This window comes from Salmo salar, chromosome ssa13 (assembly GCF_905237065.1).
Source record: "Salmo salar chromosome ssa13, Ssal_v3.1, whole genome shotgun sequence".
In the NCBI taxonomy this organism is placed as follows: Eukaryota; Metazoa; Chordata; class Actinopteri; order Salmoniformes; family Salmonidae; genus Salmo; species Salmo salar.
The window spans coordinates 8452472-8524560 of NC_059454.1; the positions used below are offsets into that span (position 1 = coordinate 8452472).

Below are 72089 nucleotides of genomic sequence, written 5' to 3' on the forward strand. Positions count from 1 at the left end.
GGCACTAGGTCTACTGTATATAGTGGTAGGGCAGTAGGTCTACTGTATATAGTGAATGTAGGGCACTAGGTCTACTGTATATAGTAAATAGTAGGGCACTAGGTCTACTGTATATAGTAGGGCACTAGGTCTACTGTATATAGTAGGGCACTAGGTCTACTGTATATAGTAAATAGTAGGGCACTAGGTCTACTGTATATAGTAGGGCACTAGGTCTACTGTATATAGTGAATAGTAGGGCAGTAGGTCTACTGTATATAGTAGAGCAGTAGGTCTACTTTATATAGTGAATAGTAGGGCACTAAGTCTACTGTTTATAGAAGGGCACTAGGTCTACTGTATATAGTGAATAGTAGGGCACTAGGTCTACTGTTTATAGTGAATAGTAGGGCACTAGGTCTACTGTATATAGTAGGGCAGTAGGTCTACTTTATATAGTGAATAGTAGGGCACTAGGTCTACTGTTTATAGAAGGGCACTAGGTCTACTGTATATAGTAGGGCACTAGGTCTACTGTATATAGTGAATAGTAGGGCACTAGGTCTACTGTTTATAGAAGGGCACTAGGTCTACTGTATATAGTAGGGCACTAGGTCTACTGTATATAGTGAATAGTAGGGCACTAGGTCTACTGTATATAGTAGGGCAGTAGGTCTACTGTATATAGTGAATAGTAGGGCACTAGGTCTACTGTTTATAGTAGGGCACTAGGTCTACTGTATATAGTAGGGCACTAGGTCTACTGTATATAGTGAATAGTAGGGCACTAGGTCTACTGTATATAGTAGGGCACTAGGTCTACTGTATATAGTGAATAGTAGGGCACTAGGTCTACTGTATATAGTAGGGCACTAGGTCTACTGTATATAGTGAATAGTAGGGCACTAGGTCTACTGTATATAGTAAATAGGGTATACTACAACAGCTGCAACTCCTGAGAGAGAGAGAGAGAGAGAGAGAATTTGTAATATATTTCAGTTTATTTTCTTTTTGATCCTACTTACTTCTGTTTGTTTCACTTGTTTTGGTAATGTAAACATATCTTTCCCATGCCAATGAAGCCCCTTTGAATGCAATTGTATTGAGAGAGAGAGCATCGTAAATACAGCTGGTTTATGATAACAACCCCAGTTGTTGTGTTGACATACAGGACAGTATGGAGTGGTCAAGTCGTAAACACAGCTGGTTTATGATAGCAACTCCAGTAGTTTTTTTCTTCTTCCATTTTTTTATTTATTGAACGAGGTAAGTCAGCTAAGAACAAATTCTTATTTACAATGACGGCCTACACCAGCTAAACCCGGACGACGCTGGACCAATTGTGCGCCGCCCTACGGGACTCCCAATCACGGCCGGTTGTGATACAGCCTGGATTCGAACCAGGCTGTGCCTTAGACTGCTGCGTCACTCGGGAGCTGTGTTGACGTACAGGACAGTATGGAGTGGAAGCTCTACGTCAGCGTCGCCTGTGCCATTGTCCATGGAAAAGGACAGGCCATCGGATCCAGTAAGTCAACCTCATCTGTGGTCAGACACTGCAATGGTTTGATAAAGGGTAGAGCTTCAGCTTTCAAGGTGCGGGACTCTAACCCGAAAGCTTATAAGAAATCCTGCTATGCCCTGCGACGAACCATCAAACAGGCAAAGCGTCAATACAGGGCTAGGATTAAATCGTACTACACCGGCTCCAACGCTCGTTGGATGTGGCAGGGCTAGCAAACTATTACAGACTACAAAGGGAAGCACAGCCGCGAGCTGCCCAGTGACACGAGTCTACCAGACGAGCTAAATCACTTCTATGCTCGCTTCAAGGCAAGCAACACTGAGACATGCATGAGAGCATCAGCTGTTCCGGACGACTGTGTGATCACGCTCTCCGTAGCTGATGTGAGTAAGACCATTTAAACAGGTCAACAAGGCTGCGGGGCCAGACGGATTAAAAGGACGTGTGCTCCGGGCATGTGCCGACCAACTGGCAGGTGTCTTCACTGACATTTTCAACATGTCATGATTGAGTCTGTAATACCAACATGCTTCAAGCAGACCACCATAGTCCCTGTGCCCAAGAACACAAAGGCAACCTGCCTAAATGACTACGGACCCGTAGCACTCACGTCTGTAGCTATGAAGTGCTTTGAAAGGCTGGTAATGGCTCACATCAACCCCATTATCCCAGAAACCCTAGACCCACTCCAATTTGCATACCGCCCAAACAGATCCACAGATGATGCAATCTTTATTGCACTCCACACTGCCCTTTCCCACTTGGACAAAAGGAACACCTATGTGAGAATGCTATTCATTGACTACACCATAGTACCCTCAAAGCTTACCACTAAGCTAAGGATCCTGGGACTAAACACCTCCCTCTGCAACTGGATCCTGGACTTCCTGATGGGCCGCCCCCATGTGGTGAGGGTACATTTACATTTACATTTATGTAATTTAGCAGACGCTCTTATCCAGAGCGACTTACAAATTGGTGCATTCACCTTATGATATCCAGTGGAACAACCACTTTACAATAGTACATCTATATCTTTTTTTGGGGGGGGGGTTAGAGGGATTACTATATCCTATCCCAGCTTTTCATTAAAGAGGTGAGGTTTCAGGTGTCGTGACGTTGTATTAGTTAATGTGACGACTGTTGCTCATCGAATGATTAACGGTTTATAATTGCGTGATTAAATGAATTAAGCAATGAATCAAGCAATTATTAACTCATCAACCTGGGGCACCATGGGAACAGTATTTTGATTGAGTTTCTATTTCCCAAATTAACTCAAAGGATATCAGAATATCGATTTTACAACAGTCGCTAAATTAATCAATTTCCTCTACAGTCTCATTCTGAACGTCGCATAATCCGGGAATCTGCACGGACCCGGGCTTCACCAATGAGTTTACCACACCAATCTTAGTTGATTATTTATTTACTACCAAGCTAAAATGATGATAAAAATACACATACACAAAACACAGTCTAGCTATTGATTAGGACTTAGTATAACGGGCCAACACACTATGGCGTGTGTTACCCAAAATGGGGATTTAAGAGAGAGAGAAACCAAGAAAGTACACGAGAGAAATATACATTTGGGTTCATTTGTCAGCCATGCTTATTTAAACCTAGCCTTGCCCCGAACTGCCGCTCTTATGTGTCAGAATATAATGATGTAATTACGTGTTGGAGGTCTCAGGTGGGAAGCTCTGCGTGTGTCGTTTAGGCTTCTCAATGACGCACTTCTCCGGCGCAACTCTCTGGTTGTCCTCACGATGTCAGTGTCCTTCTTGGCTAAGTGGTCTGATCCCTCGCCCTTGATCTGAAAGGGGTCTTCTGAGGACAGACAGCTCTGTAGCTCAGAGCTCACAGCTTCGGACTCGAACGGTGTATATATCACGATTCAATGGATAGTGGAGGCTGGGTGGTTCGGCTTGAATTCACCTGCTTAGACACAGCTACTCGTCCGTAGCTCGTGTAGAAAAAGATTTCTTTGTCTTCAACCTTGTGTTTCGTTTTGGGGTTTGTTGACTTTGTTAGACCTTCGCTGCAGCTTGGGGTCAATTAGTCTCCTATGTTAATTCTTCACTCTCCTGTCTTATACCCTTGGGTCAGAAGTGGGCGCAACCGCCTTTAGGGCAATTCTCTGGGCGGACCAAGTTAAGGGGCAAGGCCTAGATTTGACTAAAATCCTATTTTAGACACTACCTTCACATCTCATCTTTACCAAAACATTCTCTTTGATTTTGATATTTTCCACACAACGTACAATGTATAAACATCAGGCATATACTGGGAAAACTCTTAAAGGTACAATGTTTTCATAATAACGTCATCTCTTAACCTTTAATAACAATTCAAAAGTTACATACATTTTCATATTCCACCTCTCGTCATGACCACCATTGTGGCTGACGGAAACCATTGTTCCAAAGTCCCTTTATTGCATGTTTAATGTTCTGAGGCCAATTGTGAGGACAAAGGAATTTCTCTGTGGCCTAAGGTTTATTATGGCGTGAGGGGTCATAAAACCCCCACATCTTCAGACCCCTAGATCGCTCCTCCTCTGTTGGGGTTTTGGGAGATAATCTGTAGGGTGGTGGTCTCCTGTACCCTGACCTGATCAGGACAGTCATGACACAGGTGTCTACGGAAGGTGGTGATTGACTCCGCTGTCCTGGCGTCATGAGGGAGCTTGTTCCACCATTGGGGTGCCAGAGCAGCGAACAGTTTTGACTGGGCTGAGCGGGAACTGTGCTTCCGCAGAGGTAGGGGGGCCAGCAGGCCAGAGGTGGATGAACGCAGTGCCCTTGTTTGGGTGTAGGGCCTGATCAGAGCCTGAAGGTACGGAGGTGGCGTTCCCCTCACAGCTCCGTAGGCAAGCACCATGGTCTTGTAGCAGATGCGAGCTTCAACTGGAAGCCAGTGGAGTGTGCGGAGGAGCGGGGTGACGTGAGAGAACTTGGGAAGGTTGAACACCAGACGGGCTGCGGCGTTCTGGCTGAGTTGTAGGGGTTTAATGGCACTTGCAGGGAGCCCCGCCAACAGGGAGTTGCAGTAATCCAGACAGGAGATGACAAGTGCCTGGATTAGGACCTGCGCCGCTTCCTGTGTAAGGCAGGGTCGTACTCTGCGAATGTTGTATAGCATGAACCTACAGGATCTGGGTCACCGCCTTGATGTTAGCGGAGAACAACAGGGTATTGTCCAGGGTCACGCCGAGGCTCTTAGCACTCTGGGAGGAGGACACAATGGAGTTGTCCACCGTGATGGCGAGATCATGGAAAGGGCAGTCCTTCCCCGGGAGGAAGAGCAGCTCCGTCTTGCCGAGGTTCAGCTTGAGGTGGTGATCCGTCATCCACACTGATATGTCTGCCAGACATGCAGAAATGCGATTCGCCACCTGGTTATCAGAAGGGGGAAAGGAGAAGATTAATTGTGTGTCGTCTGCGTAGCAATGATAGGAGAGACCATGTGAGGATATGACAGAGCCAAGTGACTTGGTGTATAGCGAGAATAGGAGAGGGCCTAGAACTGAGCCCTGGGGGACACCAGTGGTGAGAGCACGTGGTGCAGAGACGGATTTTCGCCACACCACTTGGTAGGAGCGACCTGTCAGGTAGGACGCAATCCAAGAGTGAGCCGCGCCGGAGATACCCAACTCGGAGAGGGTGGAGAGGAGGATCTGATGGTTCACAGTATCAAAGGCAGCAGATAGGTCTAGGAGGATGAGAGCAGAGGAGAGAGAGTTAGCTTTAGCAGTGCGGAGAGCCTCCATGACACAGAGAAGAGCTGTCTCAGTTGAATGACCAGCCTTGAAACCTGACTGATTTGGATCGAGAAGGTCATTCTGAGAGAGATAGCAGGAGAGCTGGCCAAGGACGGCACGTTCAATAGTTTTGGAGAGAAAAGAAAGAAGGGATACTGGTCTGTAGTTGTTGACATCGGAGGGATCGAGTGTAGGTTTTTTGAGAAGGGGTGCAACTCTCGCTCTCTTGAAGACGGAAGGGACGTAGCCAGCGGTCAAGGATGAGTTGATGAGCGAGGTGAGGTAAGGGAGAAGGTCTCCGGAAATGGTCTGGAGAAGAGAGGAGGGGATAGGGTCAAGCGGGCAGGTTGTTGGGCGGCTGGCCGTCACAAGACGCAAGATTTCATCTGGAGAGAGAGGGGAGAAAGCAACACATCTGCCACGCTGATCCTCAACACTGGAGGCCCCCAGGGGTACGTGCTCAGTTCCCTCCTGTACTCCCTGTTCACCCACGACTGTATGGCCAGGCACGAGTCCAACACCATCATTAAGTTTGCAGACGACACAACAGTGGTTTTCGTGGAAATTCAGTGTTGAGAGACTTGGACATTTCTACAAACAATCATCTTTATTTAATATCGATTAATTATTGCAACAATGAAACCGTCAGCCCAACAGTCTTGACTGCTGGACTGAGAGTCTACCCTTTATAGACAATGCCCAGTTTATATACCTAATACCCAGAATGCTTTGGTTCCACGCCTCCCATATAGATTGAGGGGCACCGTAAGCCTCTTTGGGCTCATCCTGTCTTTATCTGCCCCTGGTGTTATCATAACCGCCAACCCTGGCCTAATTTCCCAGATGCCAGGATGTCTAAGGTCCATTGAGGCCTTTGTTCTACTCCTCTCTATCCCAGTTACAACCTGTTAAAATAATTGTATATCTTAATGATAATAATCAATAATCAATAATCAATAAGCCTTGACTAATTCCCAAGGTTTGTAAGACAATGGGTTAAATAATTAGGCAAAGACTCAGCTTTCTGCAAAAGGTTCATTCAGCTTTATTCATGAGAACGTTCTGAGGTCAAGATAACAAAACAGTCATTATATAGTTTCTTCCTTACTTACGCACATGCATTTACACACAAACTGTTGGTGAACTGCATCTCCCCTTTGACTTCCCACACTGTTTATCACTATCCTGCTCTGCCTGTTCCTTTCCCTCAAGGTTAGGAACTCCTTGAAGTTTCTACTCCCTTTACCATCTGTTCCCTGCTCTCTTGGGCACACTAAATACACACACACATTTCTCTCCCTCTCCAGCCTCTACTAGACTTTCTGGGACTAATCGGACTAATCGATCATTACATTGATTATTCATTAACCATGCTACATGACTTATAATTCATAACGGTTTATTGATTCATTTACCTATATTAGATAATTCTCTTATCACAACCACCCCACATCCTGTCACTGGAATGCCAGCTGTAAGGTTTTATCACCAAGTCAATCAATTGTCAGCTCAAGCTATCTCTAGTAAAAACTATACGCCCAGATTAGCTGCAGGGTGCCAGAGTGGAGACCATAAAACACAGCATTAGCAGGACAGAAATATCTTACTGTTTGTTTAGTAAATAATTGTTACATATCCAACAAATAAGGTGAATACATTATTTTTCTATCACAAGGTGCACACAGGTCGAGAGACAAATTTGATGTGACAGACAGACATCATATCACCTTGCACACACTTGCCTGCGTCTAGTTGATATTGGGTGTAATCATTAGTCCAACAGTTACAAATTACAGTTTCTATTGGACAAATTCAAGTATGTTTACTTCCTCCGTTTTTGTTCTGTTTGCTTCTGTTTAAGAAATGTTTTTCAACAGAATCGGCAGAATGAATACACAACCTGACAACGTGTCAACACAGTTCAGTTTCAAAGCAGCCACGTTGTATTCCTTCTCGCATCTACAGTACGTTACACGCTATCCTCCTTTCACCTCTTCCCTTCGCTTGTGGACTTCAATGCACAACACAACACACTGCATGTGACCAGGCGAAAAAACCTTTCCAAGCCAAACTGCTACACACAAGCCAAACCCTACATCTTTTCAGAATAGTGTGTTTTAATCAATTATTTGGTGACGTGATTATATTTAGTATAGTTTTATCTAAAAAGGACAACTTTTTTTAAAATGTTTAAAAATGTAAAAGTTTTTATGAAATTCACTGAGGTGGATGGTCCTCCACTTCCTCCTCTGAGGAGCCTCCATTAGTCCAGGAAGTTGTGTGACCTGGTTGTCTTCCTCCCTCTGTCTGTGGTATATATATATATATATCTGCCCTCCAGAGAGGCCCGGGCCCAAGCAGTTTCATCATCTTCTGCTTCATCTGCTTGGCGACACTGTTCTACATCTGGCTGGTCGTCACGGAGACCAAGAACAAGACCTTCCTGGAGATCAGTCGGATGTTCGCTCACAAGGAACCAGGTAGAGATACAAGTAGGAGACGCGCCAATCAAATCAGAGACAGGAGATGGCAGGGAAGGTCACGGCCTTCCAAGGAGGTGGATTATGGCCATTTAACAAGGGGTCTGTTGGAGAGAAGAAAGGAGAAGAAAATAACAGGCTCTTCTGTTTGAAAGATGACAGAGTGGCCTGGAATCAGTTGATGTAATCTATATTTATTAAATTGTGTTTTTTTTAAAATCATTTTAATTTATTTCTGTGATATCTGCCTTGAGTGTCTGTTTTGTAGTTCACTGGCTTTGTAGTGTGTCTAACGATACATGTCTGTTAGATTTAATACAATAAACACAAGATGCTTTAATATTGAACTTTATTAAGAAAACAAAAGATACGAATACGATAGATTGCTGATGCTCTGAGCCCACACGGACATTTAGAGATCTTCTGCGATTCCCTTCCCTTATACAATAAACATTGTTATACTGAACCTGTTACCCATGTCTCAAATAGATGAGTTATCCTTCATACTCAAATAGTCAGTAGCAGTAAAGTATAGATTTGATATATTGACTGGACATCATTTATATTTTATTTCAGTTTCAACGCGTTTTGCTACGTTGTGCCCTGCTGAACACCACCCAGGGTGCTGTGCTGCAGCTGCACCCCTCCCCTCAGTGACACCTGTAGTCTGTCTCCAGCTGCACCCCTCCATAGAGACTCAGAGGTGTGACCCCCCAGCTAAACACATTCCCCCTGGGAGAGGGGGTGTCCTCACAGGACATCTGTTCCCGGATCTCAGACGAGTTCAAAACGTAGTCCCACACGTTGACATCCGTTATCTGACCCACGAAGGCGTCCGTGTCAGAGATCCCCAGGAAGCCGTCCTGGTCCTTCCCCAGGATGAAGACCCCTGCTGGGCTGACTGTGTATCCCCTCTGGAGGTACTGCTCCTCCCCCACCACACCGTTGATCCACAGCTCAGCACCCCCGGAGTGGGACGACCAGGTGACGCAGTAGTTGGCCCAGTCACGGGAGTGGAAGTTGTGGGGCAGGTTGACAAACTCGTTGCCGATCCACAGACCCACCTGGATGGATCACATGAAAAATAGAAATAAGTCTTAATGACTTTTCCCTCCCTCCTCCCTCCCGCCTTCACTTCATCATCCCTCCCTCCTCCCTGCCTCCCTCCTCCCTCGCTTCATCCATCCCTCCCTCCTCCTTGCCTCCCTCCCTCGCTTCATCCATCCCTCCTTCCTTCCATCCCTCCCTCCCTCCCTGCCTCCCTCCCTCCCTCCCTCCCACCCTCGCTTCATCACCCCTTCTCCTCCCTGCCTCCCTCCCGCCCTCGCTTCATCATCCCTCCCTCGCTCCCTCGCTCCCTGCCTCCCTCCCTTCTGCCCTCACTTCATCATCCCTCCCTCCTCCCTGCCTCCCTCCCTCGCTTCATCCATTCCTCCCTCCCTCGCTTCATCTATCCTTCCCTCTTCCTTCCATCCCTCCCTTGCTCCCTGTCTTCCTCCTTCCTCCCTTCCGCCCTCGCTTCATCCATCCTTCCTTCCTTCCTTCCTTCCTTCCTTCCTTCCTTCCTTCCTTCCTTCCTTCCTTCCTTCCTTCCTTCCTTCCTTCCTTCCTTCCTTCCTTCCTTCCTTCCTTCCTTCCTTCCTTCCTTCCTTCCTTCCTTCCTTCCATCCATCACTCCCTCGCTCCCTGTCTCCCTCCTCCCTCCCTCCCGCCCTTGCTTCATCCATCCCTCCCTCCTCCTTTCCATCCCTCCCTCCTTCCCTCCTTCCCTCCTCCCCACCCACCTCATATCCCATGGTGATCATCAGTTCGTTGTCATTTCCCTGGCTGTAGTATGACAGGACAGTGTGTACCCATCCAGGGCGCGTCCTCAGGTGCATGCAGGCGGTGAAGGAGTGCAGGTCCATGGAGTGAGCCAGGTGGGCCCGGGCATAACTCTCTGTGTTGCTCTCTGGGAAGTGGAGCACCAGGGGAGACATCGCTCTGGGCTCTAAAAGGGGGGACAGGAGTGATAGGGTTAACATTTGACACAGACGACAGATTGCTATACAACTACTAAACAATCATTCTCTAAATATAAGTAATCGAAATAGAAATCATAAAATAACAACTTCATGTAAAGTGTTACACTATACATGACATGTACCTGTGTAGTAGTTATGTTCTAACTACTATTGTAACTATTAATGTAACTATTATTGTAACTATTATCGTAACTGTTATTGTAAGTACTATTGTAACTATTAATGTCACTATTAATGTAACTATTGTAACTTAATGTAACTATTGTAACTATTAAAGTAACTACTATTGTAACTACTATTGTAACTATTATTCTAACTGTTATTATAACTATTATTGTAACTACTATTGTAAGTACTATTGGAACTACTATTGGAACTACTATTGTACCTATTATTGTAATAACACATTGGTGTTATTACACATAATATATAAGAGCACCTCGTAGGGTACGGTGTGCTCCTACCTAACTACTCACCATGTTGATATGTAAGAGCACCTCATAGCTTACGATGTACTCATAAGTAACTACTCACCATGTTCGGAAGGCCTTGCATCCCCAATTGCACCTACATGAACAAAAACAAAGTTCCAAGAGTCAGTTCACTTAAACCTTCCCTCATTTTGCTCTACTTTTAAAGGTAAATAGAGAAAACTCTTACTGGAACGTATGTGTTTTCCAAGAGAAGTTATCAGACCCTCAATCTTCAGGAGCTTTGATTCTATTTCATCATGGCGACAGAAAGCTGAGTGGAGAGAGAGCGAGGGAGAGAGAGAGAGAGAGAGAAAGAGAGGGAGAGAGAGAGGGAAAGATGAACAGAGCAAAGTACAGAGAGATCCTTGATGAAAACCTGCTCCAGAGCACTCAGGACCTCAGACTGGAGCAAAGGTTCACCTTCCAACAGGACAACGACCCTAAACACACAGCCAAGACAACGCAGAAGTGGCTTCGGGACAAGTCTCTGAATGTCCTTGAGTGGTCCAGCCAGAGCCCGGACTGAGCCACTCAAGGACATCTCTGGAGAGACCTGAAAATAGCTGTGCAGCGACGCTCCCCATCCAACCTGACAGAGCTTGAGAGGATCGGCAGAGAAGAATGGGAGAAACTCCCCAAATACAAGTGTGCCAAGCTTGTAGAGTCATACCCAAGAAGCTTTCTGCTGTAATCGCTGCCAAAGGTGCTTCAACAAAGTACTGAGTAAAGGGTCTGAATAATTATGTAAATGTGATATTTCAGTTATTTTATTTCTAAAAACCTGTTTTTCCTTTGTCATTATGGGGTTTTGTGTGTAGATTGATGAGGGGGGAAAAAAACGATTTAATACATTTTTAGAATAAGTCTGTTACGTAACAAAATGTGGAAAAAGTCAAGGGGTCTGAATACTTTCTGAATGCACCGTATCTATATCTACAACCACTGGATTTAATGCACAGAGCTCTCTAGCTCTCAATGATTCTGCCTAAGGGTGGAATATATCCATTCCTTTCCTTAGCACACACAGCCGGTCCTGTACAGCCGGTCCTGTACAGCCGGTCCAGTACAGCCGGTCCTGACACAGCCGGTTCTGACACAGCCGGTCCTGTACAGCCGGTCCTGTACAGCCGGTCCTGACACAGCCGGTTCTGACACAGCCGGTCCTGTACAGCCGGTCCTGTACAGCCGGTCCTGCACAGCCGGTCCTGACACAGCCGGTCCTGTACAGCCGGTCCTGTACAGCCGGTCCTGACACAGCCGGTCCTGTACAGCCGGTCCTGACACAGCCGGTCCTGTACAGCCGGTCCTGACACAGCCGGTCCTGTACAGCCGGTCCTGTACAGCCGGTCCTGACACAGCCGGTCCTGCATAGCCGGTCCTGACATCGCCGGTCCTGATACCGCCGGTCCTGTACAGCTGGTCAAGTATAGATACATGCTGCCTTGAAGTGACCAAGATGCTGTCTACCTCGCTTTCAAACCATGGTGCATGAAAATTGGAGCAAACTGAAGATATATACTGTCTTTTCAAATGAAGGTTACAGCATAATTAGGACAACCAGATCCACTTCCTATCATATACAGCAAGACCTGTATCTACACACACACATCTATATATACTGCTCCAAAAAATAAAGGGAACACTTAAACAACACATCCTAGATCTGAATGAAAGAAATAATCTTATTCAATACTTTTGTCTTTACATAGTTGAATGTGCTGACAACAAAAATCACACAAATAATCAATGGAAATCCAATTTATCAACCCATGGAGGTCTGGATTTGGAGTCACACTCAAAATTAAAGTGGAAAACCACACTACAGGCTGATCCAACTTTGATGTAATGTCCTTAAAACAAGTCAAAATGAGGCTCAGTAGTGTGTGTGGCCTCCACGTGCCTGTATGACCTCCCTACAACGCCTGGGCATGCTCCTGATGAGGTGGCGGATGGTCTCCTGAGGGATCTCCTCCCAGACCTGGACTAAAGCATCCGCCAACTCCTGGACAGTCTGTGGTGCAACGTGGCGTTGGTGGATGGAGCGAGACATGATGTCCCAGATGTGCTCAATTGGATTCAGGTCTGGGGAACGGGCGGGCCAGTCCATAGCATCAATGCCTTCCTCTTGCAGGAACTGCTGACACACTCCAGCCACATGAGGTCTAGCATTGTCTTGCATTAGGAGGAACCCAGGGCCAACCGCACCAGCATATGGTCTCACAAGGTGTCTGAGGATCTCATCTCGGTACCTAATGGCAGTCAGGCTACCTCTGGCGAGCACACGGAGGGCTGTGCGGCCCCCCAAAGAAATGCCACCCCACACCATGACTGACCCACCGCCAAACCGGTCATGCTGGAGGATGTTGCAGGCAGCAGAACGTTCTCCACGGCGTCTCCAGACTCTGTCACGTCTGTCACATGTGCTCAGTGTGAACCTGCTTTCATCTGTGAAGGGCGAATTTGCCAATCTTGGTGTTCTCTGGCTAATGCCAAACGTCCTGCACGGTGTTGGGCTGTAAGCACAACCCCCACCTGTGGACGTCGGGCCCTCATACCACCCTCATGGAGTCTGTTTCTGACCGTTTGAGCAGACACATGCACATTTGTGGCCTGCTGGAGGTCATTTTGCAGGGCTCTGGCAGTGCTTCTCCTGCTCCTCCTTGCACAAAGGCGGAGGTAGCGGTCCTGCTGCTGGGTTGTTGCCCTCCTACGGCCTCCTCCACGTCTCCTGATGTACTGGCCTGTCTCCTGGTAGCGCCTCCATGCTCTGGACACTACGCTGACAGACACAGCAAACCTTCTTGCCACAGCTCGCATTGATGTGCCATCCTGGATGTGCTGCACTACCTGAGCCACTTGTGTGGGTTGTAGACTCCGTCTCATGCTACCACTAGAGTGATAGCACCGCCAGCATTCAAAAGTGACCAAAACATCAGCCAGGAAGCATAGGAAAAGAGAAGTGGTCTGTTGTCCCCACCTGCAGAACCACTCCTTTATTGGGGGTGTCTTGCTAATTGCCTATAATTTCCACCTGTTGTCTATTCCATTTGCACAACAGCATGTGACATTTATTGTCAATCAGTGTTGCTTCCTAAGTGGACAGTTTGATTTCACAGAAGTGTGATTGACTTGGAGTTACATTGTGTTGTTTAAGTGTTCCCTTTATTTTTTTGAGCAGTGTATATATATATATAAAATATATATAAAATATTATCATATATATATATATATAACATGATAATATTTGATCAGTTTAGTTGATCTATTGAATCCCTAAGAGCAGGTTATACATACCGCCTTTCCTCGGGCCAGGCAGGAAGGAGGACTCGACCACGCGGTCGTTGAGAGGTTGGGCCATGCGGTAATCATTCCACAGGGTCCTATTGGCCATGTCCATCAGAGTGCTTTCCAACTTCCTGATCTGGATGAGGGGATAGGAGAGCAGAGGAGAGGAGTGGAGGAGGAGAGGAGAATGAATTAGTGAATGAATCAATTAATCGAACGAATAAATGGATGAATGAATGATTAATCTTTCACAGGGTTGTTTATCAGCTTTTCATGGAGGCTTGGTGCAGAGTTTAAGAGTTCACTTCCAATTTTTGGTGAATTCAAAAGTTAATTTACACATCAGCAGGTTTGTGAGAGCGAGAGAGCAGGGTTACCTGGTTGTGAGAGAGGGTGATGGGTGTGTCAAACACGGTCCACAGAATGCTCTCGTAACAGGGAGGGGTGGTGAGAGAGCCCTGGTACCTGTAGAAATGTTTCAGGTTCTCAGGTAGCATGGAACGTACGTTGAGGGTTGATATGTTCAAGGACTGGCCTGTACAACAACACAAGAAGTGAAGAAAGAAAATGAGCATCAAACAGTTGATGTTGAGATGTGTCTGTTACTTGAACTCTGTGAAGCAATTATTTTGGCTGCAATCTGAGTTGCAGTTAACTCTAATGAACGTATCCTCTGCAGCAGAGGTGAGTCTGGGTCTTCCTTTCCTGTGGCGGTCTTCACCAGAGCCAGTTTCATCATAGCGCTTGATGGTTTTTGCGACTGCACTTGAAGAAACCCTCAAAGTTCTTGACTGACCTTCAGGTCTTAAAGTAATGATGGACTGTCATTTCTCTTTGCTTATTTGAGCTGTTCTTGCCATAATATGGACTTGGTCTTCTGTATACCACCCCTACCTTGTCATAACACAATTGATTGGCTCAAACGCATTAAGAAGGAAAGAAATTCCACAAATTCCACAAATAAATTCCACCTGTTAATTTAAATGCATTCCAGGTGACTACCTCATGAAGCTGGTTGAGAGAATGCCAAGAGTGTGCAAAGACGTCATCAAGGCAAAGGGTGGCTACTTTGAAGAATCTCAAATATAACATTTAGATTTGTTTAACACTTTTTTGCTTACTACATGATTCCATATGTGTCATTTCATAGTTTTGACTTCTTCATTATTATTCTACAATGTAGAAAATAGTAAAAAAATTAAGAAAAACACTGAAATGAGTAGGTGTGTCCAAACTTTTGACTGGTACTGTATATAAATTCAAAACTAATGTTATTAATGTAGATACATTCAGTAATACCTGTTATTAATGTAGATACATTCAGTAATACTGTTATTAATGTAGAAAGATTCAGTAATATTTGAAAGAAAACCCAAATCACCTGTGTACTTGACTTTTTCCAGGTTGTTGATGAAATCACTGTAGTAGGTGTTCTCAAAATGTCCGTCCTATAACGGAAAAACACAAACATACAAACAGGAATGTGATGGATTCAGTATTGCTAGGCTACATCATGGAGTCCTTGCCACACATTGGCTAAGAAAGAAACAGGCCTGACTGGCAACTAGGACACAGGAGAGAATTTGTTAGGTTGTTGATAAAATCGCTGTAGTTGGTGTCGATTAGCCTCGTACGAACCATCCTGATGTCGTTCTCACATTCTGTATTCGTGTTGGGAGAGATCAGTATGGTTCGTGCTAGGCTAGGTGTCGATCAAACTAACTGCTAAAACTTCTTGGCAGAACAAAACTACAAAACAACCACACATTGGCTAAAGCAGAGGCAGGATGGCAACATGGCTACAGGAGAGATAAACAGACTGGCAACGTGGCTACAGGAGAGATAAACAGACTGGCAACGTGGCTACAGGAGAGATACAGGCAACATGGCTACAGGAGAGAAAAACAGACTGGCAACGTGGCTACAGGAGAGATAAACAGACTGGCAACATGGCTACAGGAGAGATACAGGCAACATGGCTACAGGAGAGATAAACAGACTGGCAACGTGGCTACAGGAGAGAAAAACAGACTGGCAACATGGCTACAGGAGAGAAAAACAGACTGGCAACATTGCTACAGGAGAGATAAACAGACTGGCAACGTGGCTACAGGAGAGATAAATAGACTGGCAACATGGCTACAGAAGAGAAAAACAGACTGGCAACATGGCTACAGGAGAGATAAACAGACTGGCAACGTGGCTACAGGAGAGATAAACAGACTGGCAACGTGGCTACAGGAGAGATAAACAGACTGGCAACGTGGCTACAGGAGAGAAAAACAGACTGGCAACATTGCTACAGGAGAGATAAACAGACTGGCAACATGGCTACAGAAGAGATAAACAGACTGGCAACGTGGCTACAGGAGAGATAAAAATCCCCATCAAAATCCATCAGTTCAAGCTTGAGACATCTGTATTTTGCATTGGATGCGTCTCAATCCATTGCATCTGCTTAAGTAACACTTCCTCGTCTGCGGTGAAAAGTGACAGCGCTAGAGCGATGTTTGTCAGACTGTGAGACATCACGAAAATGAGTCTTCTCACTGAAACGTCTGTAGCATCCAAACGGTTTGATCTGTTATGATCATGCTATGGAAAGGGGAGACTCTCACAAACACAATGGTGTTCTCTGTGTCACAGGACTCATCTGAAGGTAATCGTTTTTTATGGAAGTATGAAGGACTGGCCACCCCTCAGAGCCTGATTCCTCTCTGGGTTTCTCTCTAGGATGGCCCAACCTCTTTCCCTCTTGGATGCATAGCCAATATTGGACCTGACCTCAACTTTCCCCAAAATACTGTGCTGCAGGATGACACTCTAAAGTGCAGTCATGCACAGCAAAAAATGTTCGAAGGCCTTTTAAAATGTATATTTACTTTTTGCCTAATTCTGTATTTTTCCCAAATTCAGTTTTCTCTATTTTGTTTTTCCAGTTTTCGGATTTCCCGCCAAAATTCTTATTTTCCCCCTGTTTTCTGACACCTTTTAAATGGGAAAACAGCTGAATTAAATGTTCTGTGTTCACAACACTAAACCACATCAGAAGATGACTTTTGAGTTCTGGGACAAATTGAACAAACTTCGATTTTTGAGTGTAGTTGCCCTTTAAGTCAGTGTGCATGCCCTGCAGTGTTGTTTGGTTAGCGCAGTACGTGCACATGTGATAAGTTAGCAAATCAAATCCCCACAGTGGTGCCACTGGACAGCAACAAATGAGTAAATTATCCTTTATTTATTGCAATTTAGTGTTGAGCTGGATTTCATAGCTGGATTACATAGCTACCTCAATCTTTATTTCAAATAATTTTGGGGACTTCACATCAATTGCTAGCTAGCTAGCTAGCTAAAGAAATGTAGCTAGCTGTCACGTCCTGACCAGCAGAGGGAGCAATTGTATTAGTTTTGGTCAGGATGTGGCAGAGGTTTTTGTGTTATGTGTAGATTGGTTGTTGGACTCTCAATTGGAGGCAGGTGGTTCTAGTTGCCTCTGATTGGGAGTCCTATAAACAGGTGTTTGTTTTCCTTTGGGGTTGTGGGTAGTTGTTTTTGCACTGCGTTTTGTGTGCCTGCAAAACTGTTCCTGTCGTGTTTATTGTTTTTTTTCCTGTGGAAGCTTTACTTGTGTTTATTAAAAATATGAGTATCCACATTCCCGCTGCGCCTTGGTCCATTCCTGACGACAGACCTTACAGAACTACCCACCACAAAAGGACCAAGCAGCGGAGGAGGAAGGAGCATCGGGTTGATGAATGGACTTGGCAGAGTGAACGACGATTCTGGGAGGACAAACTAAGGGAGCTAAGGGAACCCGAGAGGCAGCCCCAATATTTTTTGGGGGGGGCACAAGGGCTGTTTGGCGGGGCAAGATTGGAGCCCCAGGCCAGCTCCCCGGACCCTTGTAGGGCAGAGACAGACTGGACAGGTCCCGTGCTTTGGGGTTGGGGCTGTGGTGAGGCCTGGGATTTTCAGGCCGGTAGGCACAGTACCAGCGCCCCGCTTGTGCCAGGGAGGAGTGAGCATCGAGCCTGAAGGGGTGATGCCAACCCTGCGCTCAAGACCGCCAGTGCGCCTCTACGGTCCGGTGTTTCCCGCTATACGCACTAGCATTGAGGTGCGTGTCTCCAGGCTGGCACGTCCAGTACCAGCCCCACGCATCAGGCGTCTAGTGCGTCAGCCCAGCCTCGCCAGTCAGGAGCTGCCAGAGCTGCCCACCAGTCAAGAGTCGCCAGAGCTGCCCGCCAGTCAAGAGTCGCCAGAGCTGCCCGCCAGTCAAGAGTCGCCAGAGCTGCCCGCCAGTCAGGAGTCGCCAGAGCTGCCCGCCAGTCAGGAGTCGCCAGAGCTGCCCGCCAGTCAGGAGTCGCCAGAGCTGCCCGCCAGTCAGGAGTCGCCAGAGCTGCCCGCCAGTCAGGAGTCGCCAGAGCCGCCCGCCAGTCAGGAGCTGCCAAAGTGGCCCGTCTGCCCGGAGATGCCAGAGTGGCCCGTCTGCCCGGAGATGCCAGAGTGGCCCGTCTGCCCGGATCAGCCAGAGTGGCCCGACTGCCCGGATCAGCCAGAGTGGCCCGACTGCCCGGATCAGCCAGAGTGGCCCGACTGCCCGGATCAGCCTGGGTGGCCCGACTGCCCGGATCAGCCAGGGTGGCCCGACTGCCCGGAGCTGCCAGAGTGGCCCGACTGCCCGGATCAGCCTAGGTGGCCCGACTGCCCGGATCAGCCAGGGTGGCCCGCCTCCCCGGAGCTGCCAGAGTGGCCCGACTGCCCGGAGCTGCCAGAGTGGCCCGACTGCCCGGATCAGCCTAGGTGGCCCGACTGCCCGGATCAGCCAGGGTGGCCCGCCTCCCCGGAGCTGCCAGAGTGGCCCGACTGCCCGGAGCTGCCAGAGTGGCCCGCCTGTCCGGGTCTGCCAGATTGTCCCGCCTGCCCGGGTCTGCCAGAGTGGCCCGCCTGCCCGGATCAGCCAGAGTGGCCCGCCTGCCCGGATCTGCCAGAGTGGCCCGCCTGCCCGGATCTGCCAGGGTGCCCCGCCTGTCCTCCGGTCCAGCCCGAGTGGCCCGCCTGTCCTCCGGCCCAGCCCGAGTGGCCCGCCTGTCCTCCGGCCCAGCCCGAGTGACCCGCCTGTCCTCCGGCCCAGCCCGAGTGGCCCGCCTGTCCTCCGGCCCAGCCCGAGTGGCCCGCCTGTCCTCCTGCCCAGCCCGAGTGGCCCGCCTGTCCTCCGGCCCAGCCCGAGTGGCCCGCCTGTCTTCCGGCCCAGCCCGAGTGGTCCGTCTGCCCGGGTCAGCCCGAGTGGCCCATCTGCCCGGTGCAGCCATCGGCGCCACCGAACTGGGCGACGCCGAAGGTGGAGCGAGGTCCACGTCCCGCACCTGAGCCACCTCCAGGATAGGTGGGTTGGGGAGGGAGGGTGTAGCACAGTGCCGTCGTTGACGGCAGCCACCCTCCCTTCCCTCCCTTATTGTTTAGGGGGTATTGTTTATTGGTTTTGTTGGGGTATTGGGGATTTTTTGTGTTTTCTTTTTTAAGGTGCATTCCGGGGTCTGCACCTTTAGGGGGGGTACTGTCACGTCCTGACCAGCAGAGGGAGCAATTGTATTAGTTTTGGTCAGGATGTGGCAGAGGTTTTTGTGTTATGTGTAGATTGGTTGTTGGACTCTCAATTGGAGGCAGGTGGTTCTAGTTGCCTCTGATTGGGAGTCCTATAAACAGGTGTGTGTTTTTCTTTGGGGTTGTGGGTAGTTGTTTTTGCACTGCGTTTTGTGTGCCTGCAAAACTGTTCCTGTCGTGTTTATAGTTTTTTTTCCTGTGGATGCTTTACTTGTGTTTATTAAAAATATGAGTATCCACATTCCCGCTGCGCCTTGGTCCATTCCTGATGACAGACCTTACACTAGCTAGCAGGGTCAGCTAAATAAAAATCCCCCTAGATACAGCAATGTCTCATAGTCACGTCATGAGATTTGTAAATTAAAGAGGATTATAATAATACAAATGGAATGGAGTTTCCCATCTCCCCATTTAGATTATTTCTGACTCAGCACAGAAATGTCCTTATCTAGATGGTGTGACAAAGGAATTTCCTCACAGACCTGCTAACTTTCTTTGTTGTTACTTTTAAGGTTGGAACCAACATGCTGTACCTCCAGCAGGAAGAGAGGCAAGAACCATTCGTCCGCCAGCTCAGGGACAAGCTACACTATTCACAACCCTGTGTAATGTTTACTGTAATTACATTGCTGGACTTCTTGAAACTTCATGTATTTATATTGTTTTAAAAATGTCAAAGTAGAGCGAAATGTATTGGTTAAACATGTCTTTAAAGTTGTTAATACATTTGTGTTTACATCATTAAGCCTTTATAAATGTGTTATGAATGACCAATGGTGTCTCACCTCAAACTAAGCATTACAGGACACTACATAAAGTGCAAATAAATAGGTTATTAACATTCTGCTGATTTATGAAGGTTCTCTCATGATCCACAGGTTACTGTAGTGAGACGTATTTAAATGGGTTGATGACCTGCAAAGCTTGTGTTTGTGTGTGTGTGTGTGTGTGTGTGTGTGTGTGTGTGTGTGTGTGTTCACGTCCTGACCATAGTAAGTTGTTATTTTCTATGGTAGAGTAGGTCAGGACGTGACAGGGGGTGTTTGTTCTATGTTTTCTATTTCTATGTTTAGTTCTAGCTTTTCTAATTCTATGTTGGGATTGTTTGGGTTGAGCTCTAATTGGAGGCAGCTGATCCTCGTTGCCTCTGATTAGAGATCATATTTAGTAGGGGTTTTTCTCTTCCTGTTTTGTGGGTGATTATCTTTTGAGTAGTGTGTTTTCCTCTCTGCGCCACGGTTTGTTGTTTTTGTGTTTCAGGTAACTAGTGTCTTGCATTTTCTGTTTCACGTTTATTAAAATATGTGGAGCTACGAACACGCTGCATTTTGGTCCGATCCTTCAGACAAACATGACAGTGTGTGTCAGAGCCAAGATGATTTGGAGTAGTCCAACCTGAGACTACCGCACCGGGTATTCCTCTTCTGTTCCCATGGAGACCAGGGCTTAATTACATCCTGTTACAATGGTGCCAACATTTTGTGGCTGATCTTTTCAGTGGGTGAATGTGTCAAATAGCTGACTGGACCCAACACCGCACGGTATGGCTCGTTAAATTGTTGTGTGCGTGTTTGTGTACTGAGGAACATGTAACTTGGTTCCATAAGAAAGCCACTTTCAATTACCTTATGTTGTTGGGGGGCTTTCATCAAGGTTAGTGTTTCTTTAGGTTAGGGGCTTTCATCAAGGTTAGTGTTTCTATAGGTTGGGGGCCTTCATCAAGGTTAGTGTTTCTATTGGTTGGTGGCTTTCATCAAGGTTAGTGTTTCTTTATGTTGGGAGGCTTTCATCAAGGTTAGTGTTTCTTTAGGTTGGGGGCTTTCATCAAGGTTAGTGTTTCTTTAGGTTGGGGGCTTTCATCAAGGTTAGTGTTTCTGTAGGTTGAGGGCTTTCATCAAGGTTAGTGTTTCTGTAGGTTGGGGTCTTTCATCAAGGTTAGTGTTTCTTTATGTTGGGGGCTTTCATCAAGGTTAGTGTTTCTTAGGTTGGGGGGCTTTCATCAAGGTTAGTGTTTCTTTATGTTGGGGGGCTTTCATCAAGGTTAGTGTTTCGTTAGGTTGGGGGCTTTCATCAAGGTTAGTGTTTCTGTAGGTTGGGGGCTTTCATCAAGGTTAGTGTTTCTGTAGGTTGGGGGCTTTCATCAAGGTTAGTGTTTCTGTAGGTTGGGGGGCTTTCATCAAGGTTAGTGTTTCTTTATGTTGGGGGCTTTCATCAAGGTTAGTGTTTTGTTAGGTTGGGGGCTTTCATCAAGGTCAGTGTTTCGTTAGGTTGGGGGCTTTCATCAAGGTTAGTGTTTCTGTAGGTTGGGGGATTTCATCAAGGTTAGTGTTTCTTTATGTTGGGGGCTTTCATCAAGTTTAGTGTTTCGTTAGGTTGGGGGCTTTCATCAAGGTCAGTGTTTCTGTAGGTTGGGGGGCTTTCATCAAGGTTAGTGTTTCTGTAGGTTGGGGGCTTTCATCAAGGTTAGTGTTTCTGTAGGTTGGGGGCTTTCATCAAGGTTAGTGTTTCTTTAGGTTGGGGGCTTTCATCAAGGTTAGTGTTTCTTTATGTTGGGGGCTTTCATCAAGGTTAGTGTTTCTTTATGTTGGGGGCTTTCATCAAGGTTAGTGTTTCGTTAGGTTGGGGGCTTTCATCAAGGTCAGTGTTTCGTTAGGTTGGGGGCTTTCATCAAGGTTAGTGTTTCTTTAGGTTGGGGGCTTTCATCAAGGTTAGTGTTTCTTTAGGTTGGGGGCTTTCATCAAGGTTAGTGTTTCTGTAGGTTGGGGGCTTTCATCAAGGTTAGTGTTTCTGTAGGTTGGGGGCTTTCATCAAGGTTAGTGTGTCTTTATGTTGGGAGCTTTCATCAAGGTTAGTGTTTCTTTATGTTGGGGGGCTTTCATCAAGGTTAGTGTTTCTTTATGTTGGGGGCTTTCATCAAGGTTAGTGTTTCGTTAGGTTGGGGGCTTTCATCAAGGTTAGTGTGTCTTTATGTTGGGGGCTTTCATCAAGGTTAGTGTTTCTTTAGGTTGGGGGGCTTTCATCAAGGTTAGTGTTTCTTTAGGTTGGGGGGCTTTCATCAAGGTTAGTGTTTCGTTAGGTTGGGGGCTTTCATCAAGGTTAGTGTTTCTGTAGGTTGGGGGCTTTCATCAAGGTTAGTGTTTCTGTAGGTTGGGGGCTTTCATCAAGGTTAGTGTTTCTTTAGGTTGGGGGCTTTCATCAAGGTTAGTGTTTCTTTATGTTGGGGGCTTTCATCAAGGTTAGTGTTTCGTTAGGTTGGGGGCTTTCATCAAGGTCAGTGTTTCGTTAGGTTGGGGGCTTTCATCAAGGTTAGTGTTTCTGTAGGTTGGGGGCTTTCATCAAGGTTAGTGTTTCTGTAGGTTGGGGGCTTTCATCAAGGTTAGTGTTTCTTTATGTTGGGGTCTTTCATCAAGGTTAGTGTTTCTTTATGTTGGGGGCTTTCATCAAGGTTAGTGTTTCTTAGGTTGGGGGCTTTCATCAAGGTTAGTGTTTCTTTATGTTGGGGGCTTTCATCAAGGTTAGTGTTTCGTTAGGTTGGGGGCTTTCATCAAGGTTAGTGTTTCTGTAGGTTGGGGGCTTTCATCAAGGTTAGTGTTTCTGTAGGTTGGGGGCTTTCATCAAGGTTAGTGTTTCTGTAGGTTGGGGGGCTTTCATCAAGGTTAGTGTTTCTTTATGTTGGGGGCTTTCATCAAGGTTAGTGTTTTGTTAGGTTGGGGGCTTTCATCAAGGTCAGTGTTTCGTTAGGTTGGGGGCTTTCATCAAGGTTAGTGTTTCTGTAGGTTGGGGGATTTCATCAAGGTTAGTGTTTCTTTATGTTGGGGGCTTTCATCAAGGTTAGTGTTTCGTTAGGTTGGGGGCTTTCATCAAGGTCAGTGTTTCTGTAGGTTGGGGGCTTTCATCAAGGTTAGTGTTTCTGTAGGTTGGGGGCTTTCATCAAGGTTAGTGTTTCTGTAGGTTGGGGGCTTTCATCAAGGTTAGTGTTTCTGTAGGTTGGGGGCTTTCATCAAGGTTAGTGTTTCTTTAGGTTGGGGGGCTTTCATCAAGGTTAGTGTTTCTTTATGTTGGGGGCTTTCATCAAGGTTAGTGTTTCTTTATGTTGGGGGCTTTCATCAAGGTTAGTGTTTCGTTAGGTTGGGGGCTTTCATCAAGGTCAGTGTTTCGTTAGGTTGGGGGCTTTCATCAAGGTTAGTGTTTCTTTAGGTTGGGGGCTTTCATCAAGGTTAGTGTTTCTGTAGGTTGGGGGCTTTCATCAAGGTTAGTGTTTCTGTAGGTTGGGGGCTTTCATCAAGGTTAGTGTGTCTTTATGTTGGGGGGCTTTCATCAAGGTTAGTGTTTCTGTACGTTGGGGGCTTTCATCAAGGTTAGTGTTTCGTTAGGTTGGGGGCTTTCATCAAGGTTAGTGTGTCTTTATGTTGGGGGCTTTCATCAAGGTTAGTGTTTCTTTAGGTTGGGGGCTTTCATCAAGGTTAGTGTTTCTTTAGGTTGGGGGCTTTCATCAAGGTTAGTGTTTCGTTAGGTTGGGGGCTTTCATCAAGGTTAGTGTTTCTGTAGGTTGGGGGCTTTCATCAAGGTTAGTGTTTCTGTAGGTTGGGGGCTTTCATCAAGGTTAGTGTTTCTTTAGGTTGGGGGCTTTCATCAAGGTTAGTGTTTCTTTATGTTGGGGGCTTTCATCAAGGTTAGTGTTTCGTTAGGTTGGGGGCTTTCATCAAGGTCAGTGTTTCGTTAGGTTGGGGCTTTCATCAAGGTTAGTGTTTCTGTAGGTTGGGGGCTTTCATCAAGGTTAGTGTTTCTGTAGGTTGGGGGCTTTCATCAAGGTTAGTGTGTCTTTATGTTGGGGGCTTTCATCAAGGTTAGTGTTTCTGTAGGTTGGGGGCTTTCATCAAGGTTAGTGTGTCTTTATGTTGGGGGGCTTTCATCAAGGTTAGTGTTTCTGTACGTTGGGGGCTTTCATCAAGGTTAGTGTTTCTTTAGGTTGGGGGGCTTTCATCAAGGTTAGTGTTTCGTTAGGTTGGGGGCTTTCATCAAGGTTAGTGTTTCTTTAGGTTGGGGGCTTTCATCAAGGTCAGTGTTTCTGTAGGTTGAGGGCTTTCATCAAGTTTAGTGTTTCTTGGTGTAACTTCGTCTCCAGGCTATTGAACACACAGCACATATAAGCCTGGGATATCAACCATTTAGAGTTACCTCACTGAGTAAAGTATTTGTCATCAGGCTATGTCCTTTGCTAGCAAAAACATTCCCCCTGGTCGTCACTAGTTAACACAGCCACAAAGTCATAATTCTAGCTAAACCCCACCCATTCTATTTGCACAATTGATCTTATTAAAATGTGATATTAAAACAAACCCTAACTAATGAACAAGTTTGAAGAGTTGGCCCACCAGAACTTTAGCGCATTTGGGCCGAAGTGTCTGGGAATGAGATTAGATGTCATGTGACTAACATGACTTCTCTTTACAACATGTCACCCTTTATAAAGCACAAGTTTACAGTAGAAATCGGAAGTTTACATACACTTAGGTTGGAGTCATTAAAACTCATTTTTCAACCACTCCACACATTTCTTGTTAACAAACTATAGTTTTGGCAAGTCGGTTAGGACATCTATTTTGTGCAAGACACAAGTCATTTTTCCAACAATTGTTTACAGACAGATTATTTCACTTATAATTCACTGTATGACAATTCCAGTGTGTCAGTGTCACGTCCTGGCCAGTATATAAGGTTAATTGTTTTGTAGTTTGGTCAGGGCGTGGCAGGGGGTATTTGTTTTATGTGGTTCGGGGTGGTGTGTTTTGTGTAAAGGGTGTTTGATTTAGTAATTCCGGGTTTTGGTTTATGTTTAGTAATTCTATGGTTAGTCTAGGTTGTGTGTTTCTATGTTTGGTTGATTGGGGTTGGGACTCTCAGTTGAAGGCAGGTGTTGTCTATCTGCCTTTGATTGAGAGTCCCATATATTAGGGTGTGTTTGTATGTGTGATTTGTGGGTGATTATTCTGTGTATAGCCTTGTGCCTTACCAGACTGTTTATTTGTCGAGTGTTCGTTTTTTGTGTTTTGTATGTTCGGTTTTGAAGATAATTAAAAATCAAGATGAGCATTCACGTACCTGCTGCGTATTGGTCCTCCATTTCTACCGACAACAGCCGTGACAGTCAGAAGTTTACATACACTAAGTTGACTGTGCCTTTAAACAGCTTGGAAAATTCCAGAAAATGATGTCATGGCTTTAGAAGCTTCTGTTAGGCTAATTGACATCACTTGAGTCAATTGGAAGTGTACCTGTGGATGTATTTCAAGGCCTACCTTCAAACTCAGTGCCTCTTTGCTTGACCTCATGGGAAAATCAAAAGAAATCAGCCAAGACCTCAGAAAAGAAATTGTAGACCTCTACAAGTCTGGTTCATCCTTGGGAGCAATTCCCAAAAGCCTGAAGGTACCACGTTCATCTGTACAAACAATAGTACACAAGTATAAACACCATGGGACCACGCAGCTGTCGTACCGCTCAGGAAGGAGACGCGTTCTGTCTCCTAGAGATGAATGTACTTTGCTGCGAAAAGTGCAAATCAACCACAGAACTACAGCAAAGGACCCTGTGAAGATGCTAGAAGAAACCGGTACAAAAGTATCTATATCCACAGTAAAACAAGTCCTATATCGACATAACCTGAAAGGCCGCTCAGCAAGGAAGAAGCCACTGCTCCAAAACCGCCTGTCACGACTTCCGCCGAAGTCGGCTCCTCTCCTTGTTCGGGCGGCGTTCGGTGGTCGACATCACCGGCTTTCTAGCCATCGCCACTCCATTTTTCATATATCCATTCGTTTTGTCTTGTTCCCTGCACACCTGGTTTTCATTCCCCAATCAATCTCCATGTATTTATTCCTCTGTTCCCCATCATGTCTTTGTGAAAGACTGTTTGTGTTACGTGTTTATTGTTGACGCGCCAGACTGGCTTGTTTTTTTTGTGGTATTTTTCACAAAGATGTTTATTGTTAAACATAATTCTTTTGACTGTTTTGCGCGTTTTGCACTTTTGCCTCAATAAAGTATGCGCCTGTTCACAAATCTCTGCTCTCCTGCACCTGACTTCGCTACCAGTACGCACACACCTGACACCGCCATAAAAAAGCCAGACTACGGTTTGCAACTGCACATGGGGACAAAGATGGTACTTTTTGGAGAAATATCCTCTGGTCTGATGAAACAAAAATAGAACTGTTTGGCCGTAATGACCATCATTATGTTTGGAGGAAGAACACCATCCCAACCGTGAAGCACGGGGGTGGCAGCATCATGTTGTGGGGGTGCTTTGCTGCAGGAGGGACTGGTGCACTTCACAAAATAGATGGCATCATGAGGCAGGAAAATTATTATATTGAAGCAACATCTCAAGACATCAGCCAGGAAGTCGCAAATGGGTCTTCCAAATGAACAATGACCCCAAGCATACTTTCAAAGTTGAGGCAAAATGGCTTAAGGACAACAAATTCAAGGTATTGGAGTGGCCATCACAAAGCCCTGACCTCAATCCTATAGAACATTTGTGGGCAGAACTGAAAAAGCGTGTGCGAGCAAGGAGGCCTAAAAACCTGACTCAGTTACACCAGCTCTGTCAGGAGGAATGGGACAAAATTCACCCAACTTATTGTGGGAAGCTTGTGGAAGGCTACCTGAAATGTTTGACCCAAGTTAAACAATAAAGAGGCAATGCTACCAAATACTAATTGAGTGTATGTAAACTTCTGACCCACTGGGAATGTGATGAAAGAAATAAAAGCTGAAATAAATCATTCTCTCTACTATTATTCTGACATTTCACATTTTTTAAATAAAGTGGTGATCCTAACTGACCTAAGACAGGGAATTTTTACTAGGATTAAATATCAGGAATTGTGAAAAACTGAGTTTAAATGTATTTGGCTAAGGTGTATGTAAACTTCTGACTTCAACTGTATATCACATTCGACATAGTGGGATATGTCACATTTGACATTGATGATTATGTCACACAGTTATGCCACATTTATGACATACGGTTATAGATGCTTTGTAATGCATTTATGTAGTGCTTATGAAGGCATTATGAAGGCTTTATGAAGCCTTTATTAGCTGAACGCCATTTAAAGCGGGACCTAAATAATAATAAGAAGAAGTAAAAGAAGAAGATGGAGAACCAGGTCTCAGATCTCCAGATCTCACCTCGAAGAAGAAGGCTAGAACTGCCAGTCCATCAGGCTTGTTGCTGGCCTCTTGAAAGCTCTTGTACTTATCAGAGTTATAATGGACAACGTGGAGCTGCAACACAGAGGACAAAGAAAACAAATACATTGTTCACAGGGAAGAACTGGGACCAGAAATCTGCCCAGACATTTCTAAAACACAGGCCCATTTTTTTGGTTCTCGAGGCCCACATCATTAGCCAAATAATGATAATTTTGCACAAAACCCCCAGTTTAGACAGGCCTACTAGGCTACAAATTAGTCAGCCCATCTGGCATATGTCCTAATTGACCGATGACCTCATTGTTTATCATGAGTTGTAAGTTGCAAGTTGCTCCACTTGACGAACCTGTTGGAAGGGAACCCACCATATACAATGTTTATGCAGTAATAATTCAGTTTGTGAAAATCAGAGTGACTAAACTAACCTGTACTTTATCCATACAACAACTCAAGAAGATCCACTTGTCATGGCTAGAGGATGAGAAAGCAGCCCAAGACCGGCAACGTTCGACAACTTTAGTACAGGCCCTATGTTGCCCATTTTAAATATTTATTGGAGCATTTTTATTTTTAGATTGCTTGTAACTGTTTCGGGTAATGCAAGTTCTTGTGCTGTTAGGTGAATAACCTGTGTATAAATGTAACAATCTGCTGCTGTATTTTGTTGTGTTATCTGTGATCGTTTTGTTTGTCTTGATAAGCTTCTTAATCATTGTACCTAAACTGTATGTGTAAACATGTATACTCAGGGCCCAGCTGTAAAAGAGACCTTGTTGAAATAAAGGTATAATGTTCCTCCAGTAACCAAGAGGATAACTTTATTACAGGCCCTATGTTCCTCCAGTAACCAAGAGGGTAACTTTATTACAGGCCCTATGTTCCTCCAGTAACCAAGAGGATAACTTTATTACAGGCCCTATGTTCCTCCAGTAACCAAGAGGGTAACTTTATTACAGGCCCTATGTTCCTCCAGTAACCAAGAGGATAACTTTATTACAGGCCCTATGTTCCTCCAGTAACCAAGAGGATAACTTTATTACAGGCCATATGTTCCTCTAGTAACCAAGAGGATAACTTTAGTACAGGCCTTATGTTCCTCTAGTAACCAAGAGGATAACTTTAGTACAGGCCTTATGTTCCTCTAGTAACCAAGAGGATAACTTTAGTACAGGCCTTATGTTCCTCTAGTAACCAAGAGGATAACTTTATTACAGGCCCTATGTTCCTCTAGTAACCAAGAGGATAACTTTAGTACAGGCCTTATGTTCCTCTAGTAACCAAGAGGATAACTTTAGTACAGGCCTTATGTTCCTCTAGTAACCAAGAGGATAACTTTAGTACAGGCCCTATGTTCCTCTAGTAACCAAGAGGATAACTTTAGTACAGGCCCTATGTTCCTCTAGTAACCAAGAGGATAACTTTAGTACAGGCCCTATGTTCCTCTAGTAACCAAGAGGATAACTTTAGTACAGGCCTTATGTTCCTCTAGAAACCAAGAGGGTAACTTTAGTACAGGCCCTATGTTCCTCTAGTAACCAAGAGGATAACTTTAGTACAGGCCTTATGTTCCTCTAGAAACCAAGAGGGTAACTTTAGTACAGGCCCTATGTTTCTCCAGGAACATCAAAACCAAATAAATTACTCATTGAATAGAAAAGCATTGTTGAGGTAGCTGTAGCCTGGTCCCAGATCAGTATAACTGAGATGCACTGTTGAGGTAGCGGTCACAATTACTGGTCCCAGATCTGTTAGTGCTATCAGGTCAACTCCTTGTGATGTTGGCATGACAAGGAGTGGCAAAGAGTGTCATGATGGCACAAACACTGCTGTTGAGGCCCACTATGGTCAAGTCACGACCCCACCTCTATTTGTTTTCGCTGTTTTACACCCTTCTGTGGCATTAGCCCACCTCTGCCATGTATCTGATGCCATCCAGGGTGTGCTCTGACCCGCTCTCCTCAAGGTCCCAGCCGCCCCAGTGGAGGTGCATCTGGACGGCCGTGTAGCGCCCGGGGAGACCCTTGGTGATCACCATGCTGGGAGGGAGGACGATTTCAACTGGCCACAACAACACAAAATGACATTTTAATAATTATGACATAAGCCATTCTGCAGACGCTTTTATCCAAAGCAAGTCATGCGTGCATACATGTGGGTGGCCCCAGCGGGAATCAAACCCACATTTCTTGCCTTCTGCAAGTGCCTTGTTCTACCTGCTGAGCCACACAGGACCACATTTTGAGTAGTCTCATTGTCAAAGGAAGCAATCCTAACTTCATTTAGATACACTCGTTAAGATGTTATTGTTGCCAGAATTTTATTTTAAAACTTATAGACTCTTCATTCAATATAATAAAACAGGGAATATGATATATTTTTTTTCGTTTTTGTTATTTCAGACATCATCCCACTACTTTTCTACCTGAGTGTCCGTTGTTTTTCATGAGGAAGTTGCCTCTCTGAGCATCATATCCGGTGAGCTCGAGCCGTGTCATGTGGGGGTTGTGTAGTACGTTCTGCCTCTGGATGTCAATGGGGGACTGTTTCCGGCCACCGCACGCAGGATAGTGCTCCGCCCAGTGCACTTGGTCCAGGGCCCCTTCTGACGTAGGGAGAAACGGAATGGCGCGGGTGGATTAGAACGATGATGATGATGATGATGATGAGGAATGAGACAATGTAAACTTGGCCACAATATTTTCATTGGCTGCCCACGCTTTCAACTATAGTCCAAGCAGAACAGTGGGGAAGAGAAGGGGGGGGGGCAAAAGTACCCTAACTGCTATTGTATGAAGTCCCACTGTTCTCCCTGTAGGCATACCTTCACAACAATGTCTGACCGGTGGTTTGTAAGAGAGGCAGTACAGTGTACTCTGCATCATGAACCAAATGACAGGTTGAAGGGCACAGACGTTACACAATACGATAATGACCTACTTGTCTTCCATAGCTATAATCACATACAGTGCCTGATCATCATGTTTACTTCCTGTTTGTCATCATGATGACTGATTTTAAACAGCAATAACATATTGCAAAAAACCTTCAGTCTCTGTTATTATATTCTCAAACTCTTTCTATTCATCATTCTTCAGAGCTAAAGTAGAGTTCATTATCTTTAATAAATTAATAATGAATTGAAATGAAGAACATTTATTTTAATGAGTTTAAGACTTTGGGGTCTTTCTAGGGATTTGGAATCCAAAAGAACTACAGATAACTAAAAGGGAATAGGTCATAAATGAATAAATATGTACCTGTATATGTCCAATGTATTCCATCTATCCCGGCAGAGGCAACGCTTACCAACATCAACTGAACAAAAAAACTGAAGCACTCCATTTCAATGGAAATCCTCTTGACACAAAACACCTCTCTCTCTCTTTCTCTCTCTCTCTCTCTCACTAACTGCGACTGAAAGGAGGTATTGAAACTTCTGTGAATCCAACGCCCCCGGGGCCAACTGCTTCCCGCTGCTCAGTCACAGACAGGGTTGGGTAGGTTACTTTCTAATTGTAATCCGTTACTAGTTACCTGTCCAAAACTGCAATCAGTAGCGTAACATTTCGATTACCCAAACTAAGTAATGTAATCTGATTACTTTTGGATTACTTACCCATTAAGAGGCATGAGAAGAAGACAAAAAAGGATCCATCAAACGCATTTGGTGTGTCATCAAAGTGGTCTCTGATTGGTGGTCATCATTTGGTGTGTCATCATAGTGGTCTCTGATTGGTGGTCATCATTTGGTGTGTCATCATAGCGGTCTCTGATTGGTGGTCATCATTTGGTGTGTCATCATAGTGGTCTCTGATTGGTGTTCAGACTCGCTCACGTGGAATAAACTTCAATTTGCACCTTTGTTCAATTCTGAATTGAATGTCATTGAGAATTTAAAAAAAAAATTGTAAACATCCTTTCTGAAAAGTAATCCAACAAGTAATCTAGTTTTTCAAATTGAATCTCTGATTGACTATTTATAATCCAGCTTTTACCAAATGTTTCACACATGAAATGGCAATGGCACACTGCCCCAATAGTGGCTCATTGTATACAAATATTGCCATATTAATTTTTAGTTGTGTGGTGTGAGAGTTCTATGGACTGAAATGTCATGTTCTGGACTTTCTACTTTAACTGCTCTCTCTCTCTCTCTCTCTCTCTCTCTCTCTCTCTCTCTCTCTCTTTCTCCCTGTCTAGTTGTTTATTATTGTTGTAAATTCTATACGGTGTACATAATATTGTTAAGTTTAGCTTAAAGCTAGAATCCTTAATTGTAACAAAATAACAAAGTGATTTCCCCATCCTTGTTTTTGCTAAAAAGCTAAGGCATGGGGCTGGAGAAATGTAACTACTCTCAAATTCACAGACAGAGCTATGGATACAAGGACTGACCATCCATGATATCAACACTATAGTTTGAACCATGTTTTCAGGCTATACATTATTTGTTTACGTTTACATTGTTTACAAACATTGGAGTAGAACAAGCTTATATTCTGGGTTCTCATGGAGTGTGACAGTTGAACTAAGCTCACGAAGCATTTATAAATTATATTCTTCAACAATCAAATGAGTAGATGTTGTTAATTTATAAGTCCAAAAATGGATGGAGTGACTAAGGATTCTAGCTTTAAACTGAGGATTCATTTGGAATGGGTCACGATCATCATACTCAAGGGAATATTGTCCAAGCACTTCTTGTTCTTGTTAACATTTGTACATAATCTAAACAGACTAGTTCATTTATTTAGTCTACTTTATTGACTAAGTGTTTGAGATAATATTGTTGACACATTTTACATTTGTATTTGTTAGGGATTCCCATTATTTCCTGTCAAGGCAGCAGCTACTCTTCCTGTGGTCCAAACATAAAGCACTTACATCACACAAATTGGAACGGAAATGGCGCCACACCAAACTGGAAGTCTTCCGACTAGCTTGGAAAGACAGTACCGTGCAGTATCGAAGAGCCCTCACTGCTGCTCGATCATCCTATTTTTCCAACTTAATTGAGGAAAATAAGAACAATCCGATGGCTTTCACTTCAGCAGTAATAAATTTATGAACTTCTTTGATGAAAAGATCATGATCATTAGAAAGCAAATTACGGACTCCTCTTTAAATCTGAAAGCTCCATTGTTCTGAGTCTGCACAACTCTGCCAGGACCTAGGATCAAGGGAGATACTAAAGCGTTTTAGTACTATATCTCTTGACACAATGATGAAAATAATCATGGCCTCCAAACCCTCAAGCTGCATACTGGACCCTATTCCAACTAAACTACTGAAAGAGCTGCTTCCTGTGCTTGGCCCTCTTATGTTGAACATAATAAACGGCTCTCTATCTACCGGATGTGTACCAAGCTCACTAAAAGTGGCAGTAACAAAGCCTCTTTTGAAAAAGCCGAATCTTGACCCAGAAATTATAAAAAACTATCGGCCTATATCGAATCTGTTGCACAGCAACTCACTGCCTTCCTGAAGACAAACAATGTATACGAAATGCTTCAGTCTGGTTTTAGACCCCATCATAGCACTGAGACTGCACTTGTGAAGGTGGTAAATGACCTTTTAATGACGTCAGACCGAGGCTCTGCATCTGTCCTCGTGCTCCTAGATCTTAGTGCCGCTTTTGATACCATCGATCACCACATTCTTTTGGAGAGATTGGAAACCCAAATTGGTCTACATGGACAAGTTCTGGCCTGGTTTAGATCTTATCTGTCGGAAAGATATCAGTTTGTCTCTGTGAATGGTTTGTCCTCTGACAAATCAATTGTACATTTCGGTGTTCCTCAAGGTTCCGTTTTAGGACCACTATTGTTTTCACTCTATATTTTGCCTCTTGGGGATGTCATTCGAAAACATAATGTTAAATTTCACTGCTATGCGGACGACACACAGCTGTACATTTCAATGAAACATGGTGAAGCCCCAAAATTGCCCTCGCTAGAAACCTGTGTTTCAGACATAAAGAAGTGGATGGCTGCAAACTTTCTACTTTTAAACTCGGACAAAACAGAGATGCTTGTTCTAGGTCCCAAGAAACAAAGAGATCTTCTGTTGAATCTGACAATTAATCTGGATGGTTGTACAGTCGTCTCAAATAAAACTGTGAAGGACCTCGGCGTTACTCTGGACCCTGATCTCTCTTTTGAAGAACATATCAAGACTGTTTCAAGGACAGCTTTTTTCCATCTACGTAACATTGCAAAAATCAGAAACCTTCTGTCCAAAAATGACGCAGAAAAATTAATCCATGCTTTTGTTACTTCTAGGCTGGACTACTGCAATGCTCTACTTTCCGGCTACCCGGATAAAGCACTAAATAAACTTCAGTTAGTGCTTCTCGCTGCTAGAATCCTGACTAGAACCCAAAATTTGATCATATTACTCCAGTGCTAGCCTCCCTACACTGGCTTCCTGTTAAGGCAAGGGCTGATTTCAAGGTTTTACTGCTAACCTACAAAGCATTACATGGGCTTGCTCCTACCTATCTTTCCGATTTGGTCCTGCCGTACATACCTACACGTACGCCACGGTCACAAGACGCAGGCCTCCTAATTGTCCCTAAAATTTCTAAGCAAACGGCTGGAGGTAGGGCTTTCTCCTATAGAGCTCCATTTTTATGGAATGGTCTGCCTACCCATGTGAGAGACGCAGACTCAGCTCCAACCTTTAAGTCTTTACTGAAGACTTATCTCTTCAGTAGGTCCTATGATTAAGTATAGTCTGGCCCAGGAGTGTGAAGGTGAACGGAAAGGCTGGAGCAACGAACCGCCCTTGCTGTCTCTGCCTTGCCGGTTCCCCTCTCTCCACTGGGATTCTCTGCCTCTAACCCTGTTACAGGGGCTGAGTCACTGGCGTACTGGTGTTCTTCCATGCCGTCCATGGGAGGAGTGCGTCACTTGAGTGGGCTGAGTCACTGACGTGGTCTTCCTGTCTGGGTTGGCCCCCCCCTTGGGTTGTGCCGTGGCGGAGATCTTTGTGGGCTATACTCGGCCTTGTCTTAGGACGGTAAGTTGGTGGTTGGAGACATCCCTCTAGTGGTGTGGGGGCTGTGCTTTGGCAAAGTGGGTGGGGTTATATCCTGCCTGTTTGGCCCTGTCCGGGGGTTTCATCGGATGGGATGGGGCCACAGTGTCTCCTGATCCCTCCTGTCTCAGCCTCCAGTATTTTTGCTGCAGTAGTTTATGTGTCGGGGGCTAGGGTCAGTCTGTTACATCTGGAGTATTTCTCTTGTCTTATCCGGTGTCCTGTGTGAATTTAAATATGCTCTCTCTAATTCTCTCTTTCTCTCTTTCTTTCTTTCTCTCGGAGGACCTGAGCCCTAGGACCATGCCTCAGGACTACCTGGCATGATGACTCCTTGCTGTCCCCAGTCCACCTGGCCGTGCTGCTGCTCCAGTTTCAACTGTTCTGCCTGCGGCTATGGAACCCTGACCTGTTCACCGGACGTGCTTGTTGCACCCTCGACAACTACTAGGATTATTATTATTTGACCATGCTGGTCATTTATGAACATTTTAACGTCTTGACCATGTTCTGTTAAAATATCCACCCGGCACAGCCAGAAGAGGACTGGCCACCCCTCATAGCCTGGTTCCTCTCTAGGTTTCTTCCTGGGTTTTTGGCCTTTCTAGGGAGTTTTTCCTAGGGAGTTTTTCCTAGCCACCGTGCTTCTTTCACATGCATTGCTTGCTGTTTGGGGTTTTAGGCTGGGTTTCTGTACAGCACTTTGAGATATCAGCTGATGTACGAAGGGCTATATAAATAAATTTGATTTGATTTGATATTGTCACGTCCTGATCAGTATAAGGGGTTATTTGTTATTGTAGTTTAGTCAGGACGTGGCAGGGGGGTATTTGTTTTGTGTTGTCGGGGTTTTTGGGTTGTGTTCTATGTTTTGTATTTATATGTTCTATTTTCTATTTTTTCTATTTCTATGTCTAGTTTATTGTTTTGACCTTCAATTGGAGGCAGCTGTTCCTTGTTGCCTCTAATTGAAGGTCCTATTTAGTAGGGGTGTTTTTTCTATGGGTTTTGTTGGTAGTTATTTCCTGTTTTGTGTTCGTGCACCTGACAGGACTGTTTAGTGTCGTTTGTTGTTTTTGTATACGTGTTTCTTTTTGTTTCCCTTCTTTAATAAAATAAGAAGATGAGTTTACACGTTCCCGCTGCGTTTTGGTCCGATCCCTACGACACCCGTGACACATATAACATTATTACACCACTACATATCTACAATACAACATGTATAACACCACCATACAACAATATCACAATGTATATGTGTCTGTACCTTTGTGTGTGTGTCTCTTCACAGTCCACGTTGATAGATTACTTTCATTGTTATGGTTATAATGGCAAATGTGTCAAGATTGTGGGCTTACAGGTAAACATTCAAATGGAACTGACAGCATTTGAGCTACTTTGCCGTTTTTGAAACAAACAGACAATCATAATATCAGTTAAAAATATCAAATTCCCAGTTCACGCTACAAAACCAAGTTGATAAGAGATTTTTTTTTTTAAACGTTCTATTTAATTCAAAAACTGTAAAAACGGTCAAAGTGAAGAACGGTTAATATGGCGCTGTCGGACCAGGCTTTAACTTCTTAACAAATCTATCATCTCCTTACTCAATGGTCCCCCCACTGCCCCCCTATCCTCTCCTTACTCATTGGTCCCCCCACTGCCCCCGTATCCTCTCCTTACTCATTGGTCCTCCCACTGCCCCCCTATCCTCTCCTTACTCATTGGTCCTCCCACTGCCCCCCCATCATCTCCTTACTCATTGGTCCTCCCACTGCCCCCCTTATCCTCTCCTTACTCATTGGTCCTCCCACTGCCCCCCATCCTCTCTTTACTCATTTGTCCTCCCACTGCCCCCCATCCTCTCCTTACTCATTGGTCCCCCCACTGCCCCCCCTATCCTCTCCTTACTCATTGGTCCTCCCACTGCCCCCCATCATCTCTTTACTCATTGGTCCTCCCACTGCCCCCCATCATCTCCTTACTCATTGGTCCTCCCACTGCCCCCCCTATCATCTCCTTACTCATTGGTCCCCCACTGCCCCCCTATCATCTCTTTACTCATTGGTCCCTCCACTGCCCCCCCTATCCTCTCCTTACTCATTGGTCCTCCCACTGCCCCCCTATCCTCTCCTTACTCAATGGTCCTCCCACTGCCCCCCTATCCTCTCCTTACTCATTGGTCCTCCCACTGCCCCCCATCATCTCCTTACTCATTGGTCCTCCCACTGCCCCCCCTATCCTCTCCTTACTCATTGGTCCTCCCACTGCCCCCCATCATCTCCTTACTCAATGGTCCCCCCACTGCCCCCCTATCCTCTCCTTACTCATTGGTCCTCCCACTGCCCCCCCATCATCTCCTTACTCATTGGTCCTCCCACTGCCCCCCTATCCTCTCCTTACTCATTGGTCCTCCCACTGCCCCCCCATCCTCTCCTTACTCATTGGTCCTCCCACTGCCCCCCCTATCCTCTCCTTACTAATTGGTCCTCCCACTGCCCCCCTATCCTCTCTTTACTCATTGGTCCTCCCACTGCCCCCCTATCCTCTCCTTACTCATTGGTCCTCCCACTGCCCCCCCTATCCTCTCCTTACTCATTGGTCCCCCCACTGCCCCCCTATCATCTCTTTACTCATTGGTCCCCCCACTGCCCCCCATCATCTCCTTACTCATTGGTCCCCCCACTGCCCCCCTATCCTCTCCTTACTCATTGGTCCTCCCACTGCCCCCCCTATCATCTCCTTACTCATTGGTCCTCCCACTGCCCCCCATCATCTCCTTACTCATTGGTCCTCCCACTGCCCCCCATCATCTCCCTACTCATTGGTCCTCCCACTGCCCCCCTATCATCTCCTTACTCATTGGTCCTCCCACTGACCCCCTATCCTCTCCTTACTCATTGGTCCTCCCACTGCCCCCCTATCCTCTCCTTACTCATTGGTCCTCCCACTGCCCCCCATCATCTCCTCACTCATTGGTCCTCCCACTGCCCCCCTATCCTCTCCTTACTCATTGGTCCTCCCACTGCCCCCCCTATCATCTCCTTACTCATTGGTCCTCCCACTGCCCCCCCTATCCTCTCCTTACTCATTGGTCCTCCCACTGCCCCCCATCATCTCCTTACTCATTGGTCCTCCCACTGCCCCCCTATCCTCTCCTTACTCATTGGTCCTCCCACTGCCCCCCCTATCCTCTCCTTACTCATTGGTCCTCCCACTGCCCCCCATCATCTCCTTACTCATTGGTCCTCCCACTGCCCCCCTATCCTCTCCTTACTCATTGGTCCTCCCACTGCCCCCCCTATCATCTCCTTACTCATTGGTCCTCCCACTGCCCCCCCATCATCTCCTTACTCATTGGTCCTCCCTCTGCCCCCCATCATCTCCCTACTCATTGGTCCTCCCACTGCCCCCCCTATCATCTCCTTACTCATTGGTGTCCCACTGCCCCCCTATCCTCTCCTTACTCATTGGTCCTCCCACTGCCCCCCTATCCTCTCCTTACTCATTGGTCCTCCCACTGCCCCCCCTATCCTCTCCTTACTCATTGGTCCTCCCACTGCCCCCCCTATCCTCTCCTTACTCATTGGTCCTCCCACTGCCCCCCTATCTTCTCCTTACTCATTGGTCCTCCCACTGCCCCCCATCCTCTCCTTACTCGTTGGTCCTCCCACTGCCCCCCATCATCTCCTTACTCATTGGTTCTCCCACTGCCCCCCATCATCTCCTTACTTATGAACTGTAACTCAGGAAAATCTTTGAAATTGTTGCATGTTGAGTTGATATTTTTTGATTCAGTATAAAAATGTGGGCACAAACAGATTGTGAATGTTAGCACCAGGTATAAACAGGGCTTTAGACAAAGTCTCGACCTAAATTGAAACTTAAAAAACAGACGCAGACAAGTTCCCCACAGAGGATTATAATCCAAACTTCCCTCTGGAATTTTTCTGACGCTACATACACACAAAACATCCTGAATGTTTCAGACGCTATGTACTCACCAAACCTTACCTCCAACACACAACACTTTACTGTATAAACAACACTGGCTTGTTAAGATTACACATTGGTTATAAAGTGGGTGGTAAAGTTCTTCTGAGAGATAAACAAACAACTACTATCTAGGATGCCTGAGGTAAATACTCTCGAGGGATGACAAGAAAAATCTAAGAAGAAAAAGGTTCTCCGAGGAAATGATCATACGTCACACAGCACTCTCCTGACTGGGAGCACCACCTGTTACAACACTCTCCTGTCTGGGAGCACCGCCTGTTACAACACTCTCCTGTCTGGGAGCACCGCCTGTTACAACACTCTCCTGACTGGGAGCACCACCTGTTACAACACTCTCCTGTCTGGGAGCACCGCCTGTTACAACACTCTCCTGTCTGGGAGCACCACCTGTTACAACACTCTCCTGTCTGGGAGCACCGCCTGTTACAACACTCTCCTGTCTGGAAGCACCACCTGTTACAACACTCTCCTGTCTGGGAGCACCGCCTGTTACAACACTCTCCTGTCTGGGAGCACCGCCTGTTACAACACTCTCCTGTCTGGGAGCACCACCTGTTACAACACTCTCCTGTCTGGGAGCACCGCCTGTTACAACACTCTCCTGTCTGGGAGCACCACCTGTTACAACACTCTCCTGACTGGGAGCACCACCTGTTACAACACTCTCCTGTCTGGGAGCACCGCCTGTTACAACACGCTCCTGACTGGGAGCACCACCTGTTACAACACTCTCCTGACTGGGAGCACCACCTGTTACAGCACGCTGCTGACTGGGAGCACCACCTGTTGCAACACTCTCCTGACTGGGAGCACCACCTGTTACAACACTCTCCTGACTGGGAGCACCACCTGTTACCACACTCTCCTGTCTGGGAGCACCGCCTGTTACAACACTCTCCTGACTGGGAGCACCACCTGTTATAACACTCTCCTGACTTGGAGCACCACCTGTTACAGCACGCTGCTGACTGGGAGCACCACCTGTTACAACACTCTCCTGACTGGGAGCACCACCTGTTACAACACTCTCCTGACTGGGAGCACCACCTGTTACAACACTCTCCTGACTGGGAGCACCACCTGTTACAACACTCTCCTGACTGGGAGCACCACCTGTTACAACACTCTCCTGACTGGGAGCACCACCTGTTACAACACTCTCCTGATTGGGAGCACCACCTGTTACAACACTCTCCTGACTAGGAGCACCACCTGTTACAACACTCTCCTGACTGGGAGCACCACCTGTTACAACACTCTCCTGACTGGGAGCACCACCTGTTACAACACTCTCCTGTCTGGGAGCACCACCTGTTACAACACTCTCCTGACTGGGAGCACCACCTGTTACAGCACGCTGCTGACTGGGAGCACCACCTGTTACAACACTCTCCTGACTGGGAGCACCACCTGTTATAACACTCTCCTGACTAGGAGCACCACCTGTTACCACACTCTCCTGACTAGGAACACCACCTGTTACAACACTCTCCTGACTGGGAGCACCACCTGTTACAACACTCTCCTGACTGGGAGCACCACCTGTTACAACACTCTCCTGACTGGGAGCATCACCTGTTACAACACTCTCCTGACTGGGAGCACCAACTGTTACAACACTCTCCTGACTGGGAGCACCACCTGTTACAACACTCTCCTGATTGGGAGCACCACCTGTTACAACACTCTCCTGACTAGGAGCACCACCTGTTACAACACTCTCCTGACTGGGAGCACCACCTGTTACAACACTCTCCTGACTGGGAGCACCACCTAATACAACACTCTCCTGTCTGGGAGCACCACCTGTTACAACACTCTCCTGACTGGGAGCACCACCTGTTACAGCACGCTGCTGACTGGGAGCACCACCTGTTACAACACACTCCTGACTGGGAGCACCACCTGTTATAACACTCTCCTGACTAGGAGCACCACCTGTTACCACACTCTCCTGACTAGGAACACCACCTGTTACAACACTCTCCTGACTGGGAGCACCACCTGTTACAACACTCTCCTGACTGGGAGCACCACCTGTTACAACACTCACCTGACTGGGAGCACCACCTGTTACAACACTCTCCTGACTGGGAGCACCACCTGTTACAACACTCTCCTGATTGGGAGCACCACCTGTTACAGCACGCTGCTGACTGGGAGCACCACCTGTTACAACACGCTCCTGACTGGGAGCACCACCTGTTATAACACTCTCCTGACTAGGAGCACCACCTGTTACAACACGCTCCTGACTGGGAGCACCACCTGTTATAACACTCTCCTGACTGGGAGCACCACCTGTTACAACACTCTCCTGACTGGGAGCACCACCTGTTACAGCACGCTGCTGACTGGGAGCACCACCTGTTACAACACGCTCCTGACTGGGAGCACCACCTGTTATAACACTCTCCTGACTAGGAGCACCACCTGTTACCACACTCTCCTGACTAGGACCTCCACCTGTTACAACACTCTCCTGACTGGGAGCACCACCTGTTACAACACTCTCCTGACTGGGAGCACCACCTGTTACAACACTCTCCTGACTGGGAGCACCACCTGTTACAACACTCTCCTGACTGGGAGCACCACCTGTTACAACACTCTCCTGACTGGGAGCACCACCTGTTACAACACTCTCCTGACTGGGAGCACCACCTGTTACAACACTCTCCTGACTGGGAGCACCACCTGTTACAACACTCTCCTGACTGGGAGCACCACCTGTTACAACACTCTCCTGACTGGAGCCCACCTTGCCTCCTGGGAGCACCACCTGTTACAACACTCTCCTGACTGGGAGCACCACCTGTTACAACACTCTCCTGATTGGGAGCACCACCTGTTACAACACTCTCCTGACTGGGAGTACCACCTGTTACAACACTCTCCTGATTGGGGGCACCACCTGTTACAACACGCTCCTGACTTGGAGCACCACCTGTTACAACATGGGTGGTAATGGAAGGGAAGGGGATACCTAGTCAGTTGTACATCAGAAAGGGAAAGGGGGATACCTAGTCAGCTGTACAACAGAAAGGGGGGATACCTAGTCAGTTGTACAACAGAAAGGGGGATACCTAGTCAGTTGTACAACAGAAAGGGGGGATACCTAGTCAGCTGTACAACAGAAAGGGGGGGATACCTAGTCAGTTGTACAACAGAAAGGGGGGATACCTAGTCAGTTGTACAACAGAAAGGGGGGGATACCTAGTCAGTTATACAACAGAAAGGGGGGATACCTAGTCAGTTGTACAACAGAAAGGGGGGATACCTAGTCAGTTGTACAACAGAAAGGGAAAGGGGGGATACCTAGTCAGTTGTACAACAGAAAGGGGGGATACCTAGTCAGTTGTACAACAGAAAGGGGGATACCTAGTCAGTTGTACAACAGAAAGGGGGATACCTAGTCAGTTGTACAACATAAAGGGGGGATACCTAGTCAGTTATACAACAGAAAGGGGGGATACCTAGTCAGTTGTACAACAGAAAGGAGAGATACCTAGTCAGTTATACAACAGAAAGGAGAGATACCTAGTCAGTTATACAACAGAAAGGAGAGATACCTAGTCAGTTATACAACAGAAAGGAGAGATACCTAGTTAGTTGTACAACAGAAAGGAGAGATACCTAGTCAGTTGTACAACAGAAAGGGGGGATACCTAGTCAGTTGTACAACAGAAAGGGGGATACCTAGTCAGTTGTACAACTGAATACATTCAACTTAAATGTGTCTTCCTCTTTTAACCCAACTGCGGAGGTTGGCTGTTCTAATTCACTGATTGGTGGAATGCATAAGACTGCTGAGGAGTATTTCTGTCTGAAATAAAGCGCTTTTGTGGGAAAAACAAATTCTGATTTGTATTTGAATTTGTATTTATATTTGATCCCACATTTGTTCCTGTCAAGACAGCAGCTACTCTTCCTGGGGTTTATCATGGATCCCCATTCGTTCCTGCCAAGGCAGCAGCTACTCTTCCTGGGGTTTATTATGGATCCCCATTAGTTCCTGTCAAGGCAGCAGCTACTCTTCCTGGGGTTTATTATGGATCCCCATTAGTTCCTGTCAAGGTAGCAGCTACTCTTCCTGAGGTTTATTATGGATTCCCATTAGTTACTGCCATGGCAGCAGCTACTCTTCCTGGGGTTTATTATGGATCCCCATTAGTTTCTGTCAAGACAGCAGCTACTCATCCTGGGGTTTATTATGGGTCCACATTAGTTATTGCCAAGGCAGCAGATACTCTTCCTGGGGTTTATTATGGATCCCCATTAGTTCCTGCCAAGGCAGCAGCTACTCTTCCTGGGGTTTATTATGGGTCCCCATTAGTTCCTGCCAAGGCAGCAGCTACTCTTCCTGGGGTTTATTATGGATCCCCATTAGTTCCTGCCAAGGCAGCAGCTACTCTTCCTGGGGTTTATTATGGATCCCCATTAGTTCCTGCCAAGGAAGCAGCTACTCTTCCTGGGGTTTATTATGGATCCCCATTAGTTCCTGTCAAGGCAGCAGCTACTCTTCCTGGGGTTTATTATGGATTCCCATTAGTTCCTGCCAAGGCAGCAGCTACTCTTCCTGGGGTTTATTATGGATCCCCATTAGTTCCTGCCAAGGCAGCAGCTACTCTTCCTGGGGTTTATTATGGATCCCCATTACTTCCTGCCAAGGCAGCAGCTACTCTTCCTGGGGTCCAGAAAAATGAAGGCAATTATATAATTTTTAAAACATTACAATACATTCACAGATTTCACAACACACTGTGTGTCCTCAGGCCCCTACTCCACCATTACCACATATCTACAATACAAAGTACAGTGCGTATGTTATCGTGTGTGTGTATGCATGTGTCTGTGCCTATGTTTGTGTTGCTTCACAGTCCCCTCTCTTACATAAGATGTATTTTTATCTGTTTTTAAAATCCAATTTTACTGCTTGCATCAGTTACTTGTTGTGGAATAGAGTTTCATGTAGTCATGGCTCTACAGTGCCTTCGGAAAGTATTCAGACCCCTTTACTTTTCCCACATTTTGTTACGTTACAGCCTTATTTAAAAATATATATTTTTTTACATTCTCAGCAATCTACACACAATACCCCATAATGACAAAGTGAAAACATGTTTTTAGAAATGTTTGCAAATATATTAAAAATAAAAACAGAAATACTTTATCTACATAAGTATTCAGACCTTTTGCTATGAGACTCGAAATTGAGCTCAGGTGCATCCTGTTTCCATTGATCATCCTTGAGATGTTTCTACAACTTGATTGGAGTCCACCTGTGGTAAATTCTGTTGATTGGACATGATTTGGAAAGGCACACACCTGTCTATATAAAGTACCACAGTTGACTGTGCATGTCAGAGCAAAAAGCAAGCCATGAGGTCGAAGGAATTGTCCGTAGCGCTCTGAGACAGGATTGTGTCGAGGCACAGATCTGGGGAAGGGTAACAAAACATTTCTGCAGCATTGAAGGTCCCCAAGAACACAGTGGCCTCCACCATTCTTAAATGGAAGAAGTTTGGAACCACCAAGACTCTTCCTAGAGCTGGCCACATGGCCAAACTGAGCAATTGGTGGAGAAGGGCCTTGGTCAGGGAGGTGACCAAGAACCTGATGGTCACTCTGACAGAGCTCTAGAGTTCCTCTGTGGAGATGGGAGAACTTTCCAGAAGGACAACCATCTCTGCAGCACTCCACCATTATTGTAGAGTATCCAGACGGAAGCCACTCCTCAGTAAAAGGCACATGACAGCCTGCTTAGAGTTTGCCAAAAGACACCTAAAGACTCTCAGACCATGAGAAACACGATTCTCTGGTCTGATGAAATCAAGATTGAACTCTTTGGCCTGAATGCCAAGTGTCACATCTGGAGGAAACCTGGCACCATCCCTACGGTGTAGCATGGTGGTGGCAGCATCATTCTGTGGGGATGTTTTTCAGCGGCAGGGACTGGGAGACTAGTCAGGATCGATGCAACAATGAACAGAGCAAAGTACAGAGAGATTCTTGATGAAAACCTGCTCCAGAATGCTCAGGACCTCAGACTGAGGCGAAGGTTCATCTTCCAACAGGACAACAACCCTAAGCCCACAGCCAAGGCAATGCAGGAGTGGCTTTGGGATAAGTCTCTGAATATCCTTGAGTGGCCCAGCCAGAGCCTGGACTTGAAAACCAATTGAACATCTCTGGAGAGAACTGAAAATAGCTTCGCAGCAACGGGACCTGCCTGATCAAGGAAGCCATTTCAAGTCTATGTGTCACGATTGTCGTAAGAACGGGACCAAGGCGCAGCGTACGTAACGTTCCACATCTTTATTATAAAGTGAAACTTCAGCAAATACAAAACAATAAACGAACAAACGAAATATGAAACAAGTGAGGTGCTCACAGGCAACTACACATAAACAAAACAAGATCCCACAAAACACAGTGGGGAAATGGCTGCCTAAATATGATCCCCAATCAGAGACAACGATAAACGGCTGCCTCTGATTGGGAACCATACCAGGCCAACATAGAAATAAAACAACCTAGATTACCCACCCTAGTCACACCCTGACCTAACCAACATAGAGAATAAAAGGCTCTCTCTATGGTCAGGGCGTGACAGTACCCCCCCAAAAGTGTGGACTCTGGCCGCAAAACCTGACTCTATAGGGGAGGGTCCAGGTGGGTATCTAGCGTCGGTGGCGGCTCCGGTGCGGGGCGAAGTACCCACTCCGCTCGCGGATCCGCCAGCATCGGTGGCGGCTCTGGTGCGGGACTTTGCCCCCGCCCAGACCACGGGTCCGGCCATGGAGCCGGGTTGAACACTGCAGCCGGACTGGGCACCGGCGCCGAGGAAGGCTCCGGCCATGGAGCTGAGTTGGCCGCCGTGCCTGGATTGGGCACCGGCGCAAAGGAAGGCTCCAGCCTTGGAGCTGGACTGGACGCTGTGCCTGGACTGGGCACCAGCGCAAAGGAGGGCTCCGGCCTGTGGACCGTCGTAGGAGATTCCGGACTGTGGACCATCGTAGGAGGTTCCGGACTGTAAACCGTCACCGGAAGCTCTGGACTGTGAACCGTCGCTGAAAGCTCTGGACTGGGGACCATCGCCGGAAGCTCTGGACTGTGAACCGTCGCCAGAAGCTCTGGACTGGGGACCGTCGCCGGAAGCTCTGGACTGGGGACCGTCGCCGGAAGCTCTGGACTGGGAACTGTCGCCGGAAGGTCTGGACTGGGAACCGTCACCGGAAGCTCTGGACTGGGGACCGTTGCCGGAAGCTCTGGACTGTTGATGCGCACTGGAGGCCTAGTGCGTGGAGCCGGTACAGGTGGCACCGGACCGGTGACACGCACTTCAGGGCGAGTGCGGGGAGCAGGCACAGGACATACCGGACTGGGGAGGTGCACTGGAGGCCTGATGCGTGGGACCGGCACAGGTTGCACCGGACTGGTGACACGCTCTTCAGGGCAAGTGCGAGGAGCTGGCACAGGACAAACTGGGCTGTGGAGGCGCACTGGAGACCTGGTGCATAGGGCCGGCACAAATCGTACCGGAACGATGACACACTTCGCATGGCGAGTGCGGGGAGCTGCCACAGGACGTACTGGGCTGTGAAGGCATGCTGGAGAATTGGTGCGTAGAGCCGGCACACATGGTACCGGACAAATGATACGCTCCTCAAGGCGAGTGCGGAGAGCTGGCACAGGACGTACAGGGCTGTGGAGGCGTACTGGAGACCTGGTGCGTGGAGCTGGCACAGTTTTTACCAGACTGCTAGCACGCTCCTCAGGACGAGTACGGAGAGCTGACTCAGGTGGCATCAAAGAGATAACACGCTCCTTAGGGCGAATGTCGTGCATCATACACCAACACAACAACTTTCTCATTTTTCTCTCCTCCAATTTCTCCATCAACTCACTGACGGTCTCTGACTCTCTCCGTTCACTCTCCTCCAATTTCTCCCTCTTCTCCCAGATCAGCTCTGGTTCGCTCCTTGGCTCCGCCGACCACCCCGTGCCCCCACCCCCAAAAAAAATAATTGGGGCTGTCCTTTGGGCTTTCCTTGTGGCCTTTCCCCGGCGTCGTTGCTGTCCTCCATTCTCTCCTTGCGTCTGCCGCCAAGGAAGGCTATCCTGTCCTGCCAGGATTTCCTCCCAAGTGCAGGATCCCTTCCCATCCAAAATCTCTTCCCATGTCCAGGATACTCTCTCCTCCTGGGCACGGTGCTTGGTCCTGTTGTGGTGGGATCTTCTGTCACGATCGTTGTAAGAACTAGACCAAGGCGCAGCATACGTAGCGTTCCACATCTTTATTATAAAGTGAAACATCAGCAAATACAAAACAATAAACGAACAAACGAAACGTGAAGCAAGTGAAGTGCTCACAGGCAACTACACATAAACAAAACAAGATCCCACAAAACACAGTGGGGAAATAGCTGCCTAAATATGATCCCCTATCAGAGACAACGATAAATGGCTGCCTATGATTGGGAACCATATCAGGCCGACATAGAAATAAAACAACCTGGATTACCCACCCTAGTCACACCCTGACCTAACCAACATAGAGAATAAAAGGCTCTCTATGGTCAGGTCGTGACACTATGATTCTTGGCAAGCAAACAATTGCCGCATTGGAACCCTGAGTGATCCGGTTTGTCCCGAAGCAAACCGTTCATTTATTTCTCCAGACAAAGAGTGCTCTATTGCCAAACTCATCTGGGACTAAATTCATTAGCTTGATGGCTAGCAGCGCTGTCAAGCAGGCTTCAATCTGTCTGTTAAGCGGGATTCCGGGACAAGAAATAACGGTCCCAACTGTTAAATGCTAACCGCATCCCGGAATCCACGCAAAAACAAGTTCAGTATTTATATTTAATGAATATTGGTTATGTTTTACTCAAAAATAACAAATCGAGTGTTTCCAGGGTATGGTGTTCAGCTGCGCACTCTGATGACGTAGGCTCTTCCCTGTGGTGAAGAGGTATGATTGGCTGGTCCTGGCTCCCCAGTGGGTGGGCCTGACTGCCAAGTGGGTGGGCCTATGCCCTCCAAGGCCCACCAATGGATGCACCCCTGCCCAGTCATGTGAAATCCATAGATTAGGGACTAATTTATTTATTTCAATTGATTTATATCCTTATATGAACTATAACTCAGTACAATCTTTGAAATTGTTGCATGTTGCTTCTATATTTTTGTTCAGTATAGACAGGCGTAGATGATTTGAAAGACACATTGTGATCAGATCTTCCTGACCACCTCAGGAACACATTGTGTCTGGATTTCAATCAAGTGTAAACAGATCTGGATTGTCAAACCATTTAAAATCATCATTATACCGGTTAGTGCATGGTGTAAACGAGGCTCAAATATGATGGTGCTTTCCATCAGATGAGATGAGATGACTACCCATCACAGGATGTTTCACTTCTCCCAGAGCAATGTGAGTAGTCATCTCATCTTAACAGATGGGAAGCACCGTCATCTTTACACACTGACTCAACTTGAAACTTGCTCAGATCTCTCCTATCCTTCAGCATACAGTATGAGAGCTCTGAGGAAGAAAGCAAACCGTCTGGGCACAGACGTCAGTTCCGCTTCTAGTTTTGATTTACATTTGGTTGAGTTGTCAACTAACGTGAATTCAATGTGAAATCAACGTGAAATATCACCATCTCATTTGATTTAGATTCAAAGTTGGGTGAAAAAAAAGTCAATTCCCTTACATTGGTTACTTTGTTTTCAAATTCAATCAGTTTTCTACATTGATCCAACGTCATAACCAGGGGGTTGGAACCAAAATTATTTTCCAATCATTTAGTTCTGAACAGAACCATTTAAATATATATATATATATAATAAAGTATTTGCAGGCTAACAATAAAATACCATTCCTAATGTGATGAGTAGACTAAGTATACTTTACAAGAAGATTTGGTCTCTGTAGTCCCTGCCATGCTGTTAATATTTCTATGAACACTATGGCATGAAATGATAGGTGTCAGGATAGGTGTCCCGCTAGCGGGACCAAAGTCGACAACATCCGGTGAATATCGAGGGCGCGCAATTGAAATAAATAATCGTAATATTAAACATTCATGAAAATACAAGTGTCTTATATCATTTAAAAGCTTAAAATCTTGGTAATCTAACTGTGTTGTCCGATTTACAATAGGCTTTACAGCGAAAGCATACCATGCGATTGTCTGAGGACAGCACCCCACATCAACATATTTTTCAACCGGCTAAGGCATCACAAAATCACAAATAGCGACAAAATAATTCACTTACTTTTGAACATCTTCCTCTGTTTGCAATCCAAAGGGTCCCAGCTACAAGATGAATGGTCGTTTTGTTAGATAAAATCCTTCTTTATATCCCAAGAAGTCTGTTTAGTTGGCGCCATCGATTTCAGTAATCCACTCGTTCAACATGCAGACAAAGGAATCCAAAAAACTACCGCTAAACTTCGTCCAAACAAGTCAAACAACATTTCTATCTAATCCTCAGGTACCCTAAAATGTAAATAAACTATAATATTTCATACGGAAAGTAGTATGTTCAATAGGAAAGGAAAATTAGTAAGCCATAGGAATTGCAATCTGGGAGCCGGAATTACATAAAAGCAAAAGGTTTCCATTGGAAGAGCCTGGGACCTCAAAAAATTGTTAAAAAAAATTCAGTTGGGTTAGGGTTAGGGTTCAGTTCTTCAGGTTTTCGCCTGCCATATCAATTCTGTTATAGTCACAGACATTATTTTAGCAGTTTTAGAAACTTCAAAGTGTTTTCTATCCAATGCTAACCATTATATCCTGGCTTCTGGGCCTGAGTAACAGGCAGTTTACTTTGGGCACGTCAGTCAGGCGGAAATTCAGGAAACTAGACCCTATCCTATATGCGATATCTACATCTAGATTCTCTACAGCCTTCTCTCTGCTATCATCAACGCTCATGGTGGGGACAGACAGCCCATCTCAGAATGGAGTGCAGTTCACAGTACATGTAGACCTATCATCAACGCTCATGGTGGGGACAGACAGCCCATCTCAGAATGGAGTGCAGTTCACAGTACATGTAGACCTATCATCAACGCTCATGGTGGGGACAGACAGCCCATCTCAGAATGGAGTGCAGTTCCCAGTACATGTAGACCTATCATCAACGCTCATGGTGGGGACAGACAGCCCATCTCAGAATGGAGTGCAGTTCCCAGTACATGTAGACCTATCATCTCATCACGGTAATATAATAGCCGAATGCAAATGTCTAATTTACACATCTTCATCTGTCTTTCGGGGGGTCACCATATTTAATTTTATTGCAACTGGAGAATTTTAAAACAGCCTAGCTCTCAAATATCGTTGCTTTAAATCAGAGCACGCACAAGAAGTCTCTCTCTCTCTCTCTCTCTCTCTCTCTCTCTCTCTCTCTCTCTCTCTCTCTCTCTCCATCAATTCCAATCAAACTACATCCAAAATAGATCATCCGTCTCAAGATACATTATAAACTGGGTGGTGCGAGCCCTGAATGCTGATTGGTTGACAGTCGTGATATATCAGACCTTATAAGCTGGTTGGTTAGAGCCCTGAATGCTGATTGGCTGACTGTTGTGATATATCAGACCATATACCACGGGTATGACAAAACATATATATTTACTGCTCTAATTACGTTGGTAACCAGTTTATAATAGCAATAAGGCACTTTGGGGGTTTGTGGTATACGGCCAATATACCACGGCGAAGGGCTGTATCCAGGCTCTCTGCGTTGCGTAGTGCGTAAGAACAGCCCTTAGCCGTGGTATATTGTCCATATACCAAACCCCCTTGGGCCTTATTGCTTAAGTATATACAGTACCAATTAATAGTTTGGACACCTATTCATTCCAGGGTTTTTCTTTATTTTTACTATTTTCTACATTGTGGAGTTCATTAGAGTTAACAGCACCTCAGATTGCAGCACAAATAATTGCTTCACAGAGTTCAGGTAACTAGCACATCTCAACATCAACTGTTTAGAGGAGACTGCGTGAATCAGGCCTTCATGGTCAAATTGCTGCAAAGAAACCACTACTAAAGGACACCAATAAGAAGAAGAGACTTGCTTGGGCCAAGAAACACGAGCAATGGACATTAGACCGGTGGAAGTCCAAATTTGAGATTTTTGGTTCCAACCGCCGTGTCTTTGTGAGATGGAGAGTATGTGAACGTATGATCACTGCATGTGTAGTTCCCACCATGAAGCATGGAGGAGGAGGTGGGATGGTGTGGGGGGTGCTTTACTGGTAACACTGTCTGTAATTTATTTAGAATTCAAGGCACACTTAACCAGCATGGCTACAACAGCATTCTGCAGTGATACGCCATCCCATCTGGTTTTCGCTGAGTGGCACTATCAGTTGTTTTTCAACAGGACAATGACCCAAAACACACCAGGCTGTGTTGTGGGTCATTAAGGGCTATTTTACCAAGAAGGAGAGTGATGGAGTGCTGCATCAGATGACCTGGCGCTCACAATCACCTGACCTCAACCCAATTGTGATGGTTTGGGATGAGTTGGGCCGCAGAGTGAAGGAAAAGCAGCCAACAAGTGCTCAGCATATGTGGGAACTCCTTCAAGACTGTTGGAAAAGTATTCATCATGAAGCTGTTTGAGAGAATGCCAAGAGTGTGCAAAGCTGTCATCAAGGCAAAGGGTGGCTACTTTGAAGAATCTAAAACGTAAGTTTTAGGCCTATATCATATATGTATTGGATATTGGCACAATCATTTGGTCTTTTTTGGACATAAAATGTCTTTAACGTAAGGATCATAAAATGTCTTTAACGTAAGGATCATAAAATGTCTTTAACGTAGGGATCATAAAATGTCTTTAACGTAAGGATCATAAAATGTCTTTAACGTAGGGATCATAAAATGTCTTTAACGTAGGGATCATAAAATGTCTTTAACGTAAGGATCATAAAATGTCTTTAACGTAAGGATCATAAAATGTCTTTAACGTAAGGATCATAAATATGTCTTTAATGTATGGCTCATCAGGCTCATGTAGCATCAGGCTTGAATTTTCGATCAAAGCTCTAATCAAATCCAGACATAGACCTATTTATATGCTTTATAATGTTTTTGAATGACACTTCCGGTTTTGGTGTGGAATACCACGTTACCTTGTTACATTGAACTGGTTAGCTATAGCTCAGTGAGTTGTTACATGGAGCTGGTTAGCTCTAGCTCGGTGAGTTGTTTACACGAGAGATGGAAAGACAAGTGTAGGGCGCGAGATACAACTGATTTTGGGGTGGGGAGAGAGCAAGAGAGGGTGGAGGAGGCTTGGCTTGGCTTGACACGCTGGGCATCTTTTGATGACATTCATTATCTGAATTAGGCCCACAGAATTATACCTACGGAAGAGTGGCATCTATGAAAGAACTTTGAATGTCTTTGAACTTCAGAGTTGTCTTCAAGTTGGACTAGAGAAGCTAGCTAGCTAACAAGCGTGTGTGTGAAGAGCGGCACCAGAATTAAAAACATGTCTTACCTTTTTGTACTTAATAAATCCAATGTGAAATGTGATAACTATAGTATCCCTAACTAGTATTGAAAAAGTGAATCAATTCTTCTCTAATTAAAAATCTCTCTCACTATCTTCTGAATCACGCTTATGACATCAGTAGGCTACAGTAGACTATGCTTCGGAGGGGAGGGGGCAGGTAGTCTACATGCACACACTGGCAAAGATTTTCAGCTGACAGGCCGACACTGGAAGAAGTTTCTAATTGACATAGGGAGGGTTTCGCAAAGGCGTTTTGTTGTGTTTTTTTGTGGGACTGGAAAGAAATGTCAGGAAAATAAAATAACGTTACTGGTTCCCATGCTTTTAAAATAAAGGTTCTGTTCCAGTACAGTATAGATCATTTTTCGTTCTTGGTTCTGATTCAGTTCTTTGAAAAATGTCTTCCTTTTCTGGTTTTCAGTTCTGTTCGATTGAACCGGTTCCAACCCCTGGTCATCACATTAGATTTTGTTTGTTGAAATGACGTGGAAACAACATTTATTGAGCCAGTCTATTGCCCAGTGGGAAATGAGTTTGTCAAATTATGAATAAATTATTTTAAAATGCATTCTCATTTCCTTATTGAATTATTGCTGCTTAAATGGTGTAAAATTGCATTCGAGCTGTAAACCTTGTACACAATAATATTTTTGTCACATTAAAGCCAGTCCTGTTCATATTCTTCAACCAACAAGCACAGGCAAAACACAGCTATTATGGATTAGGATCACAATACATGTATGAAGTTCTAGTGTCACGTAAGGCAAAACCACAGTGCTACTCGAATATATCATTTGCACAGAATGTTGGCACCCCCCACTGGCCATATATTGTAGTCCAGCTCTATGGTCTAATTAGTATCTACACAATGCTATCTACACTACAGAGGTGTTCTAGAGGAACTATCTACACTACACAGGTGTTCCAGAGGAACTATCTACACTACACAGGTGTTCCAGAGGAACTATCTACACTACAGAGGTGTTCCAGAGGAACTATCTACACTACAGAGGTGTTCAGAAGAACTATCTACACTACAGAGGTGTTCTAGAGGAACTATCTACACTTCAGAGGTGTTCTAGAGGAACTATCTACACTTCAGAGGTGTTCCAGAAGAACTATCTACACTACACAGGTGTTCTAGAGGAACTATCTACACTACACAGGTGTTCTAGAGGAACTATCTACACTACACAGGTGTTCCAGAAGAACTATCTACACTACACAGGTGTTCTAGAGGAACTATCTACACTACACAGGTGTTCTAGAGGAACTATCTACACTACACAGGTGTTCTAGAAGAACTATCTACACTACACAGGTGTTCTAGAGGAACTATCTACACTACACAGGTGTTCTAGAGGAACTATCTACACTACACAGGTGTTCCAGAGGAACTATCTACACTACACAGGTGTTCTAGAAGAACAATCTACACTACACAGGTGTTCTAGAAGAACTATCTACATTACACAGGTGTTCTAGAGGAACTATCTACACTACACAGGTGTTCTAGAAGAACTATCTACATTACACAGGTGTTCTAGAGGAACTATCTACACTACACAGGTGTTCCAGAGGAACTATCTACACTACACAGGTGTTCCAGAGGAACTATCTACACTACACAGGTGTTCTAGAAGAACTATCTACACTACACAGGTGTTCTAGAGGAACTATCTACACTACACAGGTGTTCTAGAGGAACTATCTACACTACACAGGTGTTCCAGAGGAACTATCTACACTACACAGGTGTTCTAGAAGAACAATCTACACTACACAGGTGTTCTAGAAGAACTATCTACATTACACAGGTGTTCTAGAGGAACTATCTACACTACACAGGTGTTCTAGAAGAACTATCTACATTACACAGGTGTTCCAGAGGAACTATCTACACTACACAGGTGTTCCAGAGGAACTATCTACACTACACAGGTGTTCCAGAGGAACTATCTACACTACACAGGTGCTCTAGAGGAACTATCTACACTACACAGGTGTTCTAGAGCAAAGAGGCAGACAGTGTGCACACCAGTCTTGTCCTGAAGATGGAGCCGTCTACCAACTAGGGGCCGTCTAGGAAGTTGACATACATAACCACTGAACTATCATGCTTGAATCGAAGATGTCACTTTTACATACAAGCACAATGCAGCTTGACAATGACCACGGGAGTTGTCAAGACAGCACAAACAGATCTGGGACCAAGCTATTACCATCCCCAATGCATCTCTAATTAGTGTGTGGGTGAAAGCATCACTCACTGAATCATCATATTAATCACACTCCTAATGAACAAGTGTCATATTCCAATCCTTTTTTTTTCAAAACTTCAGAAGCCTAATACATTGTACCTGGCTGGTTGAAAGAGCCATCACCAAACTGTAATGAACAATCTGTGTTGTGAGCAAATGGCCTTGCATTAAAACAGTGCTAGGTCTCAAATGGCACCCTATCTCCTTTACAGTGCACTTTCTTTTAAAAGTAGTGCACTATATAGGGTGCCATAGGGCTCTGGTCTAAAGTAGTGCACTATATAGGGAAAATGACACCCCTATTCCCTACACAGGGCACTGGTCAAAAGTAGTGCACTATAAAGGGAATAGGGTGCCATTTGGGACGTATTCCATACACTTTCCGCACCAGCGTCCAAGGCTTCATCATGCTTTGTCAATGTGAGTGCTGGCTATACAAAGGTCAACTATACAGTAGCACAAGAGATGCATCATTCAATGCTATCATTAGACAAACATAAATGATGTCAAATGATCATATCATTTTCTTTCCCCAAGGACAGGACAGGCCTGTGTCTATTCTAGCCTGGATCCCAGATCTATTTGTGCTCTATAGCAAACTCCTATAATGTGACGATGACCATAGGAGTTGGCAAGACAGCACAAACAGATCTGGGACCAGGCTAGGCTAGGGTCTATCCTCAGGCCTTTGTTGTTTCTGTAAAACAAATCATCCATTGTTTGTTGACCCCCATAATAAACAAGTAGAGTCTGTAAAGCAATGTAACACCACAGCAGCACCATGTAGGAACTTACATAATAGGAGTACCGCAATGAGCAGACATGGAAAGTCCTTGCCAATGCACACCACAGAGAACCCAGTGGTTTCATAACCATCCAGTATTACTGTAGTCTGACCTCAGAAGGGGCTAGTTCCACCATGCCAGACACAACAAAGACATCTCTCTGTGTGAGACTAGTCTCTGTCACTGCAGAGGCATAATAAAGGCAGTACGGATCCTTAATGTTCTCCGTTATATTGTGACAGTAAAACAATGTGTGTACTTCTTCTTCTTGTTCACAAGACAAGTCTAATCAACCGACAATTCGAGTTCACAGAAAGATCCATAAATGAACTCACTAACTGAACTACAGAGGTCCATGTTCTACTAACTGAACTACAGAGGACCACGTTCTACTAACTGAACTACAGAGAACCATGTTCTACTAACTGAACTACAGAGGACCACGTTCTACTAACTGAACTACAGAGGACCATGTTCTACTAACTGAACTACAGAGGACCATGTTCTACTAACTGAACTACAGAGGACCACGTTCTACTAACTGAACTACAGAGGACCATGTTCTACTAACTGAACTACAGAGGACCATGTTCTACTAACTGAACTACAGAGGACCATGTTCTACCAACTGAACTACAGAGGACCATGTTCTACTAACTGAACTACAGAGGAACATGTTCTACTAACTGAACTACAGAGGACCATGTTCTACTAACTGAACTACAGAGGACCACGTTCTACTAACTACAGAGGACCATGTTCTACTAACTGAGCTACAGAGGACCATGTTCTACCAACTGAACTACAGAGGACCACGTTCTACTAACTGAACTACAGAGGACCATGTTCTACTAACTACAGAGGACCATGTTCTACTAACTGAACTACAGAGAACCACGTTCTACTAACTGAACTACAGAGTACCATGTTCTACTAACTGAACTACAGAGGACCATGTTCTACTAACTGAACTACAGAGGACCATGTTCTACTAACTGAACTACAGAGGACCATGTTCTACTAACTGAACTAGAGAGGACCATATTCTACTAACTGAACTACAGAGAACCATGTTCTACAAACTGAAATACAGAGGACCATGTTCTACTAACTGAACTACAGAGGACCATGTTCTACCAACTGAAATACAGAGGACCATGTTCTACTAACTGAACTACAGAGGACCATGTTCTACTAACTGAACTACAGAGGACCATGTTCTACCATCTGAGCTACAGAGGACCATGTTCTACTAACTGAAATACAGAGGACCATGTTCTACTAACTGAACTACAGAGAACCATGTTCTACTAACTGAACTACAGAGGACCATGTTCTACCAACTGAACTACAGAGGACGATGTTCCACTAACTGAATGACAGAGGACCATGTTCTACTAACTGAACTACAGAGGACCATGTTCTACTAACTGAACTACAGAGGACCATGTTCTACTAACTGAACTACAGAGGACCATGTTCTACTAACTGAACTACAGAGGACCATGTTCTACTAACTGAACTACAGAGAACCATGTTCTACTAACTGAACTACAGAGAACCATGTTCTACTGACTGAACTACAGAGGACAATTTTCTACTAACTGAACTACAGAGGACCATGTTCTACTAACTGAACTACCAACGACCATGTTCTACCAACTGAACTACAGAGGACCATGTTATACCAACTGAACTACAGAGGACCATGTTCTACTAACTGAACTACAGAGGACCATGTTCTACCATCTGAGCTACAGAGGACCATGTTCTACTAACTGAACTACAGAGGACCATGTTCTACTAACTGAACTACAGAGGACCATGTTCTACTAACTGAACTACAGAGGACCATGTTCTACCATCTGAGCTACAGAGGACCATGTTCTACTAACTGAACTACAGAGGACCATGTTCTACTAACTGAACTACAGAGGACCATGTTCTACTAACTGAACTACAGAAGACCATATTCTACAAACTGAACTACAGAGAACCATGTTCTACTAACTGAACTACAGAGGACCATGTTCTACTAACTGAACTACAGAGGGCCATGTTCTACCAACTGAACTAAAGAGGACCATGTTCTACTAACTGAACTACAGAGGACCATGTTCTACCAACTGAACTACAGAGAACCATGTTCTACCAACTGAACTACAGAGGAACATGTTCTACTAACTGAACTACAGACAACCTGGAGCCATGTTCTACTATCTGAACTACAGAGGACCATGTTCTACTAACTGAACTACAGAGGGCCATGTTCTACCAACTGAACTAAAGAGGACCATGTTCTACTAACTGAACTACAGAGGACCATGTTCTACCAACTGAACTACAGAGAACCATGTTCTACTAACTGAACTACAGAGGACCATGTTCTACTAACTGAACTACAGACAACCTGGAGCCATGTTCTACTAACTGAACTACAGAGGACCTGGAGCCATGTTCTACTAACTGAACTACAGAGGACCATGTTCTACTATCTGAACTACAGAGGACCATGTTCTACTATCTGAACTACAGAGGACCATGTTCTACTATCTGAACTACAGAGGACCACAATAAAAGGGAAGTACAAAGACATGTGGTAAAGTAATGTTACATAGTTAAGACAACATCTCTCTTTCAAGAACCGTGACATAGGAGTGTAAGTCTACCTAGCTATATTTCAGCCTATCTTTCAGTCGATTGTGGCTGCTACCCAGTGCCAACATTAGATAAATAGTCCCCTTTTGTAAATATTGGAGAAAGGAGTGATATGGTGGTATTTTCAAAATCGTAACGTTCATTTGATATATGAGGTACATTATATTAAAAGCAGTGATGTGGTGTCAAGTAGCCTAGTGGTTAGAAGATTGGGCTGGGAACCGAAAGGTTGCTGGATTGAATCCCCAAGCTGACAAGGGAAAAATCTGTTGTTCTGCCCCTCAACAAAGCAGTTAAGTCATTGTAAACCTCGTAGGCTGTTCTTAACTGAATAGCCTAGTAAAAAGATGACCCAGTTTGAAATGTAAGACATTAAATTGGACAGAATATAAATGTTTTCTTGAAAACCCCTTAAAACAGACATATTAAGAGGCTCCACAGTGGTCTAAGGCACTATGTCTCAGTGCTAGAGGTGTCACAACAGACCCCAGTTTGATCCTGGGCTGTATCACAACCGGCTGTGATTGGAAGTCCCATAGGCCCAGTGTTGTCCCAATTAGGGGAGGGGTAGGCTGTCATTTTAAATACGAATTTGTTCTTAGCTGACTTGTCTAGTAAAAATAAATAAACATTAAATGTTCACTAAAACCATGATTTTCCCATCATCCTCGTGGATTGTCCATTGCTAGTGAAGTGGTATTTTCGTGCTTGATGCTTTGATTATCCTCATCCCCTAAAGTGTATGGCTTGTGCATGTGCCTGCAGAATTTGTGACCTTCCTTGCGGACCGCGGGCGGGGGGGGGCACTTGCGGTAATGAATGGACTGCAGTATGGAGGCTTGTTTCAAGGCCTTTCGTGTCAGTCCATAACCCTTTTCACACTCCCGTGCTGGCTAAGATATTTTTCTTTCAGTAGAAATGGTATTTTCCAGCATGGTGGATGAAACACTATCATTCCACTCTTAACTGTAGATATATGAAATTACAATTACATTTTTAAAAATCCTATGTGTAGCACCTTTAAGGGTGAGTTCATCGTTAGAACGTTCGTAGGACTATCGTTAAATCTCTGAGCTGTTTCCCAAAACTACCGTTAATGTTGCACTTGAAAACACGCGTAATCTAACGGAAGCGCTGAGTGTGTCGTTAGAACCTTAATCCTCCCACGTCTCTTTATACACAGATCTCTTTATACACAGATCTCTATAAAAATATCACTTTATACACAGATCACTTTATACACAGATCTCTATACAAATATAACTTTATACACAGATCTCTTTATACACAGATCTCTTCAAACACAGATCACTTTATACACAGATCACTTTATAAAAATATCACTTTATACACAGATCACTTTATACACAGATCTCTTTATAAAAATATAACTTTATACACAGATCACTGTATACACAGATCTCTTTATAAAAATAGCACTTTATACACAGATCACTTTATACACAGATCTCTTTATACACAGATCTCTTTAAACACAGATCTCTTTATACACAGATCTCTTTATAAAAATATCACTTTATACACAGATGTCTTTAAACACAGATCTCTGTAAACACAGATCACTTTATACACAGATCACTTTATACACAGATCTCTTCATAAAAATATCACTTTATACACAGATCACTTTATACACAGATCTCTTTATAAAAATATAACTTTATACACAGATCACTTTATACACAGAGCTCTTTATAAAAATAGCACTTTATACACAGATCACTTTATACACAGATCTCTTTATACACAGATCTCTTTAAACACAGATCTCTTTATACACAGATCTCTTAAAAAAAATATCACTTTATACACAGATCACATTATACACAGATCACTTTATACACAGATCTCTTTATACACAGATCACTTCACACACAGATCTCTTTATACATAGATCACTTAACACACAGATATCTGTTTAAACAGATCACTTTATACACCAATCTCTTTATACACAGATCTCTTCATACAGAGATCCCTTTAAACACAGATCACTTTATACAATGATCATCTCATACACCGATCTCTTTATACACATATCTCTGCTAAACATATCTGTGAACACTGATAACGTCATAACAAAGTATATATACTGTACACATACTACACACTACACATACTACATACTGCACATACTACACATATACTGTACACATACTATACACATAATACACACATACTGTACACATACTGCACACATACTGTACACATACTGTACACATACTGTACACATACTGTACACACACTGCAACAGGTTTTGAGAATCACCTGTGAGGATAGAATCTTGATTGCTGACTTGGAAATGTGAGAGTACTGGAGATATGCCAACCCAAACTCACAGGTAGAGTGACGAGCACAGGGTTCTGCCTTGCGGGGGAGCACTGGGTTCTGCCTGGCGGGGGAGCACTGGGTTCTGCCTGGCGGGGGAGCACTAGGTTCTGCCTGGCGGGGGAGCACTGGGTTCTGCCTGGCGGGGTAGCACTGGGTTCTGCCTGGCGGGGGAGCACTGGGTTCTGCCTGGCGGGGGAGCACTGGGTTCTGCCTGGCGGGGGAGCACTGGGTTCTGCCTGGCGGGGGAGCACTGGGTTCTGCCTGGCGGGGGAGCACTGGGTTCTGCCTGGCGGGGGAGCACTGGGTTCTGCCTGGCGGGGGAGCACTAGGTTCTGCCTGGCGGGGGAGTCAGCCAGCATCAGCAGGAAACGCACGGTGCTCCTGATACGCAGGGCGATGAAGATGATGAGGATAAGGGTCAACTTCCTGTTGGCCATATTGGAAAGGGAGTGGGACAGAGGACTACAGGCCAGGATGGGCCGGTGCTCAGACAGAGCCGCATGCTGGATGACATGGAGAGAAAACAGGAATATTTATCAAGTGGATAAATGTGCTTGAGAGCTGCCATGGAAAATGTCTGTGATAGAGTGTAATTAGTGAATTCACCCTGAGAACTCTGTGAAATCCATGTAAAACCATTGTAAAACCACTGTAATCAATGTAAAACCAATATAATCAATGTAAAACCACTGAAAACCACTGGAATCAATGCAGAACCACTGTAATCAATGTAAAACCAATATAATCAATGTAAAATCACTGTAAAACCACTGTAATCAATGTAAAACCAATATAATCAATGTAAAACCACTGAAAACCACTGGAATCAATGCAGAACCACTGTAAAACCACTGTAATCAATGTAAAACCAATATAATCAATGTAAAACCACTGAAAACCACTGGAATCAATGCAGAACCACTGTAATCTATGTAAAACCCCTGTAAAATCATAAATTCAGCTAAAATTATTTAGATTTTCCATGTATTCCTCCCCAAAATTTCACACCTGGTTACACTAATCAATAGTATTGGTGTTTAGCTTGTCACAGATCCTCACTGCTCTGTGAATGTGCTTCTTGATGAGGATGGGGAAGGTGAGATAGGCCAGAAACCTTAGACGTATCGTAGCCAGTACGACCCAGACCCAGAGCTCCTACTGTGACACCTAGAGGGATGCCCCTGGTTGGGGGGAGGGAGATGGAGAGAAGGAGGAGCAGGAAGACGAAGAGGGAGGAAAACAGCATGTCATTGTGAATCTTCTGACGAACACTTCCTCAAAAGCTGCAAATAGCTAGATAGCCTAAGCCTACGATGTTTAAAGTGCAACGCCAACTGTGCAACTCACTTCCTTTATTAAAGTCACACCCCACTGTGCACACCATGTCATTTCAACGTGGATAATTGCGTAATACTTAATTGAGACATTGATCAATGAGATTACAACCTATATTCACCAATTTGAAACGAACCAAAAGTAAGTTGAAATTCCAATGGTGTTATCACTAGGCTTTCAACCATCTAAAGCACAACCAAATTCCAATGGAAAAACAATGTTTGATTTTTGGTTTAGTTGTCACCCAAATGTCTATCACTGCGCTTTCAACCATTTAAAAGCAAAGTTTAAATGGGAATACAATGTCAGGTATTTTGTTTGTATACAGCAGATGAATATGTTAACATTGTGCTTCATCTAATAGCGAAACCAAATTACCTGGGTTGTAGATGAGATCATATTAAAAATATATGGTGCAAGTAATCAATGCTGTTGGACATTCTGACAAATATTTATGTTGCGAAGATCTTCCCAGACCTGCGACGATTTATGCTTGCTATCTTTAGGCTATTCACTGTATTAAACGTAATATTGAAACGTGTTTTGTTGACAATGCAACCAAACATCAACATTTAAAGTAGATGTGTCTACTGCTTGGGTAGTATGATCTGAGAAACTGGCTTAATCCCATTCTTTAACTTTTATTTTTTTATTTGACCTTTATTTAACTGGACAAGTGTCACATCCAGACCATAGAGAGGTCTTATTTTATATGGTAGAGTAGGTCAAGGCGTGACTGGGGGGGTTTAATCTAGGTTATTTAGTTCTATGTTGTTTTGGTTCTAGTTTCTGTTTTCTATGTTGGGATTTTTGTATGATCCCCAATTAGAGGCAGCTGGTCATCGCTGTCTCTAATTGGGGATCATATTTAAGTAGTTGTTTTTCCCACCTATTTTTGTGGGAGATTATTTTGAGTTAGTGCATGTTGCACCTCTGTCGTCGTGGTTTGTTATTAGTTTATTGTTTGTCTTGCGAAGTTTCACATTTAGATAAAAGATGTGGAACGATACTCACGCTGCGCCTTGGTCCATTCCTACACACAAACGTGACAACGAGTCAGTTAAGAACAAATTCAGCCTACCCCAACCCAGATGACACTGGGATTCCCAATCAAGGACAATTGTGATGCAAGCCTGGAATTGAACCAGGGTCTGTAGTGATGCCTCTATCACTCTGTAGTGTTGCTTTGAGAAGCAGTGCCTTAGACCGCTGCGCCATCCAGGAGCCCCAACAAGTTGGAGACTTGTCGAAAAGTTAATAGGCTATTTATTGTATTTCAAAAGTGATATTGAATTATTTTTGGTTGTCAACGCTTGGATAGTTCCACCTGTGCCACTGACTTAGTCTGACTTTAATTCCAGTTTGTTTTCAAATTAAAACTTGATATGTTGGATTTATGTCTCCATCTCAAACAACATTCTAAGTTAAAGACTAGCACTAAATCAAATCAAACTCGAAATGCAGTTCAAATACAGATTGATTTGGTTTAGTCCTATTCTTCAATTTAGATTTTGGGTTGAGCGTGAGACGTGAATCCAACACATACATTAATTTAAGGTATCTGTGACTAACAGATGCATATCTGTATTCCCAGTCATGTGAATTTCATAGATTAAGACCTAATGAATTTATTTCAATTGACTGATTTCCTTATATGAACTGTAACTCAGTGAAAATTGTTGAAAGTTGTGTTTTTTGTAGACAACCTGGAATTAAAGCCACACTAAGTCAATGGCACAGAATACTCATTTCTGATTGGCTTGAAGGGCATTCTAGAGTGTACATTATTTCCCTATAACTCACGGTATATCATCACGGTATATCATCACTGTATTGTTTATTGTTTTGTTTACTCTTGGGGTGAATTGAAACAATAGCTGTTGATGACTTTGCAAATGCTATAAAGTCCTACATAGCCTTATTGATGATATGCGTGATAAAGTACGGTTACATTTCATTTGCTCTGTTAAACCTACCCTTTTAAATGTCTTTGATAGCAAGAGTGAATCTATTTAGTTTTTAAGCGGAGATCTCTCAATCATTTTTATGATAGGAGGTGCTGCCCAGCCTGGATGGGAGACCAAAGGATAGCTGTAGATACATCAATCCTCCAGTAGGAGGTGCTGCCCCGCCTATTGTTTTATTTATTCTGATAGTGGATATAAAGTTAAAGATCTGACGTTGTTTTAAAGGCACAAATTCAACTTCGTTGACATTTCATTACCACGAGTGTACAAAACATTAGGAACACCTGCTCATTCCATGACAGACTGACCAGGTCAATCCAGGTGAAAGCTATAATCCCTTATTGATGTCACTTGTTAAATCCACTTCAAATCAGTGTAGATGAAGGGGAGGAGACAGGTTAAAAAATGATTTTTACGCCTTGAGACAATTGAGACATGGATTGTGTATGTGTGCCATTCAGAGGGTGAATGGGCAAGACAAAATATTTAAGTGACTTTGAATGGGGTATGGTAGTAGGTGTCAGGTGCACCTGTTTGAGAATGTCAAGAACTGCAATGCTGCTGGGTTTTTCACGCTCAACAGTTTCCTGTGTGTATCAACAATGGTCCACCACCCAAAGGACATCCAGCCAAATTGACACAACTGTGGGAAGCATTGGAGCCAACATGGGCCATTATCCCTATGTAACGCTTTCAACACCTTGCAGAGTCCATGATCTGACAAATTGAGGCTGATCTGAGGGCAAAAGGGGGTGCAACTCAATATTAGGCAGGCTAGGCAGGTCATGCTACAAACATTTAGCAGGCTAGGCAGCTCAGTAGGCCTACAGCTCAGTGGCAGACAGACAGTACAGGCCTACAGTGCTGTGGCAGATAGTGTAATAGATTGTAAAGACCTGCAGTGTTTCATCTTACAGTACCCAGATCTGAAATCAATGATCCTACCTTCTCCTATATCACACCTTCCCCTATATCACACCTTCTCCTATATCACACCTTCCCCTATATCACACCTTCCCCTATATCACACCTTCCCTTATATCACCCCACCTATATCACCCCTTCCCCTATATCATACCTTCCCTATATCACACCTTCCCTTATATCACACCTTCCCCTATATCACACCTTCCCTTATATCATACCTTCCCCTATATCACACCTTCCCTTATATCACCTTCCCCTATATCACACCTTCCCTTATATCACCTTCCCCTATATCACCCCCACCTATATCACACCTTCCCCTATATCACCCCTTCCCTTACATCACCTTCCCTTATATCACCCCCACCTATATCACCCCTTCCCCTATATCACACCTTCCCCTATATCATCCCTTCCCCTATATCACAACTTCCCCTATATCACACCTTCCCTTATATCATACCTTCCCCTATATCACAACTTCCCCTATATCACAACTTCCCCTATATCACACCTTCCCTTATATCATACCTTCCCCTATATCACCCCCACCTATCACCCCTTCCCCTATATCACACCTTCCCTTATATCATACCCTCCCTATATCACCTTCCCTTATATCATACCTTCCCCTATATCACACCTTCCTCTACATCATAACTTCCTCTACATCATACCTTCCCCTACATCACACCTTCCCTTATATCACCCCTTCCCCATATCACACCTTCCCTTATATCATACCTTCCCTTATATCATACCTTCCCCTATATCTTACCTTCCCCTATATCATACCTTCCCTTATATCTTACCTTCCCCTATATCATACCTTCCCCTATATCTTACCTTCCCCTATATCACACCTTCCCTTATATCACACCTTCCCTTATATCATACCTTCCTCTACATAACCCCTTCCCCTATATCACACCTTCCATTATATCACACCTTCCTTTATATCACACCTTACCTTATATCATACCTTCCCCTATATCACCCCCACCTATATCACATCTTCCCCTATATCACACTTTCCTCTATATTACACCTTCCCTTATATCAGACCTTCCTCTATATCACACCTTCCCTTATATCACCTTCCCCTATATCACCCCTTCCCCTATATCACCCCTTCCCCTATATCACCTTCCCCTATATCACCCCTTCCCCTATATCACCCCTTCCCCTATATCACCTTCCCCTATATCACACCTTCCCTTATATCACCTTCCCCTATATCACCCCTTCCCCTATATCACCTTCCCCTATATCACCCCTTCCCCTATATCACACCTTCCCCTATATCACACCTTCCCCTATATCACCTTCCCCTATATCACCCCTTCCCCTATATCACCCCTTCCCCTATATCATACCCTCCCCTATATCACACCTTCCCTTATATCACACCCTCCCCTATATCTACCTTCCCTTATATCACACCTTCCCCTATATCACCTTCCCTTATATCACCCCTCCCCTATATCACCTTCCCTTATATCATACCTTCCCCTATATCACACCTTCCCTTATATCACCCCTTCCCCATATCATACCTTCCCCTATATCTTACCTTCCCCTATATCACACCTTCCCTATATCATACCTTCCCCTATATAACCCCTTCCCCTATATCATACCTTCCCCTATATCACACCTTCCCTTATATCACACCTTACCTTATATCATACCTTCCCCTATATCACCCCTCCCCTATATCTACATCTTCCCCTATATCACACTTTCCCCTATATTCACCTTCCCTTATATCAGACCTTCCTCTATATCACACCTTCCCTTATATCAGACCTTCCTCTATATCACACCTTCCCTTATATCACCTTCCCCTATATCACCCCTTCCCCTATATCACCCCTTCCCCTATATCACCCCTTCCCCTATATCACAACTTCCCCTATTTCACCATTTCCCCTATATCACACCTTCCCTTATATCATACCTTCCCTTATATAATACCTTCCCATATATCACCCCTTCCCCTATATCACCCCTTCCCCTATATCACCTTCCCCTATATCACAACTTCCCCTATTTCACAATTTCCCCTATATCACACCTTCCCTTATATCATACCTTCCCATATATCACCCCTTCCCCTTATATCGCAACTTCCTGGATTCTACTCAGAGTCCCATGAGGTTCAATCTAGGACCAGAATTAGATCACAATTAGCTCACAAATGGAGGAGGCTTAGTCAGAGAATGTCATTAGATAAAACCTGCTCTGTGTATTTTCTCTATATCTTCATATGTCTTTGATTATTCTGTTTGCAGATTAAATGTTTGTATAATGTTTGCCTATGTTTGTATAATATGAGCTTGCCATTTACTCAATGATAACCTCACAATGCAAATGGATTAACTGACGCTGACAGTCAAACTCAGGTAACTGTTGTACTGTTGTGATTGTGGCCCATACATTGTTTCTCTGGACTCAAGGTCACCTTCAAACCTATCTGGGTCTGAGCTCAGATGGGACACAGTTGTTTTATAAACACAAATGCAGATCAAACTGGAAATGAGGAATGCTTAGACAAAGTAAAGATATACACATATTTATTGGTTTAAAAATCTGTATTTTTGTTTGTTTTATTTACAAAAAGCCAACGCAAGTGATTATTTAAGGTTTTAGTATTAACTGTATGTCAAAATCCCAAATGATCATTCATTCATAATTATACATAAACACATACCGGTACGTATGGTTTGTCTCAACTCAACATCTGAGACACAAGATGAAGGATTAAATCTATTTCATACAGAGTACCCATACACTCAAGAAGCCTAATCCACACAATGTCACCATGTCCTAAAAAGCATCGTCAGGCTATCATCACACATGAAAAACTTCACCAGAGTCCAGTAGTACTAGTCATACTGAAAATACATTATGACTTCCTTCCTTCCTTCCTTCCTTCCTTCCTTCCTTCCTTCCTTCCTTCCTTCCTTCCTTCCTTCCTTCCTTCCTTCCTTCCTTCCTTCCTTCCTTCCTTCCTTCCTTCCTTCCTTCCTTCCTTCCTTCCGTCAGTCTCTCTCTCTCTCTGGGTGAGTGACAGCTGAGAGCTGGGGGGGGGGGGCTGGGGTCGTAGTGCGAAGAGTTTCTGAGGCAGTATACTTGCTGATTGCTTCGTTCTCTCCCTCACAACAACCAGCTAAGACACTGCCAGAGAAACACTCCCAGTAGCCTCTTTCTCCAGCATCTTCATCTTCAGGTTCCTGGTATCCAGTATATCTTTGGTATCTCGCTGCCATGTTTCCCACAGGGAGTCTAAATTAGCAAACCGACACACACACACACACTTCTTTAATACAAAGTGGTCAAACATCAAACACCACAACGGTGTATGCCCTCTCCCCAAACTGTTCAGTTGAAAAAGTAGGGAAAGATTTTCCATTTCAGGGTAAACGGCGTTGTAGTCGTCCTCCTGCGAGGGTCAAAGGTCAAACAATAGGTCCCCTCTGCCTTCTGATGACAGTGAATACTTTAATGGGTTAACCCTTTGCCTCTGCAGTAGTTTCTGTCAGGCTATATTTAATACATGAATTACCCTTTTTTATTTAATTTTTTTATGAAGATGTCCGTCCCCCGTCCCCCCTAGATTTAAAGTCAAGAATTGAATGTAACACTGATGCATCATGAAAAGGAGGTTATTTAGAGACATGAAACCAGACAGAATCTAATGCGTTGGGTAAAACCTTTCTTTGACAGTGCTGGCAACACGTAGAGCACAATCACACAACATGAACTACAGACAACCCCCTCAACTAAGAATAGCCTTGATGTGACTCATATTCTTGCAACAAAAGATGAGTTAGAATCAGCTTTCATTTTGTTGTGTGTGTGTGTGTGTGTGCGTGCGGTTTGTGTGTGTGTGACGTCTGTGTGTTTGTGCATCATGAGTTTGTGTAAGCGAGCTAGAATGCGTACAGAATGCGTGTGTGTGTGTTGTGTGGGCTGGACCAGACCATACTGTATTGCCACACAGAGAAAGACAAAGCCTGTAGTTTCAGTCTGCCCTCCCTCACTGCAGTTAGTTATTTTGAGCAGGTGGACAGAGAACCCATTTCATACAGTACAATACACCCCCCACCCCCACCCCCTCACTGGGACAGATTCTGCTGACAGGACAGTAGGGGTATAGGGGAGCCGTCTACACTGGTCTGTGAGTGAGGGGGGAGTGGCAAAGGAAGAGAAACAGAGAGGACCCGGGATGGGAGGGTATTGCATTAAGCAAGGGAGCTCAACACTCCCTGAAGGGGTGCTCCGTCTTCGAATTCGTGAAGGGGTGCCCTGTCCTCGGATCGCTGAAGGGGTGCTCTGTCCTCGGATCGCTGAAGGGGTGCCCTGTCCTCGGATCGCTGAAAGGGGTGCTCTGTCCTCGGATCGCTGAAGGGGTGCCCTGTCCTCGGATCGCTGAAGGGGTGCTCTGTCCTCGGATCGCTGAAGGGGTGCCCTGTCCTCGGATCGCTGAAGGGGTGCTCTGTCCTCGGATCGCTGAAGGGGTGCTCTGTCCTCGGATCGCTGAAGGGGTGCCCTGTCCTCGGATCGCTGAAGGGGTGCCCTGTCCTCGGATCGCTGAAGGGGTGCTCTGTCCTCGGAATATTCAACTAAAATGCAGACTTGGAGGAACAATTAATATTAGTTCTAGCTGCCAAACGTCCTAAGATAAAAGGCACTGAAAAACAGAGGAAGAAATAGGAAAAGAATGATTGAATCATCATTTAAATCCACTGCTATGTGACACCGAGTTAAACTACGTGACTCTAGAATGAAACAAAGGAGTCCATGTTGACAACCAGGAGGGAGGAGTTGTTGTTAACTTGTTGTTAAGTTGTTGTTAAGTTGTTGTTTACTTGTGTTCTAGTAGAATGTGTTGACCTCCTTGGGCAAGGAATGCTGTCATTTTCCTTTTATAGGAAAAGAAGCTGGGAAAGACATAATATAGCGACTGAGGAATAAAACCGAATGAACACCCTTCATTGAGCTGCTTCATGCTGCAGTTGGCTGTGTTTGTATGTGTGTATGAGTCAGACGCTTGCTGCTGCGGCGACAGTAACCGCATGACAACAGGAATTCCTTCCTGCTTTAGTCTTGAAGTAATCGCTATACTAATACAGGATTGCAGAACAGAACACTGGCCGGGGAAACAACCCCATCCCAGATAACCAGCTGGCTGAGACAAACAGTAACACACACCACAGGCCTCCCAACAGCTTCATGTGTCTGACACACTCCTCAGACACTTCTCTGTGGAGAGATTTAGCTTTTATAGACTTAGGTTAGGCTCAGATGAGTTTATATAGATTTAGGCTCAGATGAGGTTGTATAGAATTGGGTTGTACAGCATGCTGTGTTAAGACTGTTATCAGTACATGGTACTTACGACTGTTATCTGTATAGGATAGTTAAGACTGTTATCTGTATAGGATAGTTAAGACTGTAGACTGTTATCTGTATAGGGTAGTTAAGACTTATCTGTATAGGGTAGTTAAGACTGTTATCAGTAACATCCTATAGTTAAGACTTATTTGTATAGGATAGTTAAGACTGTTATCTGTATAGGGTAGTTAAGACTGTAGACTGTTATCTGTATAGGGTAGTTAAGACTGTTATCTGTATAGGGTAGTTAAGACTGTTATCTGTATAGGGTAGTTAAGACTGTTATCTGTATAGGGTAGTTAAGACTGTTATCTGTATAGGATAGTTAAGACTGTTATCTGTATAGGATAGTTAAGACTGTTATCTGTATAGGGTAGTTAAGACTGTTATCTGTATAGGGTAGTTAAGACTGTTATCTGTATAGGATAGTTAAGACTGTTATCTGTATAGGGTAGTTAAGACTGTTATCTGTATAAGATAGTTAAGACTGTTATCTGTATAAGATAGTTAAGACTGTTATCTGTATAGGGTAGTTAAGACCGTTATCTGTATAGGGTAGTTAAGACTGTTATCTGTATAAGATAGTTAAGACTGTTTTCTGTATAAGATAGTTAAGACTGTTATCTGTATAGGGTAGTTAAGACTGTTATCTGTATAGGGTAGTTAAGACCGTTATCTGTATAGGGTAGTTAAGACTGTTATCTGTATAAGGTAGTTAAGACTGTTATCTGTATAGGGTAGTTAAGACTGTTATCTGTATAGGGTAGTTAAGACTGTTATCTGTATAGGGTAGTTAAGACTGTTATCTGTATAGGATAGTTAAGACTGTTATCTGTATAGGGTAGTTAAGACTGTTATCTGTATAGGGTAGTTAAGACTGTTATCTGTATAGGGTAGTTAAGACTGTTATCTGTATAGGATAGTTAAGACTGTTATCTGTATAGGGTAGTTAAGACTGTTATCTGTATAGGATAGTTAAGACTGTTATCTGTATAGGGTAGTTAAGACTGTTATCTGTATAGGGTAGTTAAGACTGTTATCTGTATAGGGTAGTTAAGACTGTTATCTGTATAGGATAGTTAAGACTGTTATCTGTATAGGATAGTTAAGACTGTTATCTGTATAGGATAGTTAAGACTGTTATCTGTATAGGGTAGTTAAGACTGTTATCGTAACTGTATAGCGTATAGTTTTGTGGCTTGGTTTATCACCCTGGGTTACCCACAACTGGGTTAACTAATATTGTTGTGTTTGTTTTGTTGACAGGTCACATGAACTTTCTAGAAGCTTTCTGTGAGTCACAGTTCAACATGTTCTATGGGAACTTGGTCAGAAGAGTTATTATACATGTTTCCAGGGAACTATGAGCTGTCACAACAAACCCATGCCAGTTTCTTTCTTGTCCTTATTTCTCGTCAGTAGGAGTGACGTTTGTTGTCGTAACCATGCAAAGGGCTGTGGCGGTCATAAAATTTGTCAAGCAAATAATTGCTGGTCTCACGGTAATTGACCGTTATTTAACATAAACACATTTAGCATCTCCTGGCTTCCGCAGACTTTTGGAACTTCTACGTTTTAAAAAGTCAAATAAATATGTTTAATATAGCCTACACCATCACAATAAATCTATTATTTATTTTAGACAGGTCTAAAGAAACATGATATGAAGAAAATGTAGTCTATTTCAGAAGAACAGAATAGCATCCTCTGAGTTGTCCTTATGTTAGGCCCTGATCTGGCTATGTCATATGGCTGTGGGCTACACTACTTCATTTAACAGACAAGATTTGTGGCATTATTTATAGTATGAAGGATAGCTGGATAATCTCTTGAATTTCCAAGTAAGTGCGTTGAGTGGTGAACAAAGAAACAGGTCCTCCTATATGCTTAATTAAGAATTTGACTCATGACCGCTGGTGTGGCTGTAATATGGTCACCGTAATAACCCTAACCATGTATTGTAATAAAAAAGTGTTTTGCTTGTCAGTACAATGCTCTTTCTCTTTCTCTTTCTCTTTCTCTCTCTCTGTCTCTCTCTCTGTCTCTCTCTCTGTCTCTCTCTCTCTCTCTCTCGGTTTCTCTCTCTATCAGATTCAGATAAGCTTTATTTGTATGAATGACAAGGCCACTGTTGCTAAAGCGAAGTGAGATAATGATATCAACAATAACAGTACCATAACAGTACATATGAATGGTCATTAGAGAAAGATAAATATATACACTGAGTGTACAAAACATTAAGAACACCTTCCAAATATTGAGTTGGTTTTTGAAGTGGGGGAGACATATTTTTTTAAATGTATTTATATTTGTTTAATCTAGTTGGATAAACACTCCAAACAGCCTAGCCGACCACTCGGAGGCGTCTGCATGGTCCTTAAAGGACATCGTTGCCTCATTTTGAATCCCATTCCAATTATTAAACTGGGGGATGGGGTAGCCTGT

At 44.6% G+C, this 72089-nt stretch overlaps 1 protein-coding gene and 1 long non-coding RNA gene across 2 annotated transcripts in view; both read right to left on the reverse strand.

The window, feature by feature from the left end:
• Positions 1 to 8082: 8082 nt before the first annotated feature.
• On the reverse strand, positions 8083 to 30860 carry LOC106566382 (carbonic anhydrase 6). The gene is made up of 11 exons (XM_014134349.2): positions 30614 to 30860; positions 29779 to 29958; positions 29266 to 29414; positions 27333 to 27428; positions 14914 to 14980; positions 13910 to 14067; positions 13542 to 13668; positions 10435 to 10518; positions 10309 to 10341; positions 9535 to 9740; positions 8083 to 8814 (listed from the first exon to the last, which is right to left on the reverse strand). The coding sequence occupies exons 1-11, from the start codon at positions 30696 to 30698 to the stop codon at positions 8401 to 8403; spliced, it is 1599 nt and encodes a 532-aa protein (XP_013989824.1). The 5' UTR covers positions 30699 to 30860; the 3' UTR covers positions 8083 to 8400.
• A 36475-nt stretch (positions 30861 to 67335) lies between these two features.
• The window catches only part of LOC123726186 (uncharacterized), a 12330-nt gene continuing 7576 nt past the window's right edge, over positions 67336 to 72089 (reverse strand). Inside the window, exon 3 of the long non-coding RNA XR_006758488.1 lies at positions 67336 to 68884. This is a non-coding gene — a long non-coding RNA (uncharacterized lncRNA). The remainder of the gene's footprint in view (positions 68885 to 72089) is intronic.

Coding starts and splice junctions, on each gene's coding strand:
- LOC106566382 (XM_014134349.2), bottom strand. CDS start 30,698: ATGGAGTGCTTCAGTTTTTTTGTTCAGTTGATGTTGGTAAGCGTTGCC. Junction 13,669..13,909: donor TCACCCTCTCTCACAACCAG/GTAACCCTGCTC, acceptor CCCCTCATCCAG/ATCAGGAAGTTGGAAAGCAC. Junction 10,342..10,434: donor TGGAAAACACATACGTTCCA/GTAAGAGTTTTC, acceptor TTGTTCATGTAG/GTGCAATTGGGGATGCAAGG.